Below are 71,669 nucleotides of genomic sequence, written 5' to 3'. Positions count from 1 at the left end.
CTGACGGCAAACATGCCTCGCATGCGTTTGTTTACTGGGTTCATCATGGTTCCAAATACCTGAAAGTGTAAAGCTCTTCTGTCCTTAACTTGAATGTTTAATTCCTGGTCACTGACTCTACCATATGCATGACTTGCAAGTTCATTGTGTAATAGATAGTTGGATGAGGGAAAAGCAGCATAAGGTATGTAGTGTTTTAAGGACACTGGGTATAGTTAATGGTACAGCCAAGGTAACTACGGTCTTAACCTTGGACTATTTTTTATTTTTTTTTCTATCAATTCCTAATGTGTTAGTGCTTATAGCACTCAGTTTATTATCCTATTGTGCCGTTACACTACGCATTAAGTTCCAATTGACTTGCTGGCAGTAGCTGGGCTGTAAGGTCCTCCTATACAACTGCTGCCCGACTAGTGCTCCTTTGCGATGGCTGTTAAAGTGAATGGAGGTGGAGTAGGCTGGCATCACACCCACCTGCCTCCATTCACAGTAAACGGGGTGGGAGGGGTTTGTCCAAACATTGAGCAGCTTCTGTGTTCACGAGGCCAATAGTCTCCTGGCTTTTAGTTTTGCTAGACACCAAAACAATTCCAACAAGTGAGCATTTTCTTGCTCAGTTGCTGCATGTACACAGGACAATTGTCGCACAGATTTGCGGTTTCCAGCAAGAATTCGGGTGACAATTGCCCCTTGCAAAGTACCCTTTAGGCACTTCAGAACTTCATGCCACTTTTTTTTTTTTTTTTTTGGAGGAGCTTCCAATTTTTGAAGTTTATTCTGTTGGGTCTCTCTACATGCCACTTGCTACATCATATTGCCATGCATTGTTTCAGTACTGAAACTTTGTATTCAGACTGCTTCACTTACAGTATGTGCTCTTCTAGACTAACCCTCATGTGGACTCGAGGGCTTTAGATCAACCACACTACCCCGGGCTTTTCTTTATAGGGAAGCTAGCATGTATTTCATGCTGTCCTCACAGAGCAGCATCATGGAGTGACTGTCACTTACAGGGTTATGGGCAGTGGTTTTTAAGAACTTAGTTTGTTCCTGGAAAGGAGTCCAGCTTCCTCATGAGGTGTTAGCCCTACCACCTTCTGTAACAGTCTTCTAGCTATTAGAATGCATACTGAACTGCCACGGCATAACATGAATAAGCTAAACTCCTCTCTCGCTGGGAGCTGCAGAAACTAGTTGTAAGTTCTTTAAAACCATAGGTGACAATTGTTCAGTGACCTGTTGCTGTGCCACCAGCATAAATGAAGTCTAGTTCCCTATAAAGCTGATCTTTCACTTGTCTGGCTAGTTTCTGGATGCACATGCTGGGGACAGGAATTCTATATTTTTTCTTTCTACCCACTCTTCAAGGTCTAGCTGATACCTAGGATTGGCACAATGTACATGCATACTGCAGTGTCAATGCTAATGTCATGTAGTATGCTGAACTCGGATGCAGCACCTAACCTTGCATCAATTATGGTCATTCTAAAAGTTGTACAACAGACTCCAAGCAATAATGACAACTTCATATAGCAAAAAAAATCTTTGGCTTCTAGTTTAAAGCTTTGCTATGCTTGCAGCATAAATTTTAATTATGCAACGGTTGCTGAATAGATCATACAGGCCTCCCAATAACTTGTTCAATGTTTATCTGCTTTCCAGTTTAACTGCATATGTTGTAGGTGGCTGCATCATGCTTTTTTTAGCGGTTTTGGGTTTTTAAGTTGGTGTGAATAGATAATAGTTTGGCAAGAGATGGCAGAAGGGTGGTGACATGAAACTTGTTTTCTAGTCTTTAATGTTAAGTGTTTACCCTGCATGCTGTAACACGGACATTGCAGTTCACAACAAACTCCTGTAAACGGTAAACTTTTTTCACCCATTTTTTTTTGGAAGATCAATTCTTATTTGTACAACAAACAGTACATAGTTGACTCTATACACTACAAGGGAATTGCAAATGTCTGGTCTAAACCTACTGTAGGTTTATGTATTGTATTAGTTTTGACATTTCACATTGTACAGAAGAGTCTAGCAGCCTTGTATATTTTGCATTTCACTGTAAAGTTAAACCTAATTGGTTAATCAAAACATGTAAAGTTTCAAGATTGTGTTACTAGGTTATAAATTGTGGATTGAACAAAATTAATAAGATCAATAAAACTTAGGTGATTTCTGATGTCTAAATCTAGTCCTTTTTATTTATTGAAGTGTGCTCATGCATATCTCTGGTTGTGGGGGAAATGGAATCGGTCAGATTTTTCTCTAACACAATGCCTAGTTCCATTTAAATGATTCACTCAGTTGTGGGAACTGATTTCATGTATCTAAAATCTCCCAGGATGCTTTCCCCATCAGTGCCTTAGGGTGAATGCCCACGGATGGATTTATACTGCGGTTCCTGCTTGTGAATTTTGCAGCTATTGGGTTCTATTGAACCTAATGGCTTTCTGCCTGCTAATGCTTTCTCGTGGAATTCAGCCGTGGGAAATGGTGGCATGATCTATTGTCTCCATTTACATAGCATATAAATGGAGAATACAGAATTCCGCAGGCACTGTCACGTGCACCCGTGGATTTACGATGCAGATCTCGCACCGCTCGTGGGCTTGAGCCCTTAAACCGCTGCCATGCTCCGAATCAAGTGGTTGGACACTAACATCTACCCTCTTGCTTCATGTAAGCGATTCTGGAGATCATAGGCCAGCTCTTGTCCTCAAGACACCCAAACAGGTCATGTTTTCTGGATATCTTAGAACATGAGGCCCTGGCAATTACATCACCTATGCAATACAGAGGAAATCCAGACTTCATGACCTGTTGGGGTGCCTTGAGGACTGGGGTTGGGGAAACTATGTCTTTAAAACACACTGCAGCCAAAGTTACCATGTAGCCCCACCCTTAGGCACGTTTCTGCAAACAAAGTACACATTTGCCCTTTAGCAACTCTGCATGTACAGATGTGGGCAGGACAATATGCAGACTCCTGAGCGCCTGCATGTTATACAGCTGCTGCCCATCTGTAGTAGCTAGGAATAACAGTTTGATCCTGGATGATTACCTCTTCACATGCTGTTAATGGCACTAGTGGCATCTGAGTGTTTAGAGGAAGGGTGCTCTGTTTCTGAGCTTCACCACATGATGCAACTGTGGGGTGCTGAGTTTGTCATGGCTGCTGCCCTAGTGGAAGTCGCTAGGCATCTCGGTACTTGAAATGGGCTGCTGTGGTAACTATATACTGCATGTTCAACTTCCACTTGAACTAATGCTTAAGCTTCAGATACTTTCACCCCTATATGTAAGCTAAGCTTATGGACTGAAAGTAGGTGACTCGTGGAGTTTGGGGATGTAACTTTAATTAGCGGTGTGAAGTCTGTGAATTTTGGTGCAGATTTTTCCACTGTGTAAAATTATGCACCAACTCTTGTCATGTGTAATAACCTTTCTAGCCTTGTCCCTACTAGGCATGGTAACCATTTCTTGGCCACAGATAAGTCATGGGTTCCCCAACATGGCATAGGAAAGGGTAGACCCTGCAGGAGGCTTGCTAGTGTTACTGTTAAGTCAGAAGGGTGCTCACGAATACACACCTTATGAACAGGCAAGTGGTGCCTCCTATATCCTGTACTCTATAACACAGGGCACCGGGTATGTGACAAATGCATTACAACATTAGCAATTGTGGTAAATTTATCCTTCAACTATTTGCATGGTTTACATACTTTCAAAACCTGATGAGTGGTCTTCAAAGAGTTTGAGCTTTGTAGGGGATTGCATTCACCCCACTCTGTTTTAGCTTCCTATTGTGAAAAAAAAACAAAAACCGCTCACCTAAATGAATTCCAAACTAAAAGGGGGTCTTAAGCCGACTGTGATTTGGTGCAGATTTGCTGTTGCAAAAAATTTGCAGTGAATTCACAAAGTGTGAACATACTCTAAAGGGCAGTCTTCACCTTAAGAGGATCACTTATCCTTATTGCTCAGGTTTTTAAAAACAAGTTTCTGCTTTGACTGTTTTTGTTTCTTTAATGGACTGCCTTGGCTGCACATCTTCCACTAATCACTTTTTTTGGTTGCTCTTCGTACTAATAAATTCCTCTTTGCTCCACGTCATCCTAGGCAGTTGAAAAATGCAACCCACGCTGGTGGGAGCAATGATTTCCACAGTATGGGTTTGCAATGACTAAAACTACCTTGGTCTTGTGAACCTCTAATGGAAACTTCAGCGTGAGGTGTTGCTATACAGGAGCATACCAAGTCTGCTATAGAGCCACCCAATCATGACTGCATGACAAAAACACACTTCTACCAATCCAAATATACGGGTATATATTGTCCCTAATGAAAGTGAGAATTTGGGACCATAACTTGCTTCCAAGGTCTGCAAATAATATGCTGTCTCAAAAAGAAATCCAGCCCAGTGGAACCATTTTTGATATCAAAAGATTTTTTTAGGCTGTTAACGATAAGGAGACATTTTCATGATGGGGCAAATGATGAAGTGTCCTCTGTAAATGTGCAAGGTAATGAAATGCTTCACTCATTGATACTGATGGTAATACCTCTGTTCTTCCACGATGTGGTAGTTTTTCCCATCCCATAGACTAGTGGCACACGGGCATCCTAGGTTGGCCAACTGATACTGCTTTATTTTTTTAAAAAAAAGGGAACAGCAAGATGAGAGGCTCCATCTTGGGTCCCATTCAGAATTCATAAACCGAATCCAGTAGTGGGTTCAAAAATATGGGAGTGATGCAAATCGTTCCATTTTACTTTTCTCTGTAAGCGCCATTCTTGGTTTTGACTTACAAGTGCTGCTGTCTGGGGCCTTAGAAAAACTGGGAAATGTTAATGAAGATGATAGTATTTTGACTACAGTATGGAATTCCAATAGGAGAGGGAAGTTTGTTTTGTTTTTTTTTTGCTTCATGGTAGAATTTTTGGATCATAATGAATGGGGTGAAGGTGACACCCCCCTCCCCCAAATAAGATAAAACTATTGGACAATGGCTCACCTAGTTTGTTTGAAATCACCAAAGATAAGATCTCGGCATGGAGTATGTAAGCATGCAAATATTTTTAGGTGGAGAATAAATAAACCCGATTTACTAATAGTGCAATCCATGATTTCAACCACATATCAGTTATAATACAACCTTTACCTGGTGTCCTCTGTAGGTAGGATCTACCACTTCCTGGTTGGAGATGTGTATCCATAACCACCTTTCTGACAATATGAACAATAATGGTAGCAAGCCTTATACAGTGTTTAGCACCTGGTGTACAATTCTTGATACCAAGAGCTTTTCTTGGACATATCATTGGAGACTTTTTGGATTTTCTCATTAACCACTAGATTTCTAGCAGGTTAACGCCACAGACATGATTTGATAAATCATTATTAAAGAGAACTTGTCAGCATGTAGAGCGGGATGAGCTGTGCAGAATGATACATAGTCTTGTGGGGGGAGAAAAAATCTGTATAACGTAATCATTTAACTCTGCTCTTCACATACAGAAATAGCTGTCAATCCCTAATAGCTCCACCCACTGGATGCTTTAGCCCGGGAGAGCAGAGAGTTACATGAATAAAATACAATCTTTCCTACCAATCTATTTATCAATCTGCTCATCTCCTGCTCTGTAACATACTGCCTGCAGCATGGACTGCTTTTTAATGATGACAGGTTTAAAGGGATCCTTCCATCAAGTTTGAGCCCCATGAACTATGTTATGGGGTTGAAAGTTGAGGAAACGGGGAGTCCAGGGAGCTCAGTTTCCTACTGGTTGCCCCATTCCTGCGCTGTGTCCCTACATGCAAACAGTGTGACTCTTTTCAGCCAGCTGCCATTCATATCCATGGCAGAGTATGCACACACTGTAGACCGAGAGGAGTCACCCGTGTGCATGCGGCAACTCAACGATGACACAGCATAGGAACGGAAAGTCCGGTATTTCTGAACCACAGCCCCTCCAGCTTGCCGTTCTTTCACCTTTGAGCCCCATAATGTAGTTTATGAGGCACAAACGTGATGACAGGTTCCCGTATAGTGTAGTTGGTTCAGTGGGTTACCTGTAATAGTCATAAAATCATATCTATTTATTGTACCCGATCTACATTGTTTTTAGAATACGTGTAATGGATTATAAGTGTGTTTTCTTATGGTGGATGGCGTATGATGAAGAATTTTTCCTTTGTTATTATGCTATGATTAAGAATTTCTGTTCGAAACCCGATAAGCAATTGTGTGCAGATGCCTTTTACTTCCCATTTGATATAATAAAGCTGCTGATTTTACTCAATCCAAGTGGAGTGCTGGGCCTTTTGTTGTAACTCTGTGGAGATCCTCAGCATCCTTATGCTGCTGTGCACCTAACAATGGGATAGACTTGGCGAAAATGGTGAGCTGACAATCTACAATATACGGCTAGGTTGGCAAAAAATGTGTCAGTGAAGCCCTAAAATAGTCCAGTCATTAACCCATTATTGAGGCGGCCCTTTTTATTTTTCCATTTTCATTTTTTCCTTCCCCCTTTTTAAAAATGGTAACTCCTTTATTTATCCATCTCAGTCGCTGTATGAGGGCTTGTTTTTTGCTGGACGAGTTGTTTTTTTTAAATGGTGCTATTTAATGTACCATATAATGTTCTTAAAATTTATTTTTTTTATTCTGAGTAGAGTAAAACTTAAAAAAAACGAAATTTCGCCATCTTTCTGTGTGTCTTGTTTCTGCGGCACAAAACCGCAACAAATGACATTTTATGGGTCAGTACGATTACTACGATACCAAACTTATAGTTTTTTTTTTTTTTTTTAAAGACACTTAATTTTTAAAAACTGTTTTCTGCAGATATTTTCTGTGCGCAATAATTTTTTCATCGGCATAGTTGTGCGACGGCCCATTTTTGGCGGGAGGTTTGTAGTTTGCTTTGATACCATTTTGGAATATATACAACTTTTGATAGCTTTTTATTGCAATTTTTCTTGGAGACTGGGTGACCAAAAAAGTGCATTTCTGGCGTTTTTTAAAATTTTTTACGACGTTAATTGTGCAGGGTAAATAATGCGTTACTTTGATAGATCGGGCTTTTACGGATGTGGCGATACCAAATATAATAAAAGAATCTAAATCATAAAACAAAAATGCATAAGAATGGCAAATGGGGTTTTTAAAAAACTTTTATAACTTTTTTTTATAATTTGTTAAACTTTATTAATCTTGTTTTTACTTTTTTTTCCAGTTCTCAGAGGGTACAACAACTTGCGATGCTTTGATCGCTCCTGCAATATGATGTAATCCAATAGCATTACATCGTACATGATTGGGCAGGCAGTCTATCAAGCCACCTCACGGGCATGGCTTGATAGGCAATCTGCCAAGACAGCCATGGGGCCTTTCAGAAGGCCCCTCGCTGCCATGACACCCGCATGGCTCCCTGTGACCTTGTATGGGACAAGTAATTCTGACATTGGTTTTTCGCCACATATTGTACTCCATTGAGGTGGTAAAAATAGACCGATAAATTTTGTGTATATTTATTAAAAGTGCCAAAATTGGGAAAATGTTGAAAAATGTATCATTTTTTCACATTTTCAACTGCAATATTTCAAATATATGCAAACATACTGTACCCATTTTTGATAAGATATATATTTCCAAATGTTCAATTTATACTAGAAGCACATCAGAAAAACTTCAGGTTTTTTTTACCATTTAGGAGACATAGAAATTTAACATTGTCTATTAAAATTTTGATGAACATTTTGTTTTTCTACACCAAGCCAAGATTGCAAAGGCTCATAGATGTCAGAATGATAGACACCGCAAATGACCCCATTTAAAAAAATACACCCCTTAATGTATTCACTGAGGGGGGGGGGGGGGGGGTCATGAATATTTTGACCAGTATTTTTTCAGGAGTTAATGCAATTTAGAAGAGAAAAAAATAAAATTTCATATTTTTGCAAATAATTTTTTTCTCTATAGTTCAAATGAAAATGAGGATTTACACCTCAAAATGGATATCCCTGTTTGTCCTTTGTTCACAAACATACCCATTGTGGCCCTAATCTTCTGTCCGTATGTACAACGGGGCCAAAACCGAAAGGAGCAGCCGGTGGCTTTCAGATCAGACATTTTGCTTGGAGGTGATTTAGACCCCATTGCACACTTGTAGAGCCCTTGAGCCGCCAAAACGATGGAGGACACCCACAAATGACCCCATTTTGAAAACCAGACCCCTTAACAAATTTATCTAGGGGTGTAATGCAAATTTTGACCCCACAGTTTTTGAATGACTAAGGAAAGCAGAAGTTTTTTTTTTGTACAGCAAATTTTTAGATAAAAGTAATATAAAAGTAATGTAAACTGTGATATGTCTCAAAACGGGTAATTACAGATGGCTGGTTGGGATGCGCACATGGGCAATAAAACCGGGTATCCCTCTCATACTTGCTGCAAACCCAACACTTTTTGGGGGTGTATTTCTTGATCTCAGTGGCAGGGATGGGGTGTAGAAAGTGGCGCCCTGCGAGGCTTTGCACCTCCTCAGATTCGTCAACTTGCTGCGGTGCAGCGGGCTCACACAGAAGGTGCTCAACAAGCTGCTCCTGGAACTGCAGGAAGGCGAGCGTTCCTGGGGCTTCTTGTAAATTATGTATTACAGGCAGCGATCTGAATAATGCTGAGCTTTCCCTTATGGGGAATCCGCATGCAGAGGCCCGCAGTGGATCCCAGCTGTGAGCCTGACCGTGGCCCTGCGTAATGTACTGTGCATAACTGCATACTCACACAGGCAGCCATGCACAGTACACCTTTGGATTGTTTGTTTATATTTCCCGCTCTGACGCTTAGCGATGACGTAGGTACCCACAGCCCATACGCAATTGCATATGGGCTGTGGGTATATACGCGACCATAGAGCACAATGGGCTCTATATCGCAGATATCCGCGGTAAAATAGAACATGCTGCGTACTATTTTCTGTGAGTGGATTATGTAATTCCGACCCGCTAATGTGCGCGGAATTGTGTATTCCAATGCATTTGATTAAACGGTGGATCACACGCTTGTGGATTCTGCAATTCCTATCTGGTCGCATGAGACCGACCTAAGCTAGATCGCTGACCAGAGACCTCAGTCACTGCTTCAGGCTCTCGGCCTGCTTTGGTAGCCAGGAGGAAGATTGTAATTTTCCTGGTCCCTTCCCAGCTTCTACTCTTGCATCTGCCATTTTGCCAGCTGGCGCAGGTCCGTGAAAAAATATCCCATCGGAGGACAAATCCGGGGGCCTTAGGTAAGTAATTTCACCTCCCTTCAAGGATCCCATTTGTGAGGGGAGGTGAAACTTTAAGTTTTTTAACAACTTTTTTTTACTTTTATGTAGTGATAACGGTGATCACGGGACCAGGGACTGCATACCACGGGCTGCCCTGTGAAATCTCCAGGCTCTTGGCTACCTTTAGTAGCCAGAAGCAGAGAGATTTTAAATCTCCAGCGCAATCCTCAGCTTCTGCGCATGCATCCACCATTTTGCCAACGGGCGCATGCTCAGAAGGCTGGTAAGGATCTGTGGGTAAAGACCCCTTTGGGGGACAAATCCAGGCGCCCTAGGAGAGTAATTTCATCTCCTCTCACAGATATTATATATATTTTTTTAATTTACATGATCGCTGTTGTCCATTGGATAACAGCAATCACGTGACTGGGAACTGCATGCCGCAGCCCCTGGTGACATCTCCTTGCTTTCATCTACCTTTGCTGGGAAATTTTAAATTTCCTGGGCTCTCCCTGCCTCTGCGAATGCGCCTGACATTTTGCCAGTGGTGCGCATGAGCAGAAGCCGGCGGCAGGTTCTTGCAGGATCTGATCCATGAGGGGAGATCTTTAAGTTTGAAAAAATATATATTTTCATCTATTATGCGATCCCCATTATCCATTGGATAACGGCGATTGCATGACGGGGGCTGCATGCCACGCCCCCCCCCCCATGACAGCTCCAGGCTCTCGGCTAGCAGGGAGCTGTCACACGCACAGACCCCGGGGCTTTGCTTTACAGGGCCAATGTATTCTTACGGCCCTGTATATTAAAGCCCAGACACCCAAGATGTGAAAACACATTATCGTGAGTCATTAGAAAATGAAAATTCTATACTTACCTATCTCTCCCCCAGCAGTCTTTTTACTGCCGATCTTCTGTAGTTCCCCAGGTCACCTCACCTCCAGCTGGCCAATTCTTCTTCTTCCAGTTACGAAGTGTCCATTCTGTGCAGTCTCCTTTCTGCAGGGCAATGTAAGTTACGTTACTAGTGACTTAACTTCTGGCCTGGGCACCTCCCCACTAAAATGAATAGGATGGCTCCAAGGCATGACAGTTGCTTGTGAGCTGTCCAAAAAGTTGTATTAATTATTGCGCATTCGCTGAAAATAATGGGATAAGGGAAAAGTTTGACAATGTCTTATTAGTTCCGTCTACAGTTGAAGATGCAATGATTGCTCAGTAAGCGAAACTCATATCTTCCCTCATAGCCCTGGTTAATGTGCAGTCCTTCATTACTTCACATCTACAACCCCAATTCCAAAAAAGTTCAGACACTAAAATGGTAATAAATTTAAAGAAATAAAAGAAAGTAATGATCTGGAAATCTCATATAACCATATTTTCTTCACAATAGAACACATATCAGAAGGTGAAGGTGGAATATTTATCTATTTCATTTAAAAAATTAACTCATTTAGAAATTGATGGCAGCAACACATCTCACAAAAGTTGGGGCAGGGCCATGTCTACTGTTGTGTAACATACGGTCTTCTTTCTTCATTCTGTAAATGTCTGGGAAGTGAGGAGACCAATTGTTGGAGTTTTTGGAGAGGAATGTCGTCCCATTCTTGTCTGATGGAGGAGTCTAGCTGCTCAACAGTCCTGCGTCTTGTTTGCTGGAACTTTCATTTTATAATGTGCCAAATGCTTTCTATTGGTGAAAGGTCTGGACTGCAGGCGGCCATTTCAGCACCCGTACATGGTGTACGTGGTTTCCAAAAAGAACTTCAAATTTTGATTCAACTGACCACAGAATAGTTTTCCATTTTGCCTCATTCCATTTTAAATGAGTTTTGGCTCAAAAAAGACGCTGGTGCTTCTGGACTGTGTGGATTATATGGCTTCTTCTTTGCATGATAACAGCTCTAAGTTTTAATGCATGACCCCTAAGGGCCCGTAGATCACGTGCATCCAATATCGACCATTTGACTTGTTTTTTACACACATGAATTTCTACAGATTTTCAGATGTTCTGTAAATGGTGGGATATTCAAAGACATCACATTTTTACATTGAACTTTTTTTTCTGAAGTTGTTCCACAATTTTTAGATGCAGTTTTTCACAGATTGGTGAAACCCTGACCATCTTTGCTTCTGAGACACTCTGTCTCTCTAACGTGTTCTTTTTACACAGTCATGTGACATAGTAGAAAATTGACCCTTAAGCTGTTTTTCATTAGTACCACTTAATTGTCCAGCCTTTTGTTAACTCTGTCCCAACTTTTTTGAGATGGGATGCAATTTCTAAGAGTTAATTCTTTTTTAAACTGAAATGGAAAAAAAAAAGAAAAAAAAAAGCTTCTGATCTGTGTTCTATTGTGAATAAAATACAGTTATATAAGATTTCCAAATCATTGTATTCTTTTTTTCTTTACATTTTAACTTTTTTTGAATTAGGCCCCCTGTCCACAGGCGTGATTCCACCGGCAGTAAATCGCCATCAAATCACGCCGTCTGAAGCTTTCCATAGCGTTCCTATGGAAAGCGCCAGCCCCCTGTCCACAAGTGGAGAATCATTGCAATTCTCCGCTCTCGGTCGGCAATTCGCAGTATGCTGCGAATTACCGCAATTCTCCACGGTCAGCCTATCTGTCAGATAGTCTGACAGTGGAGATCTGTCTGACAGCTCCTGCTCCCGGGCGGCAGCTCCCGTGGCGGAGACTCCCCTAAATCAAACCCCTCTGTACTCCTCCTGATAACTGCCCCATCCTATTGACTGCAATCCCTGCTAGCCATAATCAACCGCTCCCTGCAGTCATACTGATTTAGCCACTATATGGCTTAATTTTGACCATTGTCTGTGTATAGCGTCCCACACTCTACACCTCGCCATACCTTACACATCTCCAGCCCCTTTACCTTCTGCATCACCACACTATCTGTAGTATGTAAGGTCGTTGGAGCAGGACCCTCACCTACTGTTTCCATCAATTGATTACTACATGTAACCGCGGTTTTGTTTCTAGATCTTGACTTCAAAACTTAAAACTGAAAAAAAAATATCATGGGCTAGCACAGTGAAGTCCTGGGTTCAAATCCCACCAAGGACACAATCTGCATGGAGTTTGTATGTTCTTCCCGTTTTTGCGTGGGTTTCCTTTGGGTACTCTGGTTTCCTCCCACAGTCCAAAAACACACTAATAGGTGAACTTAGATTGTGAGCACCAAGGTGAATATCAAATTATGTACAGTGTGGCGAAATAAGTATTCAATATATAAATGCGTAAAATGAAAATTCTGAAGGCCTCGTGTCCACGCAAATCCGCGCAGGAGAAAAACTGCAAATACGCATCCCATAGGAAAGCATTGACCATCCGCGGTTAAATAGCCGCGGATGGTATTTTAAGTGATTTGTGGTTTTTTTACGCGTGGGAAAAAAAACGCGACATGCTCTATTTTATAACGGATCATGCGTAATCAAGCGCAGATTTGCCTCCATTGAGGTCAATAGATGCGGGAAATCCACAAATACACCCGCGGATTTGTGGGTGGTAATAAAGCCTGGGAGGTGGAGAAAAATTTTAGAGGTGGGGAAAAGTCTCCAGCGGTGGTCATTTTGTGAGAACAGTGAGAGAAAACATGAGAGAAAAGCAGCCATGAAATAAAGGCCTTTCTTGTGGCATCAGACACAGCCATCCTGCTCTGTACAATGCTGAAAGCAAAGTATGGCTCCGAGGCGTTGGCCAGGGGGGTTGGACAACTATTTGGCTTCTTTTACTTTTTTTCACACGCGGATTATCTGCAGTACATCTGCGTACATCCGCGTGTGAAAAAAACTCAATCCACTAATTCCGCTGCAGAAATCCGCCCAGGCTGTATTTTCCCCGTGGACATGAGGCCTAAGTATGTTAAGTATAAACATTTAATTTATGCAAAAGGTAATTTTCTAATTAAACACCCCCTTTAAACAGATCATTGTTCCATTTTTCGGAGGCTCCTGTTAGCCGTATTGGAGCCAGCACAATGTCATATATTGCTGACTCCGGTACAGGGATGGTATACTTTGATACACAGAGCGATGTTCCCTTTTGCCTAGTATGTAACACTGTTGGCTCCCATCCTCTGTACGTACTGTAGCCAACAATATTACAAACTACTAGTAGTAGAATCAGTTAATATGCTACAGAGCACCACTGTGTGTCTACCAGGTTCCCGTGCTTATTATAGTAGCTCACAATGTAGATGTAGCAAACTTTAACTTCACACTAAAAGTGTTGGATACAAAGGAGCTGCAGACTTAAAACTTGACTGCGTCAGTGTCTTTTGTTGTTAATTGTCAATATAAAGGGAATGTGCCATCAGAACATAATATATTGTATCAAGTTTTTATGTTAAACCTATTTTAGGAACTTGTAGTTTTTTTTTTTAATTTTTGATGTCACTATATATATTTTAAATAAATCTGAAAATCCTGCCGTTTTCATTCTTATCATTAAGGGTGGCTTTACACGGGATGGCCGTCAAGTGCTTTAGCACCGACAGCCGACCCAACATTTATTGTTCTCGTGCTTTCACACAGAAGCAACAGTTGCTCGGTAAATGGAGATGGAGCAGGCCGGAGATCTCTTTTAGCCGCCTGCCTCCATTCACTGTGAACAGTCAGTCATTCATAGATGAACAACTGCCTGTTTACATGGGCTGATTGTCACTTGGATTTTCGGTGAGCTAAAAACCAACTTGCTCGCTTGTCTTGTCGAGTTCTATGTTTACGCAAGACAACAATCGTCCACAATTGATCTCTTCAACGATTACTCCGGCAACTATCGGCGATGTAAAGCACCCCTAAGCATAGTAATCCTCTGACACTTCCTGTTCTGTAGAGTCAACTACTCAGCATTCATCCCATGATCATCACAGGCAGGATTACAATGAAAGGTAACACCTACCATATATCTAGATAATACAGGATTGATCATCACAGCAATAATTACAGCTCATTTACGTTCCCTCCCAGCACAAGGACCTCTGCACAGGTTACAGAACCTGCATAGCGAGGTCCCCAATAGGAGTCAATGGGTCAGCTCCTGTCGGCTGCCACCGCGTACCTCTAACAGCAGCTGTAAAGTATATCTCTGCAGCAAAGGCAATATGGCAGCCCCCATGCTCATGTACAGACAATAGAATTTAAATCTACACTCAAAGTAAAAACAGACTAGCAAAATGGAATTTGTTTCATTATCTGGTTTTAATAAGTGAAAAATTTACAATAGGTGATACATTACCTTTTAACTTTGCTGCAAGTGCACTTTACGAGTTATGTGTCAGTTAAAGTTTGTTACATCAGTATATACACTGAACGATCACTGTATTAGAAACAACGACACTATAATAATTGGTCCACCTTTTTGGGCGATGATGGCTTTCAGATGTCAAAGATCAGATTTCACAAGGTAGTGAACATCCTCCATAATCAACTCGACTCATGCCCACTCCAGCAGCTCCATCGGTTGGTGCACATATTGTGGATTAGTAGGAGCAGATCTCACAGCCCCCTTTCCAGCATATCCCAAACATTTCAATGAGGTTACAGTCCGCCGAGTTTTGGGGCAAAAAACAATTAGAGAATTCACTGTTGTTTTCCTCTAACCACTCGCTAGTAATCTGAGCTTGAAGACACAGAGCATTCACCTGTTGACAAATGGTAGTTTGGTCGGGGAAGACTTCCTTAATATATGGGTGCAAATGGTAAGCCAACAGGTTCCTGTGGCGTTCACCCAGGATTGTAGCATGATGGCAAATGGTCCTAGGCCATGCTGGTGAAAATGCTCCCTGAACCATTACACCACCAGCCCATTGAATGTTTTGATTTTTCCTGGTGACATAAAGCATTAGAAAACATGAACATCTAGAGACCATTCTCCTGGATCCAGTGAGTTCTTGATTAGAAAATCCACCTGTTTTCCGTTCCCATCACATGATTGGGCGTCAGGGACAAGATATGAGTCTAACCAAGCAAACATTTTTGTGGCTATCTTGTAGATTGGCGTGTTTTATACCCCCTTGGTAATAGAGAAAAGAAAGTGTAGTTAGGTTGTCTGGCAGGATCTTCAAATTAGCAGTTTTTTTATCATATTCTGCTCCCACAAAAACTTTTCTTTGACATTTGAGGAAGCTTTTTTTTCTCCTTCCCTGACCAAGTGCTCCCAAACACCAACCATTGGCATCTGCAGTCATTACCCTGATGGATAACTGAACCCAAGGGACTTCTTACTCTAGCTTTTTTTCTTATATTCCAACAGTTTAGGGTTTGTTTGCTTTTTTTACACCTAGCAAAATGCTCATTATTCTGCCTAAATTCTGTGAATTTTTGTTGTGGTCTTGAGAGTGCAGATTTTTTTTTTTGCATAATGGAACTTACTTTGTCCACAGAAAGCAGAGATATTTAACACACTGAGTGAAATGCCTAGAAAAAAATTAGGGGATGAAATTAAATCTGATTTTTCCAGGTTTACAATCCAACCTAGGCAGTGTACAAAGGAGCAAAATTCCTCTATACGCTTCACGAGATCTATGGATGAATCTGTTATCAATAAAAGATCGTCTAGATAGAGCATCAGATTGGTATTGTGGAGTCTTAGATAGGTAACTACCTCTGCCATTAGTTTTACAAAAATAGTGGGAGCTGAAAAATCCGAAATGTCAGAGCAGCGAACTGTGAACAGTCAAGTAGTTTATTCACAAAGCAAACCCAAGAAAATCTTGCTAGGATGAATGGATTGAAAGATGGTAATATGCCTCCTGCAAATCCAATCGTTACATCAGAACATACATGAATTAGAACGGAATTGGAACAGCAGCAGACATAAACCAACGACTGGCAAAAACCCATAACACTCACCAAGCATACCTGCATGCATGAACAGATGGAATCGCTACAGTACGTACAAGGTATTGGTTTGTCCTTTGGTCAATATACTTAAGCCCACAAGCCCGTGACAAGGGTCCTCGTTGTCTCGTGGATCCCTACTCTCACAAGACAACTTACCCCATGATTACTGTCTGTAAGTGGGACGATTGTCCAAATAGGGACGGCCCCACACTGAAACCTAAGGACCTGGCTCGCCCTAGATGGTAAACGGTCCAAGCAGAAGAGGACACTGTTCACACCAACACAAAATGGAATGCTTACCACACAAAACAGGACTTTTCACACCACGTCTGGCCACCTGCAGACACACAGAACACATGGCTGTTCACACCTACAGAAACAAGATGAATAAATGCTAACACAAGGGGGAATGAGGAAACCAACATCCTCTAGCCAGGGGCTGGTATTTAAATGCAGCAGAGACCTCCACACCCAGCCAGCCAAATCCACCACACCAGCAGCAGTGTGCTCATGGAAACCTGTAGAACTACAGGTTCCAGGAACACAACCTAACACCAATATTGCCAAAAATGCATTGTTTTATCAGGGGAATAGTCATTCTGATAGGCTCCATCCTGAATCTTTGACATATATGTTCAGATACCTCAGAATCCCAATGGTCCAGAAACTGCCATTTAGTTTTCTGACATGATATAACCCGGAGTAATGAACCCAAAATCATTCCTTTACGGCAACTGGAACCACCATCCCCATCTTTAGCAAACTTTTTTTCAACTCTTTTTGAGTAAGTTCACATGTAGCAGAAAATGGCGCTGATTTTCTACACTGGAAAATCCACGTCAAAATCCGCACTACTGGTTCAGATTTTGTCACAGATTTTGGTGTGGATCCACAGCCGATTTCATCCTATCAATGTAAGGAGTGAAGCCAGCTGTGGATCCACACCAAAATCTGCATAAGGCTGTCTGTCCATCTCCGCCGCGGGAGCCGCCACCGGGGAGCAGGAGCCAGCTGACGGATGTCCGCGGTGAGCCCATCTAGTTCTAGATGGAGATCTTGTGTAGGTTTGTTCAGCAGATGCATCAGCAATAAACCCAGTAGCCTTCTGAAGTAGAGCAAGAGAGAATACAATTTGGTCCTTAAGGTTAGGGCCTTTAATATGATTCTCGAGTTGAGAAACCTAAATATACATGGACCGAACTATGCAAGTTGTGACCAGATTCATTATTTGTGATGCAGATGCAACTTCCCATGGTTTAAAGGGGTTGGGCTGTTTAAAAAAAAAATTCTGAACTGCTGGGCATTCAATAAAATAAAAAGAGCATATACTTACCTGTCTGGTCCCCCTGGGACCCAGCTGAGTGGCTCCAGCAGCCCTGTCCCTAGCATGGACATTCACTGAAAGTCCAGTGTGCCTTGCAGCTAATCAGAGGCTGTGGCGTCAGTCACAAATGCCTGGCATCATGGTACTCAGGATATGAGCATTGATGCCAGGAGTTCAGATGGTCACGCTGCAGAATCTGATTGGCCACAGTGGTCATCTGCATCGGGGGAATGGCCGCAAGAGTCACTCAGCTGGGTCCTGAATACAGGCGAGTATGCGCACTTTCATTTTATTGCATGCCCAACAGCTGAAAACAAAAAAAGCACGCGGAACGCTGTGTGACAGGGGAGGCTAAAAGCACTACTCATAGCCAAATAATACAGTATTGCAGTGCAACATTGCAATCCAATGTTGTTAGCAGTGTTCCCCTGCAACGCTGGGGTCTTAGCACTGACATAACTATAGGTGATACAGGAGACGCGGTTACACCAGGGCCCAGGAGCCGTAGGGGGCCCATAAGGCCTCTCTTCTCCATATAGGGAGCCCAGTACTATGAATAAAGCATTATAGTCGGGGGCCCTGTTACAGGTTTTGCATTGGGGCCCAGGAGCATCAAGGTACACCCCTGAATTAAGGGGTTAAGAGAAGCTGGGGGGTCCCAAGACAAACCTTGGCACCTGGGCCCATGAGCCTTTAGCTACGCCCCTGGGTCTTACGTTCATATCTGACATAGGACATCTGCATGGCGTTGTATGCCCTCCCACTGTTTGTGTGAAAACATGGTAATAGGTGAATTAAAGAATAAACTTGTGCATATAAAGTGCTGCAGCACACGTATGCGGTACGTAAAGGGGATTATATGCGGACACTTTCCTGTCTGTGTTGGAACCTCCGGCTCAAAATATAGGAAGAGCAATGCATGCAGCCCACTTTCTTCCGTCCAAAAGCCAGCAGACCCCATTATAGTCAATAGAGCCCATCCAATGCTTTTGGGACACGGGAATTCCCTTCTCCTTGAAGAAAGAAAGCAGAACCCCCAGTGCAGGCGTGAAAACACCCGAAGTGAATGCGACTTGCCATTGCCTGCTGTTACAACGATGCATTTCCTGCACTAGTCAGGTGCCAGCACAATGCATGCCGTGCCTCATAGAAGAACCTGTGTTGGGCGGACCCGTGTAGCTCCGGCCTATAGCCATACACTGCCAGTGTCTGCTGCCTTCAGGCCCTCAGCAGCACTCAGCAGCCCACAGAGCACGCGGCCCCTCCCCACTCATCACCACGCTGCCTCACACGGCACGCATATTAGTAGTTTACACTGCGGTTATTCCTGCTGCCGATTCCAGCCAATGAGGTGGCTGGAATCGGCACCATGTGACCTCCCATTGTGCACGAGCAGTACAGTTCAGCTGCCGTGCACGATGAGAGCTGTGCCCGCGCCCACGTGACCGGTGACGTCACCGGTACTTGAATTTGCCCGCGAATTCCGAGCCTACAGAGGAAGCTGATGGTTGGAGCCTTTTATACTTACAACGTGGGAGAGGAAGATTTCTGCGCTGTGTGGTGAGTACCTACCTGAGATTAATGCGCTGTGTGGTGAGTACCTACCTGAGATTAATGCGCTGTGTGCTGCTGTGTGGTGAGTACCTACCTGAGATTAATGCGCTGTGTGCTGAGTACCTACCTGAGATTAATGTGCTGTGTGGTGAGTACCTACCTGAGATTAATGCGCTGTGTGGTGAGTACCTACCTGAGATTAATGCGCTGTGTGCTGCTGTGTGGTGAGTACCTACCTGAGATTAATGCGCTGTGTGCGGAGTACCTACCTGAGATTAATGCGCTGTGTGCGGAGTACCTACCTGAGATTAATGCGCTGTGTGCGGAGTACCTACCTGAGATTAATGTGCTGTGTGGTGAGTACCTACCTGAGATTAATGCGCTGTGTGGTGAGTACCTACCTGAGATTAATGCGCTGTGTGCTGCTGTGTGGTGAGTACCTACCTGAGATTAATGCGCTGTGTGCGGAGTACCTACCTGAGATTAATGCGCTGTGTGCGGAGTACCTACCTGAGATTAATGCGCTGTGTGCTGAGTACCTACCTGAGATTAATGCGCTGTGTGGTGAGTACCTACCTGAGATTAATGCGCTGTGTGCTGCTGTGTGGTGAGTACCTACCTGAGATTAATGCGCTGTGTGCGGAGTACCTACCTGAGATTAATGCGCTGTGTGGTGAGTACCTACCTGAGATTAATGCGCTGTGTGGTGAGTACCTACCTGAGATTAATGCGCTGTGTGCTGCTGTGTGGTGAGTACCTACCTGAGATTAATGCGCTGTGTGCTGAGTACCTACCTGAGATTAATGTGCTGTGTGGTGAGTACCTACCTGAGATTAATGCGCTGTGTGGTGAGTACCTACCTGAGATTAATGCGCTGTGTGCTGCTGTGTGGTGAGTACCTACCTGAGATTAATGCGCTGTGTGCGGAGTACCTACCTGAGATTAATGTGCTGTGTGGTGAGTACCTACCTGAGATTAATGCGCTGTGTGGTGAGTACCTACCTGAGATTAATGCGCTGTGTGCTGCTGTGTGGTGAGTACCTACCTGAGATTAATGCGCTGTGTGCGGAGTACCTACCTGAGATTAATGCGCTGTGTGCTGAGTACCTACCTGAGATTAATGCGCTGTGTGGTGAGTACCTACCTGAGATTAATGCGCTGTGTGCTGCTGTGTGGTGAGTACCTACCTGAGATTAATGCGCTGTGTGCGGAGTACCTACCTGAGATTAATGCGCTGTGTGCGGAGTACCTACCTGAGATTAATGCGCTGTGTGGTGAGTACCTACCTGAGATTAATGCGCTGTGTGGTGAGTACCTACCTGAGATTAATGCGCTGTGTGCTGCTGTGTGGTGAGTACCTACCTGAGATTAATGCGCTGTGTGCGGAGTACCTACCTGAGATTAATGTGCTGTGTGGTGAGTACCTACCTGAGATTAATGCGCTGTGTGCTGAGTACCTACCTGAGATTAATGCGCTGTGTGCTGCTGTGTGGTGAGTACCTACCTGAGATTAATGCGCTGTGTGCGGAGTACCTACCTGAGATTAATGTGCTGTGTGGTGAGTACCTACCTGAGATTAATGCGCTGTGTGGTGAGTACCTACCTGAGATTAATGCGCTGTGTGCTGCTGTGTGGTGAGTACCTACCTGAGATTAATGCGCTGTGTGCGGAGTACCTACCTGAGATTAATGCGCTGTGTGCTGAGTACCTACCTGAGATTAATGCGCTGTGTGGTGAGTACCTACCTGAGATTAATGCGCTGTGTGCTGCTGTGTGGTGAGTACCTACCTGAGATTAATGCGCTGTGTGCGGAGTACCTACCTGAGATTAATGCGCTGTGTGGTGAGTACCTACCTGAGATTAATGCGCTGTGTGGTGAGTACCTACCTGAGATTAATGCGCTGTGTGCTGCTGTGTGGTGAGTACCTACCTGAGATTAATGCGCTGTGTGCGGAGTACCTACCTGAGATTAATGTGCTGTGTGGTGAGTACCTACCTGAGATTAATGCGCTGTGTGCTGAGTACCTACCTGAGATTAATGCGCTGTGTGCTGAGTACCTACCTGAGATTAATGCGCTGTGTGCTGAGTACCTACCTGAGATTAATGCGCTGTGTGGTGAGTACCTACCTGAGATTAATGTGCTGTGTGGTGAGTACCTACCTGAGATTAATGCGCTGTGTGCTGCTGTGTGGTGAGTACCTACCTGAGATTAATGCGCTGTGTGGTGAGTACCTACCTGAGATTAATGCGCTGTGTGCTGCTGTGTGGTGAGTACCTACCTGAGATTAATGCGCTGTGTGCGGAGTACCTACCTGAGATTAATGTGCTGTGTGGTGAGTACCTACCTGAGATTAATGCGCTGTGTGCTGAGTACCTACCTGAGATTAATGCGCTGTGTGGTGAGTACCTACCTGAGATTAATGCGCTGTGTGCTGCTGTGTGGTGAGTACCTACCTGAGATTAATGCGCTGTGTGCGGAGTACCTACCTGAGATTAATGCGCTGTGTGGTGAGTACCTACCTGAGATTAATGCGCTGTGTGGTGAGTACCTACCTGAGATTAATGCGCTGTGTGCTGCTGTGTGGTGAGTACCTACCTGAGATTAATGCGCTGTGTGCGGAGTACCTACCTGAGATTAATGTGCTGTGTGGTGAGTACCTACCTGAGATTAATGCGCTGTGTGCTGAGTACCTACCTGAGATTAATGCGCTGTGTGGTGAGTACCTACCTGAGATTAATGCGCTGTGTGCTGCTGTGTGGTGAGTACCTACCTGAGATTAATGCGCTGTGTGCGGAGTACCTACCTGAGATTAATGCGCTGTGTGGTGAGTACCTACCTGAGATTAATGCGCTGTGTGGTGAGTACCTACCTGAGATTAATGCGCTGTGTGCTGCTGTGTGGTGAGTACCTACCTGAGATTAATGCGCTGTGTGCGGAGTACCTACCTGAGATTAATGTGCTGTGTGGTGAGTACCTACCTGAGATTAATGCGCTGTGTGCTGAGTACCTACCTGAGATTAATGCGCTGTGTGCTGAGTACCTACCTGAGATTAATGCGCTGTGTGGTGAGTACCTACCTGAGATTAATGCGCTGTGTGGTGAGTACCTACCTGAGATTAATGCGCTGTGTGCTGCTGTGTGGTGAGTACCTACCTGAGATTAATGCGCTGTGTGGTGAGTACCTACCTGAGATTAATGCGCTGTGTGCTGCTGTGTGGTGAGTACCTACCTGAGATTAATGCGCTGTGTGCGGAGTACCTACCTGAGATTAATGTGCTGTGTGGTGAGTACCTACCTGAGATTAATGCGCTGTGTGCTGAGTACCTACCTGAGATTAATGCGCTGTGTGGTGAGTACCTACCTGAGATTAATGCGCTGTGTGCTGCTGTGTGGTGAGTACCTACCTGAGATTAATGCGCTGTGTGCGGAGTACCTACCTGAGATTAATGCGCTGTGTGGTGAGTACCTACCTGAGATTAATGCGCTGTGTGGTGAGTACCTACCTGAGATTAATGCGCTGTGTGCTGCTGTGTGGTGAGTACCTACCTGAGATTAATGCGCTGTGTGCGGAGTACCTACCTGAGATTAATGTGCTGTGTGGTGAGTACCTACCTGAGATTAATGCGCTGTGTGCTGAGTACCTACCTGAGATTAATGCGCTGTGTGCTGAGTACCTACCTGAGATTAATGCGCTGTGTGGTGAGTACCTACCTGAGATTAATGTGCTGTGTGGTGAGTACCTACCTGAGATTAATGCGCTGTGTGCTGCTGTGTGCTGAGTACCTACCTGAGATTAATGCGCTGTGTGGTGAGTACCTACCTGAGATTAATGCGCTGTGTGGTGAGTACCTACCTGAGATTAATGCGCTGTGTGGTGAGTACCTACCTGAGATTAATGCGCTGTGTGCTGCTGTGTGGTGAGTACCTACCTGAGATTAATGCGCTGTGTGCTGCTGTGTGGTGAGTACCTACCTGAGATTAATGTGCTGTGTGGTGAGTACCTACCTGAGATTAATGCGCTGTGTGCTGCTGTGTGGTGAGTACCTACCTGAGATTAATGCGCTGTGTGGTGAGTACCTACCTGAGATTAATGCGCTGTGTGCTGCTGTGTGGTGAGTACCTACCTGAGATTAATGCGCTGTGTGCTGCTGTGTGGTGAGTACCTACCTGAGATTAATGTGCTGTGTGGTGAGTACCTACCTGAGATTAATGCGCTGTGTGGTGAGTACCTACCTGAGATTAATGTGCTGTGTGGTGAGTACCTACCTGAGATTAATGTGCTGTGTGGTGAGTACCTACCTGAGATTAATGTGCTGTGTGGTGAGTACCTACCTGAGATTAATGCGCTGTGTGGTGAGTACCTACCTGAGATTAATGCGCTGTGTGGTGAGTACCTACCTGAGATTAATGCGCTGTGTGGTGAGTACCTACCTGAGATTAATGCGCTGTGTGCTGCTGTGTGGTGAGTACCTACCTGAGATTAATGCGCTGTGTGCTGCTGTGTGGTGAGTACCTACCTGAGATTAATGCGCTGTGTGCTGCTGTGTGGTGAGTACCTACCTGAGATTAATGCGCTGTGTGGTGAGTACCTACCTGAGATTAATGCGCTGTGTGTGGTGAGTACCTACCTGAGATTAATGCGCTGTGTGTGGTGAGTACCTACCTGAGATTAATGCGCTGTGTGTGGTGAGTACCTACCTGAGATTAATGTGCTGTGTGCGGAGTACCTACCTGAGATTAATGTGCTGTGTGGTGAGTACCTACCTGAGATTAATGCGCTGTGTGCTGAGTACCTACCTGAGATTAATGTGCTGTGTGGTGAGTACCTACCTGAGATTAATGTGCTGTGTGCTGAGTACCTACCTGAGATTAATGTGCTGTGTGGTGAGTACCTACCTGAGATTAATGCGCTGTGTGGTGAGTACCTACCTGAGATTAGTGCGCTGTGTGGTGAGTACCTACCTGAGATTAGTGCGCTGTGTGGTGAGTACCTACCTGAGATTAATGTGCTGTGTGGTGAGTACCTACCTGAGATTAATGTGCTGTGTGGTGAGTACCTACCTGAGATTAATGTGCTGTGTGGTGAGTACCTACCTGAGATTAATGTGCTGTGTGGTGAGTACCTACCTGAGATTAATGTGCTGTGTGGTGAGTACCTACCTGAGATTAATGCGCTGTGTGGTGAGTACCTACCTGAGATTAATGCGCTGTGTGGTGAGTACCTACCTGAGATTAATGCGCTGTGTGGTGAGTACCTACCTGAGATTAATGCGCTGTGTGCTGCTGTGTGGTGAGTACCTACCTGAGATTAATGCGCTGTGTGCTGCTGTGTGGTGAGTACCTACCTGAGATTAATGCGCTGTGTGCTGCTGTGTGGTGAGTACCTACCTGAGATTAATGCGCTGTGTGCGGAGTACCTACCTGAGATTAATGTGCTGTGTGGTGAGTACCTACCTGAGATTAATGCGCTGTGTGCTGAGTACCTACCTGAGATTAATGCGCTGTGTGCGGAGTACCTACCTGAGATTAATGCGCTGTGTGCGGAGTACCTACCTGAGATTAGTGCGCTGTGTGGTGAGTACCTACCTGAGATTAGTGCGCTGTGTGGTGAGTACCTACCTGAGATTAATGTGCTGTGTGGTGAGTACCTACCTGAGATTAATGTGCTGTGTGGTGAGTACCTACCTGAGATTAATGTGCTGTGTGGTGAGTACCTACCTGAGATTAGTGCGCTGTGTGGTGAGTACCTACCTGAGATTAGTGCGCTGTGTGGTGAGTACCTACCTGAGATTAGTGCGCTGTGTGGTGACTACCTACCTGAGATTAATGCGCTGTGTGGTGAGTACCTACCTGAGATTAATGCGCTGTGTGGTGAGTACCTACCTGAGATTAATGTGCTGTGTGGTGAGTACCTACCTGAGATTAATGTGCTGTGCGCTACGTGTGGTGAGTACCTACCTGAGATTAATGCGCTGTGTGGTGAGTACCTACCTGAGATTTAGGTGCTGTGCTGCTATGTGTGGTGACTACCTACCTGAGATTAATGCGCTGTGTGCTGAGTACCTACCTGAGATTAATGCGCTGTGTGTGGTGAGTACCTACCTGAGATTAATGCGCTGTGCGCTACGTGTGGTGAGTACCTACCTGAGATTAATGCGCTGTGTGGTGAGTACCTACCTGAGATTAATGCGCTGTGTGGTGAGTACCTACCTGAGATTAATGCGCTGTGTGGTGAGTACCTACCTGAGATTAATGCGCTGTGCTGCTACGTGTGGTGAGTACCTACCTGACATTAATGCGCTGTGCTGCTACGTGTGGTGAGTACCTACCTGACATTAATGCGCTGTGTGGTGAGTACCTACCTGAGATTAATGCGCTGTGCGCTACGTGTGGCGAGTACCTACCTGAGATTAATTCGCTGTGCGCTACGTCTGGTGAGTACGTCACCTGAAATTTGCGCGACGCCACCTGACGAAACCTGTCTTTTTTTGCAGATTTGTGCGCTACGTGTGGAGACGCGGCCACCCGAGATTTGTGCGCTTTTTTTTGCAAACTTACGTGTGGAGATGATCCTGACGTTTGGACGCGTTTTGAGAAGAATTTCGCTTCGCTTGCACACAAGCTGACATAACTCGTCGAGGTAAGCTGCTGCATCTGCTAAAATTTTCATTGCGTGCATCTGCTCATACGTGCTTATTTTGCGCATATTTGCAGGTTTTCGCTGGCGTGTGTGTGTACGCACGCGCGTGTGTGTACGTATATATGATTCTTCTGACCAGGTTGGGGGAGTAGTGGTCAATGTAAGTGGGTGGAGCGGATCTAGGGATCAGTAATACTGGTGTGATGTGACTGTTAACCTGCTGATTTTTCGTTATTTCCTGCAGATCTGACGTCCTTGAGAATGGGAAGGCTGGCGGACAGTGAAGAGACCCTCGACGTTCAGCAATCTTGAAACCCTTCGTTTTATGGACTGCTTTTTGCCGGTGACTCACCTTTTTTTTTTTTTTTATAAGCTTTTTGGAGTATCCTGAAAAACTGCGCAATATTTTACACCGATTGAGTAAACAGAAAAGATCCCCAAACACAGCGGCCTTTGGTTTATCAGGGAATGACACTTGGTGTAAAATCCACATCTTTAATAAATAATAAAACGTGATTTGAATTAGTTTTTTTGTTTTACCTTATTTATGTTTTCAGGCTCCTGATTACCCACGCTGTAAAGCCGGCTGCACATGGCTGTGACGGGCTCCGCCATGGAATTCCGGGGCGGAGCCCATCACGGCAGCCCCAAGAGACCCCAATACTTACCTCTGGTTCCGGAGTCCCGCATGACGCCTCAGTGCGCATGGGTAATAGAGCGTGAGACGCACCGCAGCGGCATGTGACGCGGCTGGCGGTAGGCGTAGAGGCGGTTTCACGCTATTTTCCGCTGTGCTACAGCGGAAAAGAGCGTGAATGGACGGCTTCCACAGACTGCAATGGAAGCCGTCCGCGCGTATACCCGCGGCATTTTACGGTGCGGAATTCCGCTGTGAAATTACGCACCGTAAGCATTGAGCTATTAGGTTGAATACCGTGTTTCCCCGATAGTAAGACACCCCCCGATTGTAAGACGTATCGGGGGTTTCAGGGGGGTCGGCCAATGTAAGCCGTACCCCGAAAGTAAGACATATCTCTTACTTTCGGGGAAACACGGGGGTATTGCCGCCTCCCTCTCATCTACGGTAGCTGCGCGCCGCCTCCTGCCCACTTCCGCGCCGCCCCCCCCTCCATACGTCACCGCGTCTGCCGCCTTTGGCCTCATGTCCACGGGGAAAATCAGGCCCGCTACGGATTCTCCATGTAGAATCTGCAGCGGGTCCCTCCTGCCCCGCGGACATGAGCGCTGAAAATAGGAATAAATCAGAATTAACTTACCTCTCACACGCTCCGGATACTTCCTTCGCTGCGGCGTCATCTTCTCTCGTCGCGGCCGGATCTTCTTTCTTCGGCTCGGCGGATGTGCATGATGACGTCGGTGACGTGCCCCGCACATGCGCCGGGCCGAAGCAAAATGATCCGGCCGCGACTGAGAGAAGATGGCGCCGCGGCGAAGAGAAGAACCGGAGCGTGTGAGTACAATTTGATTTGTGTCCCGGGAGACCCGCATGAAAATGGAGCATGGTCCAGATTTTTTCATGCTCCATTTTCCAATATAAGACATACCCCGAAAGTAAGACATAGTGGGGCTTTTGGGGATAAAAAGAAAGACACTGTCTTACTTTCGGGGAAACACGGTAGATCCGTCTGTGGGAAGGAGCCTTAAGGCCTCATGTCCACTAGCAAAATGGAATTGCGGTTTCCGCAGCGGATTTGCCCCTAGGGAATCATTGGCCATCCGTGGTCCATTAAACTGATTTTTGCACCCGCGGATGGAATTTTAATAGAATTGCGTTTTTCATGCGTGGGAGAAAAAAACCGCGGCATGCTCCATTTTACCGCGGATCGGCCACATTGCTATCACATTGATAGCAATGTGTGCGGATATCTGCATGAAAATTATACAATTGAAAGCTGATTCTACGCGGATTGTATTTTTCTAGTGGACATGAGGCCTAAGGCCGCCTGCAGACGGCCGTGTCGCATCCAGCTGCTCGCAACGGGACCCGACCTGAGCGCCTGCAGAGAGCAGTGCGGAACTCGCCCGCTCCCGCAGCTCTGTCTCATGTGCCAGCAGACGACACATGCGCAGAGCCGGCAGCCAGCGAGTGGCGTTTCTGTACGGGGCTCTGCGAACCCCGCACAGAATTAGAGCATGGCGCGGTTTGTTTTCTGCGCGTGATTTCGCGTAGACAAACCACGGCCTTCTGCATAGGATTGCGTATTGAAATTCAATCCTATGCAGGCGTGTACAGCCGGAAATGTACGGTGCTGCGTCTGGCATAGACTGAAGGGGCAGCGGTGCGCACTCGTCATCAGCTGATTGGCAGGGATTCTGGGAGGCAGATCACCACTTCACTGCGCATAGATCATCAGTACTGGAGTGCCAGGGAACCCTTTTAACCCCTTAGCCACCGCAGCACGTGAATGTATGTATATGTTAGGAAGCAGCTTTCTGGAATGGACTTGCATCTACATCCTACAGATCTGAGCCCACACCATCTACTGCTGAAGACTGTTGCTAGACAGTTGGCCTCCCGCAGCCACAGAGGGGATGGGTGAGACAACAGATTCCCGCTGTTAACCCTTTCCAGTCCAATGTCGGGCCTGCCCCGACATCATAATTTCCCTCCAATGTCGGGGCAGGCCCGACACTGCAGTGCAGGAGTGGATCTGCAACCGATCGTCAGGCACATCGGGTGCAGATGCACTCCTGCACTGGTCCTCATCGAAGACCCCCGAGGAGAAGGCAGAAAGGGATTTTAATCCTTTCTGCCTTCTCCTTTACACATTACTTAGCGCTATGTAATGCATAGATTCTGGCCGGCGATCATGTGACCGCCGGTGTTACCTGACCCCAGCAGTCACATGATCGCCGAACCGGGAGGCAGAAGGAGAGTACTGAAGACGCCGGACAGGTAAGCAGGTCCCTCCCTGCACCCTCCTGAACTCTGTCAGCTCAGGAGGGTGCAGGGAAAGTGTATTTTTTCTCACCCATTCTCCCCAGAACCAATTTATTTGGAGCTGGGGAGAATGGGTGAGAAAAAATAAGTGGATTGGAAAGGGTTAATGCTTTGCATGCAACGATTGCTCTTATTTCATTAGGTTTTTGTATGTAATCAGATATACTTCAGTCTAAGCCGACCTGAGTATAAGCCAAGGTACCAACTTTTACCCCAAAAACCTGGGGTCAATTATTGACTTGAGTATAAGGCAAGGGGTAATATTAGGTACCTCGGCTAACACTGGGATCGGCTATACTCGAGTATGCATTGTGGCTGCTGCTACAGGCCAAGTGGGCAGTATTGTCCGGGTCTCCTGGACTCATGGTTAGTGTAGGGACTAGCGGTATAACCAGGAGCTTAGAAGTTCGCCCGCTAGCTTCACGTTTTGTCTACAATGTCAAGTAATACCTGTTCTTTATAATCAGCCTATCTGTTAGTAGTGGTTGCATTTTTGGCTTCTGTATGCAGTGTTTTCTATCTCTGTGTATTCTGTTCCGTCTCTGTTATATGCCATGCGGGTGTCCTGTTCTGTGGCTCCTAAGATCAGCTATGGCCCAGTTCCGAAGACCGCTGGGCCGCCCTCTTATTTGGGGATGTATATGCTTAGGTTGGGCAACTGTCGACACCCCCCCCTCTTTAGCACAGGGTCAGTGGCATGGATTCCATGTGAATTTCCTGTGTGCATGTATACTACTAGACTACTACTCCTTTGGTCACGATGGTGTTGGCAGTCTGCTAAATCTGCCCACACGATCATAACAGTCTGTTCAGAAAGCCACATAGTACTGATTACATTTTGGGTCCCATTTGTGCATACTAACATAACATTAGGGCCACAATGGGTACATTTCTGAAAACAATACAAACAGGGGTATCCATTTTGGGGTGTCAGTGCACATGAAAATGATGATGTTTGGTGGAAAAAAATTTAGAATAGCACATTAGCCGAAATAAAGCCTTATTATAATTTTTTTTAGTCATAATTCCATTAATTCCTGAAAATGTGTGATCTAAATACTTCTCACACCACTCAGTGAACACAAAGGGGTGTACTTTGTAAAATAGGGCCATTTTAGGGGGTATGTATTCTGACACCCACGAGCCTTTGCAATCTTGGCTCGGTGGAGGAAAAAGGATTTAGCAAAATGAGGAAAAATGAGGTTCAACTTGAATGTCTCCAAAATGGTTCCAAACAAAAGATGTTTTTGCAAATGTGCGTCCAGAATAAAGTGAACAGATGGAAATATATGTTGGCAAAGATTTGTAGAGTATGCTTGCACATATGAGATATAACATTTGCAAATGTTAAAAAATTACAATGTCTTCAAAACTGTCAATATTCTTAATTTTAATTAATATACACAACTTCTAACTGCCCATTTTTACCACTTAAACGAAGTACAACAAGGCACAGAAAAAACAAGGTAAGAATCACTTCGATTTGCAAACATGCCCATCTTGAAAGCGTCCTACTGAGCCAACATCTAGGACCGCCAGTCTCTGCTGCTTCAACAACGATTGTGAGCAAACGCAGTGTGGTAATCCTGAAATAACTTATCAGCTCACCTGTAAAGAAGAAGGAAAACAGTTTGCAAGAAAATAAATAAAAGCTTAGTCTATCCAAAAATACCAAAAAAAAAAAAAAAAAAGGTGAGTCACCGGCAAAAAGCAGTCCATAAAACGAAGGGTTTCAAGATTGCTGAACGTCGAGGGTCTCTTCACTGTCCGCCAGCCTTCCCATTCTCAAGGACGTCAGATCTGCAGGAAATAACGAAAAATCAGCAGGTTAACAGTCACATCACACCAGTATTACTGATCCCTAGATCCGCTCTACCCACTTACATTGACCACTACTCCCCCAACCTGGTCAGAAGAATCATATATTATATATACGTACACACGTACGCACACACGAAAACCTGCAAATATGCGCAAAATAAGCACATATGAGCAGATGCAGCAGCTTACCTCGACGAGTTATGTCAGCTTGTGTGCAAGCGAAGCGAAATTCTTCTCAAAACGCGTCCAAACGTCAGGATCATCTCCACACGTAAGTTTGCAAAAAAAAGCGCACAAATCTCGGGTGGCCGCGTCTCCCCACGTAGCGCACAAATCTGCAAAAAAAGAGGTTGCGTCAGGTGGCGTCGCGCAAATCTCAGGTGACGTACTCACCACACGTAGCGCACAGCGCATTAATCTCAGGTAGGTACTCACCACACAGCGCATTAATCTCAGGTAGGTACTCACCACACACAGCGCATTAATCTCAGGTAGGTACTCACCACACACAGCGCATTAATCTCAGGTAGGTACTCACCACACACAGCGCATTAATCTCAGGTAGGTACTCACCACACACAGCGCATTAATCTCAGGTAGGTACTCACCACACACAGCGCATTAATCTCAGGTAGGTACTCACCACACACAGCGCATTAATCTCAGGTAGGTACTCACCACACAGCGCATTAATCTCAGGTAGGTACTCACACCACACAGCGCATTAATCTCAGGTAGGTACTCACACCACACAGCGCATTAATCTCAGGTAGGTACTCACACCACACAGCGCATTAATCTCAGGTAGGTACTCACCACACACAGCGCATTAATCTCAGGTAGGTACTCACCACACACAGCGCATTAATCTCAGGTAGGTACTCACCACACACAGCGCATTAATCTCAGGTAGGTACTCACCACACACAGCGCATTAATCTCAGGTAGGTACTCACCACACACAGCGCATTAATCTCAGGTAGGTACTCACCACACACAGCGCATTAATCTCAGGTAGGTACTCACCACACACAGCGCATTAATCTCAGGTAGGTACTCACCACACACAGCGCATTAATCTCAGGTAGGTACTCACCACACACAGCGCATTAATCTCAGGTAGGTACTCACCACACACAGCGCATTAATCTCAGGTAGGTACTCACCACACACAGCGCATTAATCTCAGGTAGGTACTCACCACACACAGCGCATTAATCTCAGGTAGGTACTCACCACACACAGCGCATTAATCTCAGGTAGGTACTCACCACACACAGCGCATTAATCTCAGGTAGGTACTCACCACACACAGCGCATTAATCTCAGGTAGGTACTCACCACACACAGCGCATTAATCTCAGGTAGGTACTCACCACACAGCGCATTAATCTCAGGTAGGTACTCACCACACAGCGCATTAATCTCAGGTAGGTACTCACCACACAGCGCATTAATCTCAGGTAGGTACTCACCACACAGCGCATTAATCTCAGGTAGGTACTCAGCACACAGCACATTAATCTCAGGTAGGTACTCACCACACAGCACATTAATCTCAGGTAGGTACTCACCACACAGCACATTAATCTCAGGTAGGTACTCACCACACAGCGCACTAATCTCAGGTAGGTACTCACCACACAGCGCACTAATCTCAGGTAGGTACTCACCACACAGCGCATTAATCTCAGGTAGGTACTCACCACACAGCACATTAATCTCAGGTAGGTACTCACCACACAGCACATTAATCTCAGGTAGGTACTCACCACACAGCACATTAATCTCAGGTAGGTACTCAGCACACAGCACATTAATCTCAGGTAGGTACTCACCACACAGCACATTAATCTCAGGTAGGTACTCACCACACAGCGCACTAATCTCAGGTAGGTACTCACCACACAGCGCATTAATCTCAGGTAGGTACTCACCACACAGCGCATTAATCTCAGGTAGGTACTCCGCACACAGCGCATTAATCTCAGGTAGGTACTCCGCACACAGCGCATTAATCTCAGGTAGGTACTCACCACACAGCGCACTAATCTCAGGTAGGTACTCACCACACAGCGCATTAATCTCAGGTAGGTACTCACCACACAGCACATTAATCTCAGGTAGGTACTCCGCACACAGCGCATTAATCTCAGGTAGGTACTCCGCACACAGCGCATTAATCTCAGGTAGGTACTCACCACACAGCACATTAATCTCAGGTAGGTACTCACCACACAGCGCATTAATCTCAGGTAGGTACTCACCACACAGCGCATTAATCTCAGGTAGGTACTCACCACACAGCAGCACACAGCGCATTAATCTCAGGTAGGTACTCACCACACAGCACATTAATCTCAGGTAGGTACTCACCACACAGCGCATTAATCTCAGGTAGGTACTCAGCACACAGCGCATTAATCTCAGGTAGGTACTCAGCACACAGCGCATTAATCTCAGGTAGGTACTCACCACACAGCACATTAATCTCAGGTAGGTACTCCGCACACAGCGCATTAATCTCAGGTAGGTACTCACCACACAGCAGCACACAGCGCATTAATCTCAGGTAGGTACTCACCACACAGCGCATTAATCTCAGGTAGGTACTCACCACACAGCGCATTAATCTCAGGTAGGTACTCCGCACACAGCGCATTAATCTCAGGTAGGTACTCACCACACAGCAGCACACAGCGCATTAATCTCAGGTAGGTACTCACCACACAGCGCATTAATCTCAGGTAGGTACTCACCACACAGCGCATTAATCTCAGGTAGGTACTCCGCACACAGCGCATTAATCTCAGGTAGGTACTCACCACACAGCAGCACACAGCGCATTAATCTCAGGTAGGTACTCACCACACAGCGCATTAATCTCAGGTAGGTACTCACCACACAGCGCATTAATCTCAGGTAGGTACTCCGCACACAGCGCATTAATCTCAGGTAGGTACTCACCACACAGCAGCACACAGCGCATTAATCTCAGGTAGGTACTCACCACACAGCGCATTAATCTCAGGTAGGTACTCAGCACACAGCGCATTAATCTCAGGTAGGTACTCACCACACAGCAGCACACAGCGCATTAATCTCAGGTAGGTACTCACCACACAGCACATTAATCTCAGGTAGGTACTCAGCACACAGCGCATTAATCTCAGGTAGGTACTCACCACACAGCAGCACACAGCGCATTAATCTCAGGTAGGTACTCACCACACAGCGCATTAATCTCAGGTAGGTACTCACCACACAGCAGCACACAGCGCATTAATCTCAGGTAGGTACTCACCACACAGCACATTAATCTCAGGTAGGTACTCACCACACAGCGCATTAATCTCAGGTAGGTACTCAGCACACAGCGCATTAATCTCAGGTAGGTACTCACCACACAGCACATTAATCTCAGGTAGGTACTCCGCACACAGCGCATTAATCTCAGGTAGGTACTCACCACACAGCAGCACACAGCGCATTAATCTCAGGTAGGTACTCACCACACAGCGCATTAATCTCAGGTAGGTACTCACCACACAGCAGCACACAGCGCATTAATCTCAGGTAGGTACTCACCACACAGCACATTAATCTCAGGTAGGTACTCCGCACACAGCGCATTAATCTCAGGTAGGTACTCACCACACAGCAGCACACAGCGCATTAATCTCAGGTAGGTACTCACCACACAGCGCATTAATCTCAGGTAGGTACTCACCACACAGCGCATTAATCTCAGGTAGGTACTCCGCACACAGCGCATTAATCTCAGGTAGGTACTCACCACACAGCAGCACACAGCGCATTAATCTCAGGTAGGTACTCACCACACAGCGCATTAATCTCAGGTAGGTACTCACCACACAGCGCATTAATCTCAGGTAGGTACTCACCACACAGCAGCACACAGCGCATTAATCTCAGGTAGGTACTCACCACACAGCGCATTAATCTCAGGTAGGTACTCACCACACAGCGCATTAATCTCAGGTAGGTACTCCGCACACAGCGCATTAATCTCAGGTAGGTACTCCGCACACAGCGCATTAATCTCAGGTAGGTACTCACCACACAGCAGCACACAGCGCATTAATCTCAGGTAGGTACTCACCACACAGCGCATTAATCTCAGGTAGGTACTCACCACACAGCGCATTAATCTCAGGTAGGTACTCCGCACACAGCGCATTAATCTCAGGTAGGTACTCACCACACAGCAGCACACAGCGCATTAATCTCAGGTAGGTACTCACCACACAGCGCATTAATCTCAGGTAGGTACTCACCACACAGCACATTAATCTCAGGTAGGTACTCCGCACACAGCGCATTAATCTCAGGTAGGTACTCACCACACAGCAGCACACAGCGCATTAATCTCAGGTAGGTACTCACCACACAGCGCATTAATCTCAGGTAGGTACTCCGCACACAGCGCATTAATCTCAGGTAGGTACTCCGCACACAGCGCATTAATCTCAGGTAGGTACTCACCACACAGCAGCACACAGCGCATTAATCTCAGGTAGGTACTCACCACACAGCGCATTAATCTCAGGTAGGTACTCAGCACACAGCGCATTAATCTCAGGTAGGTACTCACCACACAGCACATTAATCTCAGGTAGGTACTCCGCACACAGCGCATTAATCTCAGGTAGGTACTCACCACACAGCAGCACACAGCGCATTAATCTCAGGTAGGTACTCACCACACAGCGCATTAATCTCAGGTAGGTACTCACCACACAGCAGCACACAGCGCATTAATCTCAGGTAGGTACTCACCACACAGCACATTAATCTCAGGTAGGTACTCACCACACAGCGCATTAATCTCAGGTAGGTACTCAGCACACAGCGCATTAATCTCAGGTAGGTACTCAGCACACAGCGCATTAATCTCAGGTAGGTACTCACCACACAGCGCATTAATCTCAGGTAGGTACTCACCACACAGCACATTAATCTCAGGTAGGTACTCCGCACACAGCGCATTAATCTCAGGTAGGTACTCACCACACAGCAGCACACAGCGCATTAATCTCAGGTAGGTACTCACCACACAGCGCATTAATCTCAGGTAGGTACTCCGCACACAGCGCATTAATCTCAGGTAGGTACTCCGCACACAGCGCATTAATCTCAGGTAGGTACTCACCACACAGCAGCACACAGCGCATTAATCTCAGGTAGGTACTCACCACACAGCGCATTAATCTCAGGTAGGTACTCACCACACAGCGCATTAATCTCAGGTAGGTACTCACCACACAGCAGCACACAGCGCATTAATCTCAGGTAGGTACTCACCACACAGCACATTAATCTCAGGTAGGTACTCACCACACAGCGCATTAATCTCAGGTAGGTACTCAGCACACAGCGCATTAATCTCAGGTAGGTACTCAGCACACAGCGCATTAATCTCAGGTAGGTACTCACCACACAGCGCATTAATCTCAGGTAGGTACTCACCACACAGCGCATTAATCTCAGGTAGGTACTCACCACACAGCACATTAATCTCAGGTAGGTACTCCGCACACAGCGCATTAATCTCAGGTAGGTACTCACCACACAGCAGCACACAGCGCATTAATCTCAGGTAGGTACTCACCACACAGCGCATTAATCTCAGGTAGGTACTCACCACACAGCGCATTAATCTCAGGTAGGTACTCCGCACACAGCGCATTAATCTCAGGTAGGTACTCACCACACAGCAGCACACAGCGCATTAATCTCAGGTAGGTACTCACCACACAGCGCATTAATCTCAGGTAGGTACTCACCACACAGCGCATTAATCTCAGGTAGGTACTCACCACACAGCGCATTAATCTCAGGTAGGTACTCCGCACACAGCGCATTAATCTCAGGTAGGTACTCACCACACAGCAGCACACAGCGCATTAATCTCAGGTAGGTACTCACCACACAGCGCATTAATCTCAGGTAGGTACTCACCACACAGCGCATTAATCTCAGGTAGGTACTCACCACACAGCAGCACACAGCGCATTAATCTCAGGTAGGTACTCACCACACAGCACATTAATCTCAGGTAGGTACTCACCACACAGCGCATTAATCTCAGGTAGGTACTCAGCACACAGCGCATTAATCTCAGGTAGGTACTCAGCACACAGCGCATTAATCTCAGGTAGGTACTCAGCACACAGCGCATTAATCTCAGGTAGGTACTCAGCACACAGCGCATTAATCTCAGGTAGGTACTCACCACACAGCACATTAATCTCAGGTAGGTACTCCGCACACAGCGCATTAATCTCAGGTAGGTACTCACCACACAGCAGCACACAGCGCATTAATCTCAGGTAGGTACTCACCACACAGCGCATTAATCTCAGGTAGGTACTCACCACACAGCGCATTAATCTCAGGTAGGTACTCCGCACACAGCGCATTAATCTCAGGTAGGTACTCACCACACAGCAGCACACAGCGCATTAATCTCAGGTAGGTACTCACCACACAGCGCATTAATCTCAGGTAGGTACTCACCACACAGCGCAGAAATCTTCCTCTCCCACGTTGAAAGTATAAAAGGCTCCAACCATCAGCTTCCTCTGTAGGCTCGGAATTCGCGGGCAAATTCAAGTACCGGTGACGTCACCGGTCACGTGGGCGCGGGCACAGCTCTCATCGTGCACGGCAGCTGAACTGTACTGCTCGTGCACAATGGGAGGTCACATGGTGCCGATTCCAGCCACCTCATTGGCTGGAATCGGCAGCAGGAATAACCGCAGTGTAAACTACTAATATGCACACGGCACCATGCGGCCGCAGCGCGCACCGGATGTGACGCACACACGTAAACAGTCACGCAGCGCCATTACGTCATCACCTCTATATAAATCCCGGCAGCGGCTCGTCACTCCCTCTTTGTACTTCTATGGCCGCAACCAAGAAGATGGCGCCGGTGAGTGTCCCGCCAGCTCGTGTGCTCTGTATGGGTGTGCGGCGTTATAACAACCGCAGGGTGACCTCCTAGTGGCGTGCATTAGAACGCCGGGCACGGAGCGGGGGAAGCAGTCACGGCCGGTCCTAACACTAGTGGAGGTTATTGCTGGGCCGCCTTTCCTCCTCACTTGCTGGGTGATAAGGGCTCTGCTACGTTCTCAGGTTCTGTCATACGATCTGGTATCATTGGAACTGGAAAGCCCCCAATAATGAGGACTGCAGATCATTTATACACAGAAACAGGGGGAAAGATTTAGAGGGGCTTTAAAAAAATTGTAAAAAAAAATTCCCTAGTGTTTTCTTTTTTTTTTTTTTTTTTTTGGTGTACATTTTTTTTGCTTCTGAAACCCGTCATAAAAGTGATGCAAGCCGTGTATACCCCAAAAATAATATCCGTGAGCAAGTCAACTCATCCCACAGAAGTCCTCCGGCCGCTCCGGAGAAGAGAATAAGAGTTGTCCCTGTAGAGGGCAAAACAAGGTCAAATACTCTGCGGCAGAGCTGCGGTGTGCGCACATTATAGCACCCCAGCGTGTGGTACAACGCAGCATTTTACCGCAGTGCGAACCGGTATAGGGCGTTTTCCCCCTGCCCATGACGTCGCCTTGCATAGTCTTCCTGGTTTCGTGTTCTCTCTTTAAGGGGTTGTCCCGCGGCAGCAAGTGGGTCTATACACTTCTGTATGGCCATATTAATGCACTTTGTAATGTACATTGTGCATTAATTATGAGCCATACAGAAGTTATAAAAAGTTTTTCACTTACCTGCTCCGTTGCTAGCGTCCTTGTCTCCATGGTTGCCGTCTAATTTTCGCCGTCTAATGGCCAAATTAGACGCGCTTGCGCCGTCCGGGTCTTCTGCTTTACTCAATGGGGCTCGCCCCGTCACGTGCCGATTCCAGCCAATCAGGAGGCTGGAATCGGCAATGGACCGCACAGAAGCCCTGCGGTCCACCGAGGGAGAAGATGCCGGCGGCCATCTTCAGCAGGTAAGTAAGAAGTCACCGGAGCGCGGGGATTCAGGTAAGCGCTGTCCGGTGTTCTTTTTTAACCTCTGCATCGGGGTTGTCTCGCGCCGAACGGGGGGGGGGGTTGAAAAAAAAACCCCCGTTTCGGCGCGGGACAACCCCTTTAACTTCCACGTTGTCACTTTGCGATGTTGCCTATAGATGCCGTATACAATGTAATTGTGTATGTACGCACCCATGGAGAATAATAGTAAGAGAGTAGTAATTTTGTAACCACTGGAATTAGTGGTGGAGATAAGATTAACAGGCCGCTTACTCCCTGTTCCTGATTGGCTTCACGGCTGACTCTCGTTCCTCGACCTCACTGGTCCTGGCACTCACCACTCTGGTCTCCGATGAGTGTCCTGCTGCCTCCTACACAAGCAAATGTGAGTGTGCTGCTGTCATCTGCTGCTGCAGGGCTGCCCCTGCTCTGGCTGTAGCCGCCAGCTGTGCCCTCCCAGCAGCGCTTCTTGACTGCGTCTCCCCTTACCGGCACCGCTGTCACTCTTGTGTTTTCCAGAGGCAGTCTCCCACCTCCGCTCACTTTAGTAGCCCCGCTGTCAGTCTCCCTGTCGGAAGTCTCCCACCTCCACTCCCATTACCAGCCACCCCACTGGCACTCTTGTCCCGATGGCAGTCTCCCATCTCCACTCCCAGCGTGGCCAATTATTTATTGCAGGGATGGAGGGTTAGGGTTAGTTTCTGTGTAAGGCTTACGTTGTTTGCTGTGAATACTTCACTGTTACTGTGGTTGTACAGCTAATAATGTAAACCTAACACTGAAATTAACCCTCCATCCCAGCCATAACTACATCACTACGCTGCTAGGACCTTCCTGCAGGTAGCCAATGAGGACCTTTAGGGGTGTACCCTAGGCCTTAGCTCTCAGTGTAGGTCTCCACCCATTATTGTGGTGGTGACAAGATACAATAGTACCCACAGAGAATTTCTGCAACAATCAGTGGTTTCCTCAAACGCTGCAGATTCTGATTCCACAGCTTGTATAGCTGTACTGTGGAGTTCAGCCCTTGAAATACAAAAGTTGAAGTCTGCAGCTGTTCTGCAAATGAAAACATGGCCAAATGCACAACATTTAGGTGTGGGATTATCCATGGCTAAATTGTTGCAAGTATTCTGTTATGGAATGCCTGCACTAATTCTGCCACATCAGAACATGGCCTTATGGGCCATTTACACCGGGTGATTAGCGTTTAAATTGTATTCAAATGAAGGAATTTGGGTGATAATTGTGCAGTGTAAATGCCAAAAAAGTTTCACTATTCATTCACAAGTCATTATCACTGATTTTCAGTCAAAATAAAAACTATCGCGGGATTCTCATTCCATGTAAATGACCCGCTTCACGTAGAAGGCGAAGCGCTGAGCAAGAGGCCAGCGACCAAGTCTGTCTAAACGCTCTGCATGAGCGCTAACAACCTTAGCGGTGATGTTGGCACCTGTGCAGTTGTTTATCAGACTGCCATCCCGTGTAAATGGGCCATAAGTGAATGGAGCAGCGGTGTGCATGTGTGACCACCACGTCATTCACTTCTAGGTATATCTTCATAGGGATGGTCATGCATGCGCACGGGAAGGGGGTGCCGTTTTTGTGTTTCCTGGGGAGCGATCAGTCATTTATCACCTGTTCTGTGGATAGGCGATAAAAGTTTATGTTGGACATTGCCTTTAAATGTCGTCCTAGGTCTGCGGCCCCGAGCTGGTTAGTTTGTGTTGAGATGTTTTATAAATTTGCCACAACTTCTTTTTTTGCAGGAAAAAGTTAAAAAGGTGCAGAAGGAACGAAGATCCAAGAAAGGTGCCTGGAAGTTCACTCTGGATCTTACCCATCCCGTGGAAGATGGAATCTTTGACTCGGTCAACTTTGTAAGTATTTGGAAGACTTTTTTAAAAACGTTTTTCTAGTTCAGAGAGGACATGATGTGTGAATCGAGTTTGATCTATGCTGCCATCTTAGAAGTGCCGCTTGAGTTTCTTTGCTCTGAAGTAGTTGGCAGTTGCTGTACTTAAACAATGGCGAAACTTAGTTTCTAAGGTTGATTAACATTTAGTAACTAGTTGTTGCTCAAGTCTGTGCCTGTTTGATTGCCATTGGTAGAGCAGGACTAGAAGTACTTAGATGAGTCTAACACATTCTGTAACTAGGGTTCTCTTCCCTAGTTTGTACCTAGGGTTTCCTTCCCTAGTGTCTACATGTTTGTTTTTATAAAACAGGAGCAATTTCTAAGGGAGAAGGTGAAAGTCAACGGTAAAACCGGGAACCTTGGAAACACCGTTCACATTGAACGCTCAAAGAACAAGATAAATGTGGCATCAGACAAGCAGTTCTCTAAAAGGTATGTTTCTTAGTGGGAAAAATGGCTTAATGTTTCATTTGGTCCTAATTGTTGAATCCTAAAGTGGGGACTTGTTTTCTAAGTGGTTCATTTCAATGAAATGCAAACAGTCACTGGCTCCCATCAGTTCTGGCATGGTTCTCAATCTTGCTTATTGTTTGAATTTAATGATGTAACAGATTAAAAAAAAAATATATATATATATATATATATATGATGCCCCCCCCCCCAAGACTCTCCTCCAGATCCCACGTGACACTGCCGGCGCACATGCACAGTATAGCGCGTAGCGTCATATGACGTGGGCCAGGGCCTGTATTAATGCTATACTTCCGCTGTGCTACATCGGAAGTATATCGTGACAGGCGGCTCCCATTGACTACAATGGAAGCCGTCCGTGCGTATTCCCGCGGCATAGGACATGCCGCGGGTAATTTCATGCTGCAGGATTACTAATGACTGAATTGATACACCATGGATTTCTGCTGTTTTATGCCACGGAAATCCGACTGTGGGCATTAGGCCTAACTACAGAGAACATTGAGGAAATTGTCCTCTTGGATGGATTATATAGAGGACATTCTGAACTGCAGTCACCCTGAAATAATTTTAAATCCCTGCTAACTAATGTAAGCCATAATAAAGTGTAGAATGAAAGAAACATTTAGTAGCTCTCTTGGCCGAGGCTCTTATGTTGGCAATACAGTTTCCTACTCACTGTTTACAATGAAGAAGTGATCTGAAACGTAATTGTGAGTTCGACACCTAATTTCCTCTCAGTTTAATGAGTAAACTTTGTTTTGTAGGTACCTGAAATATCTTACAAAGAAATACCTGAAGAAAAACAACTTGCGTGACTGGCTGCGTGTAGTTGCTTCTGACAAGGAGACCTACGAACTTAGATACTTCCAGATCAGTCAAGATGATGAGTCTGAATCAGAAGAATGAATGTCTTTGCAAAATAAAGATATTTTATGAAAATATTTCGAGTTTTTGTTTTCATCACAGAAACCATTCTGTAAACAGTGTAACCTCCAATGCTGATGTGAAGAAGGCCAAATATGGGTTTTGTGTAAGGACAAGAATCTGGCTTTTGGAAACCTGTATTTTCACACATAGAATGAATGGGAACATTATAGCATAACGGTTGGTTAATTTAGAGGCATATGGCTGATGTAGTCCCGGGACGTTGTGTGAACCCAATCCTGGGCCCCATTCAGACAGATGTGGGCATGTGCATTGTGGCAATAAATCCCACTGACCATGAGTCTAATGACTGCAGTAAAGAGAATCATTGATTCTTATGATGCATCAAGTCTGGCTTATCAGACCTACAGCCCAGCTGGGGTTTGTAGCCATAATGTGTAAGCTAAAAGGAAGGCCATGTCTCAATGGGGTTTGGAGATATTCATGCACATGCCTCATAAACAATCCCATGTCAAGTGGCCCTATGGTCCCTGCTCAACCACCTTCAATTTTGCTTACATTTTTACTAAATGTTCATACACCCACCTGCATGACGTTCTGAAGCGCTTCAGCTTGCTGTATAGCTTGGTCGAGGCACTAGAGCAAACAGCATAAAAGCCACTCTTCCCTCACAGGGAGTTTCAAAAAATATATTCCAAGCTTGTGTTGCCACTGTTTTAGATCTAAGCAAGCTAACTTGCTGAGGCCACTCGCAGTAAGACGCCATGTTTCAAATGAAAAGCTTTACTATTTCGAGCTGCTGTAAATGTGACACAATTGTCCAAGTTTAGGAACCTATAAGTTATTAACCCTTTCTAATCCATTTATTTTTTCTCATCCATTCTCCCCAGCTCCAAATAAATTGGAGCTGGGGAGAATGAATGAGAAAAAATACATTTTCCCCATGACATCACAGCATACGCTGGAGGTTGCTCACCTGCTGACCTGAAGGGACAGGAAGAGGCAGAGTATAAAAAGCACCTCCCCTCCACCAACACCAATGTTTTTCCTGTCCCTTCAGGACAGCAACGGCAGAGCTCCAGCAACGCTGTCCCATGCCGGAGGAGGACTTACCGGCGAAGCGGCGGCGTGGATTTTTCGGGCAGCCCCGGCAAACCCAGTGGGAAGGACCCCATCTGGGAGCTTTCCGGGGACTGCGTGGGCCGGGGCCCAAGTACGGGTTGCCGGCACCACTGCGGCCGTCATTTCGGGCGGCGGCCGCCATCTCCGGTGGGCCGGGGTCCAAGTACAGGCTGCCGGCACCACTGCGGCCGTCATTGCGGCGGCGGCGGCCATCTCCGGGTCCAGGGCCGACAGGAGCGCTCCAGGGGGCGTGGTTTCGGATACAGCGCGGTGACGTCGGACGCTCCGCAAAGGGGGCGCGGCCGGCGCCAAATTCAAAAATCTGCTGCCCCTGCATCAGCTGGTGGTGTTTCTCCACGATAAGGAACGATCCTAAGCACAGGAAGCGTTACTGCAAGGCGCAAGATGTCGACCAGAGAGGACCCAGAGACCCTCCTAACTGTAAGTGGTCCAGTGGACCAACCTACACCTGCACTACATACACTTCCCGACTAACAGAGTTTCCCTTGCCTTACAGGACAGGGATACTCAAAAACCGAGGGAGGCTAGACGCAGGAGTAAAAAATGTCCAGTATGTCTAACCAAACTCGATGACTCCTGCACAAAAACGTTATGCGCTACCTGCTCCGCGAAAATTATGCAGGAGGAAAAACTTCCCTTATGGCCGAAATTCGGTCAGTCGTCCGAGAAGAAGTGCAGTCCTCCCTCTCGGACCTCCAACCTGGGCCTTCCGGGGTTACACGCAGGTCGGTTCCGGCGGTGTCTGAGTCTGACTCTGACATAGCGGAAAATGTGGATTTTGACGGGGAAGTGACGCAGGAGGACAAGAAATATCTTTTCTCTACCGCGGACATGGATCAACTGCTAAAAGCAGTACGCAGGACCATGCAGGTGGAGGAAGATGTGCAGCAACCCCGCACAGTCCAGGAGGATATGTTCGCGGGGTTACTCCCGCAACAAAAATCTTCATTCCCCGTAAACGCCGCACTCAAGCAGCTGATTCTGAATGAGTGGGAAAGCGTGGATCAGGCTCCGCTAATCCCCAGGGAATTTAAAGAACGCCTGTTATTTCCGGGAGATGAAGTGTCCTTTTTGGACGAGATACCTAAAGTCGATACTGCAATTGCCATGGTATCCAGAAAGTCCGGGTTGCCCTTTGAGGATACGTCCCACTTAAAGGACCCGTTGGACCATAAGGTGGACACATCCATGCGTAAAGCCTGGTCTACCTCCGGTCTCATCATGAAAGCTAACATCGCGGCCACTTCCGTGGCTCGTTCCATGGCAATCTGGTTGGACCAATTCGCAGCCCTAGTCGACCAAAAAGCCCCTAGGGAGGAGTTCGCAAGTGGCATCCCTCTGCTGCGAATGGCAACAGGGTTCCTGGCGGATGCTTCGATGGAAACAGTCCGCCTCGGAGCCCGCATGGCAGCCCTATCGAACACCGCCAGAAGGGCAGTGTGGGTGAAAGAGTGGTCAGGGGACGCAGCGTCCAAAAATAGGCTATGTACCCTACCGTTCCGGGGCGGGCGTATATTCGGACCAGACCTGGATCGTCTGCTGGAGAAAGCAGCTGACAAGAGTCACGGACTGCCTGCCACCAGACCACCCAAGAGACCCTTCACCCCTCATCCCTCGTCTACGTACGCCGGGAAGGGGAAGACCGGAAGATGGTCTTATCCAAAGGGCGGAAGGGGTAAGACTTTAACTTTTGTCCCTCAGCCCATACTTTCGGGCCCGGTAGGGGGTAGACTGGCTCGCTGTTCCCATAGCTGGCGTAATATTACAACTAACGAGTGGGTACTGCACCTAGTGGCGGAGGGGTACAGGATCGAGCTACTATCCCGCCCCCCGGACAGGTTTATGATAACCCCAACCCAGTCTCCAGGCCTAGAACAGGCTCTGTTGGAGGGCGTACGGAACCTGCAGGGTCTCGGCGCGATTATCCCAGTCCCTAAGAAGGAACAGGGAAAAGGCTTTTATTCCCCCCTCTTTCTGGTTCCCAAACCAGACGGCTCCCACCGCACCATTATCAATTTAAAACAACTGAATAAATTCATTGAATATAGGAGATTCAAAATGGAAACCATTAGAACTGCAACTCCTTTAATTGCCAGGGATAACGTAATGGCTACAATAGACCTTAAGGATGCCTATTTTCATATCCCTATTTATGCCAACTCACAAAAATTCCTGAGGTTTGCGCTGAGGGTGGAGGGGGAAATCCGCCACTTCCAGTTCGTCTGCCTACCATTTGGAATCTCCTCGGCTCCGCGAATTTTTTCCAAGGTCGTGATGGAAATGGTGGCCTTCTTACGAAATCAGGGTGTCATGATCATCCCCTACTTAGACGACTTCCTGTTGGTGGCAGATTCCCCGTCTGCTCTGAGATCACACTTGGAGTCCACATTGCAATTATTTAAGGAGCTTGGCTGGATTGTTAACGAGTCAAAATCCAACATGGAGCCAGAAACCAGGAAGAAATTCCTGGGTGTCATCCTGGATTCCAGTCTACAAAATTCGTCCCTTCCTCCCCTAAGAAAACATCTTATCATAGAGGAATGTTCCAACCTATATAAAAAACATAGGGTAACGATAAGAGACACAATGCGGATCCTGGGACTAATGACTTCGTGCATCGGCGTGGTCCCCTGGGCCCACTTCCACAGTCGCGGACTCCAGTCACTAATTCTCCAGAATTGGGACAAGTTGCAGGCTTCGCTTGATCAGACAATCCCTATTCCTGCGGAAGCCAGAGCTTCACTCCGTTGGTGGGTGTCGTCGGACAACCTGTCTCAGGCATCCGATTGGAATTTGGACCCGGCCGTAATAATCACGACCGATGCCAGCGCCAAAGGGTGGGGGGCCCACTTTGAAGGCGGTTATGTACAGGGGGCCTGGGACGTTCACGAGAAAGCTAGCTCATCGAACTTTAGGGAGCTTAAAGCTGTATGGAAATCCCTGCGTAGCCTGCAAACACGATTGGTGGCGAAACATGTGAGGATCTTCTCAGACAATATGACAACAGTATCACTCATTCGCCACCAGGGTACCACCAGGAATCCTCCACTACAACGACTGGCGGGGCGGATCCTTCAATGGGCGGAAGGCACAACAAAGTCCCTATCGGCCTTTCATATAAGAGGAGCCGAGAACTCAGCCGCGGACTTTTTAAGCAGAAGGAAAGTGGACCCAGGAGAGTGGGAACTCCATCCAGAGGTGTTCAGCCTTCTTGTGGAGAAGTGGGGGGTACCAGAAGTAGACCTCTTTGCGTCAAGCGCAAACACCAAATGCCGGCTTTTCTTTTCCAGAGGCGCAGAGAAACAGGCCTTGGGCACGGACGCTCTCTCTCACCCCTGGGATTGGGACCTAGCGTATGCCTTTCCCCCTCTACCACTAATCCCGCTTCTGCTAAGGAAATTACTGCAGTCAACCCTAACAGTAATTTTTGTAGCACCATATTGGCCCAAAAGACCGTGGTTCCCCCTCCTGAGATCCCTGTCAGTGGGAGAGCCCTTCCACCTTCCAACAAGACCGGACCTACTGTCGCAGGGCCCTCTTCTTTACCCGGAAGTTCACAAGTTCAGGCTTATGGCCTGGAGCTTGAGCGGGTAAAGTTCCTAGGAAAGGGTCTTTCCCCTAAGGTTATTTCCACCATTAGCGAGAGCCTTAAACCCTCGACACACAAAATCTACTCCAAAGTCTGGAAAAAATTTTCGGAGTGGTTAGGCCAGGACATCCAGCAGCTGGATCAGCCAGACGTCCGGAAAATCTTAGATTTTCTCCAGGCGGGCCTGGATAAAGGTTTGAGTCCGAATACACTCAAAGTCCAAATTGCGGCCTTGGGGGCATTCTTCGCGCGCTGGCGGAGCACAGGTGGATTAGGAGATTTCTTAGAGGGGCGAGCAGATTACATCCATTCACACGGGCCACGGCACCACCCTGGGATCTAACCATAGTCCTTCAGGCCTTATGCGACCCCCCATTTGAACCGATTACGGATCTATCCATCGCCTGGCTGACATACAAGGTAGCCCTGCTTGTGGCAGTTACGTCAGCCAGACGCGTGGGGGAAATCCAGGCCCTCTCACGAAGGGCCCCATATATGACTATCCACCCGGACAAAATAGTTTTTTCTTTAGACCCATCCTTCCAGCCTAAAGTATTGTCAGATTTCCACAGGGGCCAACCAATAGTTATTCCAGCCTTTTGCCAAAATTTCAAAAATGCAAAAGAACAAAAGCTCCATAATATAGACGTCAAAAGAGCGGTACTAGCGTACCTCGAGGCAACAGAAAGTTTCAGGAAGTCTGACAAACTTTTCGTTCAATTTCAGGGGCAGGCCAAAGGAAAGGCCGCTTCTAAAGATGTGATCGCCAGGTGGCTCAGGAGAGCCATCCAGGAGGCTTACAAGGCCAAGGGCATCCCCCCCTCCAGAAGGATTGAAGGCCCACTCAACGAGAGCGGTGGCATCCTCTTGGGCGGAGAGAGCGCACGCGTCGATTGAGCAAATCTGTAACGCAGCCACATGGACTTCAGGCCATACTTTCATCAAACATTATAGGCTGGACTTTAAATATAGTCAGGACGCATCCTTCGGTAGGAAGGTGCTCCAAGCCGTAATCCCTCCCTAAAAAGCCCATGCCACTTATTTGGTATTCCTCCAGCGTATGCTGTCATGATGTCATGGGGGGAAAACGGGAATTTTTTCTTACCGATAATTCCCTTTCTGGAAGACATCATGACAGCATACGGCTTTTTTCCCCCCCTTACCAACATGGTTACCCTAGTTTGTCCAACACATGAGGTAATGTGTATGCTTTAACTTTGTTTTCTGAGGTGTGTGATGTCAATAAAAACACACCTTCTGGTTAAATAACTGGTCACTGTGGTCATTTGGAACGCACTGGTGTTGGTGGAGGGGAGGTGCTTTTTATACTCTGCCTCTTCCTGTCCCTTCAGGTCAGCAGGTGAGCAACCTCCAGCGTATGCTGTCATGATGTCTTCCAGAAAGGGAATTATCGGTAAGAAAAAATTCCCGTTTTCCCTGCACCCTCCTGAACTGACAGAGTTCAGGAGGGTGCAGGTGCTCACCGCACCGTGGAGGGACCTGCTTACCTGTCCGGTGTCTTCCGCATTCTCCCTTCTGCCTCAGCGATCATGTGACCGCTGGGGTCAGGTGGCACCCAGTGGTCACATGATCGCCGGGTCGGGAGGCAGAAGGTAGAATGCGGAAGACACCGGACAGGTAAGCAGGTTCGCACACGGTGCAGACTCCCGGCTTGGCGTTTATGTGACCGCTGGGGGTCAGGTAACACCAGCGGTCACATGATCGCCGGGCAGAATCTCCAGCATTACATAGCGCTAATTGAGCGCTATGTAATGTATAAAGGAGAAGGCAGAAAGGGTTAAAAACTTTCTGCCTTCTCCTTGAGGGTCCTTGTTGATGATCATTGCAGGAGTGTATCTGCACCCGATGTGTCTGACGATAGGGTGCAGATGCACTCCTGCACTGCAGTGTCGGGCCTGCCCCGACATCGGAGCTGTGGAGAGAAATTATGATGTCGGGGCAGGCCCCGACATTGGATTGGAAAGGGTTAAGAAATAGCTTAAATAAGATGTAATTTGGCCAGGGAGTAGTAAGTTTGTGATCTTGACACAGTTTACTTGTACCAAGTGCATCAGGGTTAGGCCGCCTGTCCACGGGCAATGAGCTATACCGCCACAGGAGAACACTTGGTCACTAATTTTCCGCGATGAACCTATCCTGATGGGTTCATCGTGGCATGCTGTGAGTTCTCCCTCGCCCTCCCCTCATCGCGTACATCAGGCTGCGCTTTCCATTGTTATCCTATGGAAAGCGGTCGTTGCATCACCTGCGTGTGGATTATCGCTGCGGGTAACTCAAATATCGCCCATGGACAGGAGGCCTTAAGGCCACCAACTGTTGCAATCTGTTCAAGAACGTCATGAAACTGACTGACTAATTTTTTTTTGTTTTGTACAACTTTTTTGGAGAGACTTCAACGAATGTCAAACTGGTTCAGATTCTCTGAAATCTGCATTTCATCATCTGGATCAGATGAGGCTGAAGCACATGAAAATTGCTGGATCAAAATTTTTTTTCCTGCGGCAGCACTAGAAGTCACATATATGTGAAGCCCATGCTTTCCAGTGGGTTTCTTCACATTTAGCGATGTTTTGTAGGCTGCTACATTCCAAGAAAAAAAAAAATCACGACCTGCTTAATATTGCCAAGATCTATGTTATTTTGTAGCACATGTATCCCTATGGAGCCTTCCTTTGTGTTGCAAAAGAAACTTTTTTTCGGGTGGTGCGATACAACTTTTTCAGTAGGAAGTCCTACTGTTTGAGCCCTTAATTAAATCCTAGCTGCATTAACAAAAACGCAATACATTACCTAACATGCGCTTGTCAGCCCCACCGCATTTCTTCGCCGCAACTTTGGCACTCAAGAACCAATCGGTATTTGGCGTTCAGGGGTCCCAAATGGCTCACCCGTTCCATGATCAGATTGTGGGGTGCCATTCAATTGCCATGGCAGCCAGGGGCCTTTTGAAAGTCCCCCCCCCCCAAGGCTGCATCAAGTCATGCCTGTGGAGTGGCTTGATATATTGCCTGTCAGATTGTGGTAGAATGGTATTACTTTTATACTGCAGGAGCGATCAAACCATCGCAAGTTCATGTCCCCTATGGGGACTAAAGAAATGTAAAAATCAGTTTAAAAAAAATTCTAAAGAAAAAACAAAAATGGTCATAAGGCTGGGTTCACACAGGGCAGATTTTTCTGCAGAAATTCCGTGTGGAATTTAGCTGCGGCAAATACGCCTGCAGCCGCTAATCCCGGACTTAGCCAGCCTTGTGGACAAGATTTGGGGACGGCCAATCAGCATGTCTATTTTTTTTTCCCGCATAGTGGCCGGTGCTCCTCTCTATGGGAGTGCCAGCCGCAACGGAAAAGCATGCGACCAAGCAGAAATCTCCCATGTTTTTTTTTGCTGCAGCATACCCGCAAGATTTCCACCAGGAATACGGCCCGTGTGACCTCAGCCTAAAAGTTTAACCCTACCCTTTTCCCTTTTATTTATAATTAAACAAAACTAAATTAAACATATTTGGTATTGCTGTGTCCTTAAAAGTACGATTCACCTTACCGTGAATGTAGTCAGAGAAAAAAAAAAAAGTCTGAAATTACCTCTTTTTGGTAACCTCGTTTCCAAGAAAAAGAAAATATAATAAAAAGCAATCAAAATGTCTTATGTACCCCAAAATGGTACCAATAGAAAACTGCAGGACGTCCTGCAAAAAAACCCCAAAACAAGCCCTCGCACAACTATTGCGATGAGAAAAGTCATGGCGGCAGAAAATTATTTTATTTTTTTCCAAAGGTTTTATTGTAAACTAGTACAGCTAAAGAAATACTATGTAAACTTGGTATCGTAGTAATCGTACTGACCCATAGAATAACGTCATCTTGTCATTTTTGCTGCAGTGTGTAGACCACAGAAATAAGAACCCCCAAAGATGTCGGAATAGCTATTTCTTTTTTGCTTTTCACTTCTCTTAGAATTTTAATGTTTTTCGGTACATTAAATGATACCATAAAAAAATATATGGGACTTGTCCTGCAAACAATAAGCTGTCGGACATATACAACATCATCTAGAAAAATAAGGCTTATGAATTTTTGAAATTAGGGAGAAAAAAATGAAAAAGGGTGCCATCCTTAAGGGGCTAAAGATTGTCTGTTTTTGAGTCCCATTAACTAAAGTGATGGGCTTTTCGTATTGTGCGCCTAAATACGCCCATGTGAAGCCGTCTTTAATCTGCAGGATTGTGTACTACAGTGCAGTATCTATATGATCGAGCACACAACGCAAATCAAGACCGTTTTTCCTTCTGCCTCTGTGAAATATTGTTTCAGATTAAGGGTGTCTAGTGTTCTACAGATGATGGGGAGGGTGCTATTCGTTTTATTGCTTCACTCAGATACGCATTTTGCTATTTCAATACGTTATTGAACCTGTGATGGCATAAATATGTGACTGGGTACAAAGTTAGAGAACCTCAAATGCAGTATAAGCAGTTGTGTTTTTTAATGAATGCACCATACTTTAGCTTACAGTTCTGCCTTCCTAGAGGGGCTCGTATTTGCAAAAAGTGGTGATATGTTGGTCTTTTCAATGATCTTTTCACTGAACACACTGTAAGGTTACAAGGAAACCATCAAGATGCCGTGTGAATTGCTAGAAATTTCAGGCATTGTAAAAGCATGTATATTAACCAGAATACAAGCAAGCCTACACCTAGTAATAAGGTCACCGTTGCATGGCGTTGTTACATGAAATCTACTTTTCTCCCAGTAGATGGGGCTGTGATTATTCTTTATGTTCGATATATTCATGAAGATGTATTTCCTTTAATGAGGACCGGCTCAGTGTCAAAGTGAAATGCACTATTCCTGTAAATGTGTAAAAGGGATATACTTTTTATGTCTTAGCTTCATAATCAACACTGTATTATTAGAACCAGTGGCTATCACTTCTGCCTGTTCTGGGGGCATTAGTGGTCTGGATCCAAATTTTGGCTCCACTGGGTATTTGTTTATCAGTAGACCTAATTGGGCCTGGCAATCGGCCTCGGGTTAATTGTTCATTGATTATGTGTGGTATTTCTCGATGTTGACATACTGGGCTATAATGGCTTTGATAACACCAAGTGTAAGGGGCATACCTCTACTCTGTGCCCACCTGTAAGTAGCTTTCTTTCCAAAGTGTCCACTTTGCCAAACCTGTATGTTCAATCAGGAGGCTGGAATCGGCACATGTGATGGGGCGGAGCTACGCGATGACGCGTACAAGGGGGCAGAGCCAGAACGCCGCTCGTGCCGCACCGAGCCGAAGGCAGAAGACCCTTCTGCACAAGCGTGTCTAATCGGGCGATTAGATGCTGAAATTAGACGGCACCATGGAGACGGGGACGCCAGCAACGGAGCAGGTAAGTGAATAACTTCTGTATGGCTCATATTTAATGCACGATGTACATTACAAAGTGCATTAATATGGCCATACAGAAGTGCATAACCCCACTTGCTGCCGTATATATGTCATATACTCGAACTTATTACTTCCCCCCCCCCACCCCACCCCCCCTTAAAAAATCATAACTCCTTTATTTATCCATCGACGTCGCTGTATGAAGGCTTGTTTTTTGCGGGACAAGTTGTAGTTTTTAATGGTGCTATTTAAAGTACCATATAATGTACTGAAAAACTTTTTAAAAAATTCTAAGTGGAGTAAAATGAAAAAAACGACATTCCGCCATCTTTCAGTGAACCTTGGTTCTACGGCGCACAAACTGCAACAAAAACGACATGATAACTTTATTCTAAGGGTTAGGACGATTGCTACGATACCAAACTTGTATAGTTTTTTTTTTTTACTATACTACTCTTTTTTTTTTTCCAAACACATTTAATTTCTTTCAATTATTTTCTGCCATCATCTTGTGCGTGCAATAACTTTATTTTTCTGTCGACGTAGTTGAGCGATGGCTCATTTTTTGCAGAGTGTCCTGTGGTTTCCGATAGTACTAATTTGGAATACGTACGATTTTGTGATCGCTTTTTATTGTGTTTTTTCTGGGAGACAGGGTGACTGAAAAGGTGCATTTCTGGCATTCTTTATTTTTTTTTTTTCGGACGATGTTCACCGTGTGGGGTAAATAATTCGCTACTTTGATAGCTCGGACTTTTACAGACACGGCGATACCAAATATGTATTTTTATTTTATTATTTAGACTGTTATAGTTATAGATATGGCAAAAGGGGTTTTTTTTTTTAAACTTTTATAACTTTTTTTTATTTTTTACAATTAAAAAAACTTTATTGCTCTTTTTTTCTCTTTACTTTTAAGTCCCCCTGGGGGACTACAATATGCGATACTTTGATCGCTCCTGCAGTATGACGTAATGCTATAGCAGTACGTCATACTGCATTCTGACAGCCAGCCTATTAAGCCACCCCACGGGCATAGCGTGATAGGCAGTCTCTCAAGGCAGCCCTGGGGCCTTTCAGAAGGCCCCCGGCAGCCATGACACCTGCACAACTCCCCCGATCTCACCGTGGGGGGTGGGGCGTACAGGTCTCCTGAACAGCGTCCGGGGGCTTTAAATGCCACTGTCAGAACTGACAACGGCATTTAAAGGGTTAATAGCCACGAATGGCCGATTGCGGCTATTGCCCGTGGGTGTCAGCTGTAGTAAACAGCTGACGCCCGCGATGCATGCAGAGAGGTCGCCCTGGGACCTCTCTGCATACATACCCCGACGCTCCAGCACGTAAATGTACGTCCTGGAGCAGGAAGGGGTTAATAGCATTAGTCTCCTTCCTAAAAGCATTATTAGTGCTGTGAACAGGATATTGTTATCCTGTTCACAGCGCCAAAATATGTATTACAAGTCAGCATGCCAGTAGAAAAGCTGTCCCAGACACTGTTCACACAATCTTTTCCTGTAGGAGTCATACAATGAATACAGACACATCACCGATAGACATAATCTTCTCTACATCCTAGCCAGCAGATCAGACGGGGGAAGCCCTTCATTTCCATCATGGCAGGAGCCATATCTACATCAGGGTACAGGTCCAAGGCATCTCGTCAGATCCGCAGGTAATCCTCCTGCCCAATGTACTCTCTCACTCATCATACATACTATTTACAAAAGTGTCGACACGCCTATCTTTCGGTAGATACACTGTCAACACACTTATGGTCTGTTGAAATGAATGAAAATCAATGATCGAACAATGAATCCTTTGCTTTTTGTTCATTATTCATTTTATGCAGGCATAAATGTCATTGTTGGCTCATTCACTAATTGTTCAGTTTAAATACTGATCCTTCTCATTCACTTGTACAGTGAATGTGAAAGACTGAACGATTTCTCATTGAATGAGCCAACGATGTATCTGCCTGTACAAACTGGCTGCCCGAGCAAACTCCGACATCGTTCGCTCACTTGCTCAAATGATATATTGTTTGGTGTAAACGGACTCAAACCCATTGTTCTAGATAAACCCTATCTTAAATATATTGTCAATAATCTGAAACTTCCAAGAAATTGGATTACGAAATAGGGGACTTGTGTCCCAGTTTCCGCACAGACCAGGTATACATTTATATCTTTTCATTTTACTGCTGTGTGGTAGAAACTGTGTCTGCTGCCACTTAGTGGCCAATCAAGATACAACCACCTTTCTCTACTGGAGCACAACAGATTGCTCAAGAATATTGTTCTTTTCCTGCTGTGTTTGCCCATGGCTGTGATTTGATGTGTGGTCCTGTAGGACTTCTCTAGTGGATTTTTTTTATATGAGCTCCCCTATGGTATTATATAAGCTCTGGCCTATGGCTTTTTTTCCCCCCTGTCTGTGCACATTTCCAATGGCCTCAACTAAACAAATGAAGCTTACCAATAAACTCCAGTGATTTGCATGCCCTCCTGCCCTGGCATACCCCTCACCCCCCCCCCCCCCCCCCCCAGCTGTGTCTAGTGAATCTCAAGAATCCCCTTCTGGATCCATTGCACCGTCGACTCCTCCTGCAACTAGTTCAACTACTATGGATGCCATCAGGGCAATAGCAGAGTGACACAAACAAGCTACATAGGTGGAGACTCATGTCTCTTAGCTGTACGATGTCACTGCACTGCTCAGGACCAAAGTACAGACCCTTGCATCCTCCCTTACCACACAACAAAAAAAGTTATATGACATGAAGAACCTGCTGCGTGGGTGCAATTTTTGGCTGATGGGACTACTGGAGGGAGTTTATTGAATCCCTACTCAAGAAGAAGTATGGCTCAGACTCCTTCTCTCCCCTTCTTTGTGAAAGGGCCAACCGTATTCCAGTTATGTCTCCCACCCCCCCGGAGCCTTTCCATGCACATTCATTGTTAGGTTGCTGAATTATTAGGACAGAGATCCAGTCCTCAAGCTCAATCGGCAGCTGGACCACTTGAAGGTTGAGGGACAGGCGGTACAGAGTTTTCTGGACTTTCCCTTAGAAAAAGAAGTGTTCAAAATTTGCTGAGGGAAAAAGGCCATCGTGTTACCAATAGCTTATCGACGCCATGTTAAACTGAAAGTGCTCAAGGACAATTGCTCCTATTTTTTGATAAACTGGAAGATGTCATCACCTGGATGGAGCTTCATTATATTTTTATTTTATTGAGAATCCTGGAGTCTTTAACTTTACACATATACCATAGAAAAATTAATAAAACCCCCAAACATATAAAGTCCAATTTAATTTCCTCGTTTTTTATAATCAGCCAGGCTTTGGCACGTGCAGCCTTTTGGATTGTTACATGCTTACCCTTAGATTGTTGGAATAAACCAAATAACTGCCCCTTTCATATGTTCTGACAATCAATATACGTTCTAGATGTCCTACATGTACTCTTGGCTTTCTGTATTGTGCCCAGCCACTGTCCCATGTCTCAGATAACAATCCACATACAACTAGTTAGCATTGTAGACAGCACGCCTCTGGTTCATAGGACATTCAAGAGATTTCATCCACACTTTTTTCAAAAGTTGCTTTAATTAGGAAAGCCTCATGTTTGGATTCTTCTCTTCCAGGCATGGCAGATCTACTTCTTCATATGCCGTAAAGGCAGCTTTTATTCGTTGTTCAGGATGGCAATCGAGCTCCTTGCTGACATTGAGTACAGCTATAGCTTCTTCTACAGAACACACTTCAACCTCTCCTTCCTCAAGCGCACGACGGTTTATATTTTCCTCCAATGGCATGTCTAGGTGTGTCTTGGGCTTTACCACAAAGACTTTCTCAACTTCTTCCCTCTGCAGGGTTTCTTCTATCTGTGCCTGGGTCACTTTTGCAGGCATAGGTTTTAGTTGTTTAGTCTTCATTTTGGCATCCTCTTGCTCTAGCATGCATTGACTTTCCTTCTTTCTCTCTAACTGCTCCACACAATGTTTTTCCTTTTCTTCCTTCCTTTGTTCTTTCCGCTGAACATGATTGTCATCATCCTGCTAATACACATCCTCCAATGCCTGCTGGCCCTTTGCATCAGCCACAGCCTTTGCCTCAGCGTTTCTGGCACGGGCAGCAGCAGACTTGGTGTTTTTTCACCCTGAAACTTTTTGGGCATCCCTTAGCCGGGAATCCTGCTTCAGCCCGTGACGCTGGTCGTGCTGTGATGGCTTCATTACATTTTGACTGTCATATTCTGCATATGTCTACTTGTGCTCGCCAAATATGTTATCATCTTTAATGTTTGGTTATGCTTTACTATATGCCTGCCTTCCTTAGGTTCCTTTGTGTTTATGTTACTGAGATCTCTCTTGGTTGATGGATTGTCAGGACTCATGTCGAGCTGGACAAACAGTCCCGGTCCTCTGGACTGGAGTACAGACTCCTAAGTGCATTCAATCCATCGACATCTAATCACCTTGAGTCTTATATCTCTTTAGTCTATATGGACTTGAACTCCTTATATTGGAGTTTTGAGTCGGGTACATGTAAATCATATCACTATCTCTCCAAAATGGAAAAACAGGCATTTAAATGAATTAACTAATTGACAGTAGAGATATACTATGTCCAAAGAGGATCCACGAGGATTTATGTATTCTGTACGTATGAATTCAACACCAGATGTATCTATAAAAGTTGATGTTACTTTATTGCATTGTTTGTGGCCTAAGAATTAAAAAGTCATACATCCAATAAAATGTGATCACAGTATAATCATGATCAGAATATTCCAAACTTTATATATATATATTTTTTTTCCCCCTGAGTTTATTTGCAGAAGATGTTATATGGGATTTCAACAGTGCTCTACTTTTACAATACTTATTTCTACATAAAATAAAGAAATAATCTACACTGACTGCAGCCGCCAAGTGGCTCTATTTCATCTGCAAGCACCAGCTTTGTCCTGTCAGCACCGCTTAGACGGAGTCTCCAGAGACATGCTCAGTGTGGGCCACAAGGAACGTGTAATAGTGTTGTAGGATGGAACGGCTCCAGGGCGGTTCAGTGATATGTACGAAGCAAATCATGTATTTTTAGATTAATATATATAACGAGAAAATGTATTTACACAGATTATTTAACAACTCCTATGTAAGCATATCCTTTTTTACACATAGCATTTTTGCAATTAAGCCCATGTAATGTTACATACACACAGCTCGTTTGTAATTAGCACTGACATTTTGCAGCCCTGGGACTGTGGGTTTGAATCAGTGTCAGACTGATATGCCCAGGGCCCACCAGTAAAATTAATTCTGGGGGCCCCTGTGCAGATGCATGCAAATATTACCTGATCCTTATTCACAAATTCCTTGCTACTACATTCTTCGTATACTTCAATAAAAAGGTGGTTGAATTTGTGGACAACCCTGTCTCCACTAAAGTATATGGAGAATGATATTGGGCTGGAACTGGTAGACTCCCATTTAACCAGATCATGTGCACATCTTATACTGGAGATAGGGAGATGGGGACCCACCCTGGCTCCGGGCCCATTGGGGAATTCACCTGTTCACCTGTAGGCCAGTCGCAGCCTGGTTTGAATCACATATGGCACCATTTGTATGGAATTTCTAAACTTTTCCCAGATTTCAATTTTCATGTTCTTATTACTTTCTGTCATATCAGCCAGGGTTGATATCCTGTATGGTGGGTCACCACCTATCTATGGCTGACATCTTTGGTATCGTTCACATGTGCAGGCTTTTAGTATATGCAGTCACTCCTCCCCATTTTGGGCTGGGTTGAGTGGGTGACTGCATATTAGCTTGCCAGGAACAAGTTGCTCCTCCACACATTATTGTCTGGCTGACTACATATCCTCAGGGCTTAAGGCCACTGCGCCTGCCCTACGGCGATTGTGCCGGTGGCGATTGTGCCTGCCTTATGGCGATCGTGCCTATGGCGACCGTGTCTGCTTTGCAGACCTTCAGGTATTTTTGGCTTTTTCAGTGAATGTGTTTGTTTTTTTCTTTTTCCTCACCTCTGTGATTTTATGTAATTTATCGTGAGTTAGCGTAGGTACTGACGGAAGCGGTGTGACCTCGACGCGGTCCGTCAGCCTATGCGTTTTTGGCCAAAATGCAGTACTAACACCCGCATTTTATCAGTATGCATTAGTACTTTTGTATGTAGTTTGCTAGTTGGTGGGGGAGCCCAAGATGTCAGCCAGTGTGGCCCACCTTAGAGATACAGGGCAACCCGCTGTCATATCAGCCAGGGTTGATATCCTGTATGGTGGGTCACCACCTATCTATGGCTGACATCTTTGGTATCGTTCACATGTGCAGGCTTTTAGTATATGCAGTCACTCCTCCCCATTTTGGGCTGGGTTGAGTGGGTGACTGCATATTAGCTTGCCAGGAACAAGTTGCTCCTCCACACATTATTGTCTGGCTGACTACATATCCTCAGGGCTTAAGGCCACTGCGCCTGCCCTACGGCGATTGTGCCGGTGGCGATTGTGCCTGCCTTATGGCGATCGTGCCTATGGCGACCGTGTCTGCTTTGCAGACCTTCAGGTATTTTTGGCTTTTTCAGTGAATGTGTTTGTTTTTTTCTTTTTCCTCACCTCTGTGATTTTATGTAATTTATCGTGAGTTAGCGTAGGTACTGACGGAAGCGGTGTGACCTCGACGCGGTCCGTCAGCCTATGCGTTTTTGGCCAAAATGCAGTACTAACACCCGCATTTTATCAGTATGCATTAGTACTTTTGTATGTAGTTTGCTAGTTGGTGGGGGAGCCCAAGATGTCAGCCAGTGTGGCCCACCTTAGAGATACAGGGCAACCCGCTGTCATATCAGCCAGGGTTGATATCCTGTATGGTGGGTCACCACCTATCTATGGCTGACATCTTTGGTATCGTTCACATGTGCAGGCTTTTAGTATATGCAGTCACTCCTCCCCATTTTGGGCTGGGTTGAGTGGGTGACTGCATATTAGCTTGCCAGGAACAAGTTGCTCCTCCACACATTATTGTCTGGCTGACTACATATCCTCAGGGCTTAAGGCCACTGCGCCTGCCCTACGGCGATTGTGCCGGTGGCGATTGTGCCTGCCTTATGGCGATCGTGCCTATGGCGACCGTGTCTGCTTTGCAGACCTTCAGGTATTTTTGGCTTTTTCAGTGAATGTGTTTGTTTTTTTCTTTTTCCTCACCTCTGTGATTTTATGTAATTTATCGTGAGTTAGCGTAGGTACTGACGGAAGCGGTGTGACCTCGACGCGGTCCGTCAGCCTATGCGTTTTTGGCCAAAATGCAGTACTAACACCCGCATTTTATCAGTATGCATTAGTACTTTTGTATGTAGTTTGCTAGTTGGTGGGGGAGCCCAAGATGTCAGCCAGTGTGGCCCACCTTAGAGATACAGGGCAACCCGCTGTCATATCAGCCAGGGTTGATATCCTGTATGGTGGGTCACCACCTATCTATGGCTGACATCTTTGGTATCGTTCACATGTGCAGGCTTTTAGTATATGCAGTCACTCCTCCCCATTTTGGGCTGGGTTGAGTGGGTGACTGCATATTAGCTTGCCAGGAACAAGTTGCTCCTCCACACATTATTGTCTGGCTGACTACATATCCTCAGGGCTTAAGGCCACTGCGCCTGCCCTACGGCGATTGTGCCGGTGGCGATTGTGCCTGCCTTATGGCGATCGTGCCTATGGCGACCGTGTCTGCTTTGCAGACCTTCAGGTATTTTTGGCTTTTTCAGTGAATGTGTTTGTTTTTTTCTTTTTCCTCACCTCTGTGATTTTATGTAATTTATCGTGAGTTAGCGTAGGTACTGACGGAAGCGGTGTGACCTCGACGCGGTCCGTCAGCCTATGCGTTTTTGGCCAAAATGCAGTACTAACACCCGCATTTTATCAGTATGCATTAGTACTTTTGTATGTAGTTTGCTAGTTGGTGGGGGAGCCCAAGATGTCAGCCAGTGTGGCCCACCTTAGAGATACAGGGCAACCCGCTGTCATATCAGCCAGGGTTGATATCCTGTATGGTGGGTCACCACCTATCTATGGCTGACATCTTTGGTATCGTTCACATGTGCAGGCTTTTAGTATATGCAGTCACTCCTCCCCATTTTGGGCTGGGTTGAGTGGGTGACTGCATATTAGCTTGCCAGGAACAAGTTGCTCCTCCACACATTATTGTCTGGCTGACTACATATCCTCAGGGCTTAAGGCCACTGCGCCTGCCCTACGGCGATTGTGCCGGTGGCGATTGTGCCTGCCTTATGGCGATCGTGCCTATGGCGACCGTGTCTGCTTTGCAGACCTTCAGGTATTTTTGGCTTTTTCAGTGAATGTATTACTTTCTTATACCAATCAAGGATTAAGAATACAAAAAACCCTATGTTTTCATCATTCACTCCCCTACCTGAAATAGTATTAAAGCATTGCTCATACATCATCAGTTTTGATTAAGTTTTGATACACTCTTTTTTGTGGAGGAATGGGTAAACAGAATGGGGTACCAAACTACTCTAATCATTCTTAGTCCTATTTATTCACTACCTATGTTGGAAAAGTTAGCACCAGTACTTAAAACAATTTGAGTTGACTACTGCAATACCCTTCCCTATAGCATATCCATAAACTGACTTTTAACCCTTTTCTTGTGCTCTTGTAACAGGCCAGAGTTGGAAGCAGGCTTGGGTACATGGTTGCTATGTATTTCCATCCGGCCATGTTACAAATGAAAGCAATGGTGGTAGTAGTTTTTGATGGCATTTTGTAGTAGGCCAGAGTGAGGGGTTGCTTTGCGGTTGCACTCCCACCTAGTCATGTTACAAAGATAATGGTGGTAGTAGTCCCTGTTACTGTTACTAGTGTAGCTTTGCGCAGGTGTTTCTAGTGGAAAGGAGCTCCAGGAGATGAGGGGAACCGTAAAACAGTTTATTAGAAGATAACTGGCAAAAACAAGGCAACGTCCAAATACAGTCCCATTCCCCTCTCCATCCGAAATCCAGAGGTCTTGGTAACTAGAGATTCCGCTCTTAGTACAATGTGTCATATCTACTACCTTTTTCCCCCTTTCCTCAGATTTGGGGGAAATGAACGGTTTCTTTCTTTTCCTTATTTTTTTTGTTTCTAGTTTTTTCTTCTTTCTCTATCCGTCACCTCTGCACTATTTTGGTTACTTACTGACAATGTAACACCCCAATTCACTTACTGTGCGTATGGCCGGAGGCCTAGTCCTTGTCACGGTAACGCCACACTCTAATTGGACTCTCCAGATGATATGCCTCAGAAATAACGGAGACGAGTCCAGTAAATTAGTAATCCGAGAGTGGGCAGATTTACTAATTAAGGGAATTTGCAATTAACACGGTGGATTACAGTACCTGTAGTGATGACACTTTAACTTCAATGCTCTCTCTATAATATATACTGTAGATAGACGACTTAGACAATTTCCCCACTAATAGATTTGACTGAAGGATTGATTTAGCTTAACTGAAGAATAACTGAAGCAGAAGGATAAGTCTAGAAGACTGATCACGGTTTGACTTCACCGGAAAGTTATGACTCACTATTTTTGTAGAAGTGGATCTCAGAGAGATGCTTCTCTTCCTTTGCTGTTGGATGCAAAGGGAACGGGTGTTAACCGCGTCCCCTTGGGGCAAAACGTGCTGCACTCCTGGCTCTCACTGCCTGACGTCTTCCTCTTTTCTGACTCTGACAACGACTGACTAACTGCTCTCTCCTCTTCTATTTATCACCTCTCTCTTTCCTTCCCGCACTTTCTAAACTCCTCCTCCATAGGAACTAATAGAACTGCTTCCTTGCCCTTGGGATCTGCACCAGTCAGATTAAACCTGACTGTCATCCACTGATGAGCCAGCTGACATCAGGGATGAGCTCATTGCTTAGAGCTGATGGGGAAGACACAGGGTCTCTCCCACAGATGGCACCCTCTGTATCCAAGGATGCCATACAGACAGGTAAGACAGGACAGTGTGCTGTGTGTGTTTTGTAGTGCCCACTGGGACTACTTAAGGCCCATTACAAGACAAATTTTGGGCAAACGATGCTCAACACTCGTCCCTGTGTCTACTTGCTCCCATGCTGCTGCACAGTTGCGAGTATCACTGGCTCGCACAACAGGCGGCTGGGGCGGCGGGAGAAGATTTAACTCCTTGCTCCCCACCACCCCTCTCCATTCACTTAACACAGCGGCTGTTCAGTACAATCATCATTCAGGATTTTAAGCTGCATAAAATCCTGAATGATGATCTTCAGTGTAAACAGCAGCCGTTCAGTACTGAACGGCTGCTGTGTTAAGTGAATGAAGAGGGGCGGGGGAGAGCGAGGAGTGAAATCTCCTGCAGCCACCCCGACCCTACTGACCACTCTGTGAGCGAGCCAGCAATACTCGCTCCTGTGAAGCAGCACGGGAGCGAGTACACACAGGGACGAGTATCGGGGATTTTTGGCCCGACACTCGTCCCGTGTAAATGGGCCTTTATCACTAATTCTATACTACATACACTCACTGAACACACTGACTGATTAAACTCTCCAGAACTGGGCAGGTGTATTTATGGACTCTGAGTCCTCCCATGAGCTTAGGGCTCAGAGGCTAGACAGGAATAAGGAACATAGCATGCAGAGTCATTGGTTACACCCTTGTTCTGTGGATTTTAGGCTTGTTGGTTCTCTAATCACCAACTATATTTTAGAGATAACCTTAAAGAGAATATAACTATAAACATACTTATGTAGTGATAGCTTTAGATCCCTATAGTCTCAGTTCTTCAGTGCCCCAACACTTCCTTCATTGTCTGCCTACAGAATCATTTCACTTACATACAAAGCACTCTCCAATCTGTCTTCTGCAGATGACTTTTCACTTCTCTCCAAATAACAAAGTTTGCTCTAGCCACCTAGAATTTTCCAGTCCCCTCCTCTGAAATTCCATGCTACAGGCATAATTTAAAGGGTTTGTTGAGGATTAGGAAAACGTAGCTTCTTTTCATCTATTACATCTGGTACAATCCCTACCCTTTTGCCCTGGCCCCTCTAGACTATAAGGTCAAATGGTCAGAGTTATCTCCCACTGTATCTTGTTACTGACATGTTTGATGCTGTTTTTCTTTAATAATGGAATGTGTATATATATGTTCTCATCTTCATATGTTCTTATTCAGGAGCTGATTGGGTAGCTAAAGTGGCCCTGGAAAATAAATTACAAAGTGGCCTCATGTTGACGGTGGGCCCATACCAGCAGCACGTGGGGCGAATACAAGTAGTCAGGGGTCCGCAAATCACCAGCTGCAGCCACGAAGGTGGTAGGATGGGAGAAACCTATGCTGCGTACATAGCTCACCGCAGCAAATTTTCTACATAGCACAGAATATGTTAAAATTGGAGGTATATACATTAGGTTGGGGGGGAGAGGGGGTTGCAAGAAAATACTATTTATGATGTATTCTCAGGATAGGCCATCAATAGTTGATTAGCTGGGGTCCAGTGTTCAGGACCCCAGGTGATCAACTGTTTGGGTGCCTGTTGTCAACGCCACAACACAGAGCAGTGAGTAGAAACAGATAGCTCCGACTCCTGTGTAGTGGCTGGCACTGGTAATTGCAGGTGCAGCTCTTAGGCTGAGCCTTCATTACCACCTAATGGACTGTTTTGCTGTTTTAGAAGCACCGGGAATAATCTTTTTCTATACAGAGAACATCAAAGAACATGTTATGATGTCCCTCGTGGGTCTAAATAAATAACAGAATAAACGTTAGTAAAGTTAAAGGGGTTGTCCCGAGGCAGCAAGTGGGTCTATACACTTCTGCATGGCCATAATAATGCACTTTGTAATGTACATTGTGCATTAATTATGAGCCATACAGAAGTTATAAAAAGTTTTATACTTACCTGCTCCGTTGCTGGCGTCCTCGTCTCCATGGTGCCGACTAATTTTCGCCCTCCGATGGCCAAATTAGCCGCGCTTGCGCAGTCCGGGTCTTCTCCTCTTCTCTATGGGGCTCCGTGTAGCTCCGCCCCGTCACGTGCCGATTCCAGCCAATCAGGAGGCTGGAATCGGCAATGGACTGCACAGAAGCCCTGCGGTCCATGAAGACAGAGGATCCCAGCGGCCATCTTCAGCAGGTGAGTATGAAGACGCCGGACCGCCGGGATTCAGGTAAGCGCTGTGCGGGTGGTTTTTTTAACCCCTGCATCGGGGTTGTCTCGCGCCGAACGGGGGGGGGGTTTAAAAAAAAAAAAAACCCGTTTCGGCGCGGGACATCTCCTTTAATTTAAAAAATACACTAGTTTTTGTTTGATTTTGTAAAAGGAATAAAAAAAAATCCCACTTATATATGCGATATTACTGTAATCATCATGACCCATATTAATTACCTCCACTGTCACTGAACAAAACCTACTATACCAGACCAACATTACCATTTACCAATCACAAAGGAATTAAAGGGGTTGTATCAGAAAAGTAAGTCCTGTGTCCCCCGTACTCCTCCCTGTAGGGTCACTGCACCCTGTCAATGAGAAGAGTGAATGGAGCGCTAGTCGCGCAAGCACACCAGTGCTCTATTCACTTTCGATGGGACTGCTGAGGACCTGAATGGCACACACTCGGGTATATCCATCGCTTCCATTGACATGAATGGATTGCTGACTACGCATGTTTGGCCAGCACTCCATTCAGCGCCCCACGATTAGCAAGTTATTCACTATCCTGTGCATAGGGTGCATATCTATTCCGTAGACCAGTCTCTTGTCATCTTTTTCAGTCCCACCCATGTATATGATGATGCGAGCGCTCATAAATTCATCAACGTTGATATGGTTGTTACAACCAGTTAATGTTAACATCTAGAAGATGATTTGCAGTTGCAGTAAACGTCAACTCATTATTGATATTTTGCACTAGGGGTCTGATATGTGGCACTCATTATATCAGTTAGATATTTCTCTTATGGAGTTAATCTTCCAGAATCATTCTTAAGGCTTGATTCATGTGAACAGCATTCTCTGACTACATAATATGATGAACACAGCATCATTGATTTCTTTGAATTAGTACCACATGCACTGATCATTACACCCTTCATAGATGAAATATCTGAATGCAAGTAGTTTCTCCCCTGGCTGACTATCCAACTATTTGCATGCTAAGTAACTAGCTATGTTTCTTAGCAACTCTGCTGGCATTTCCTTCAATTTACAGCTAGGCTCTGGAAACCTGCAAGAATGTTTGAGAAGATTACAAAATTACCAGTTAAAATGAATGTCATACTTTACTTTTAGAGAAAAAGTACTACATAATTTTTGTGACTCTTCATTCTCATTTTATACTAAATGCACATAGAACTTTGAGCCGTATATTCTGTTTCAGCTGCACATTCCTAAAATGCAGTGTAGAAGTACGCATAGATTTATTAATTTCCCTGGAGAGTCTGAGCTTCTCATCCACACTTTGGAGCCGTGGGGATAATAAGCCTATAATTGGTCTGATTGGACACATTCTCCTAGGCATGGACATAGCTGTCAGAGGAGCAGGTATCACAACTGCTATGGTGCTCACCACAGGGGGCCATTCAGAGGTGAGGTACAGTTAGCAATCATTGTGGATGATGTAGCAGTGGGGATGATGCGGCAGTGAGGAATGGAGTGCCGATTGCTAGGAGAAAATGGGAGTAAAAAGATATAAAAGATGAAATGCACACCGTAAGAATCACAGGCTTCTTGCTTGCTGCTGAAGGTAGTTATAGTCAAATGAGCACCATCACAAGTCACAGGTAACAATGAAGGGGTCTTTGTTACCTGTGACACTCTTGCACTTCTAGGTACTTGATCTTCTGATCATATGATGTGAGCCCCCAGTGTCCTGCTTTATACATGCACTCAGATGCAGGAGTATGTATCTGCATATGCATTATGCCAGTCGCTGCATTGGCTGCCCATCTACTGCAGAACTAAATTTAAACTCCTCTACCTCACTCACAAAGCTCGGCATGGCGCTGCGCCAGCATACATATCCTCCCTACTGTCAGTACACCACCCAGCCCGCTCACTCCGATCGGCTAACACACTCAGACTAAACACCCCTGTAATACGAACCTCACATGCTCGGCTACAGGACTTCACTAGAGCAGCACCCATCCTCTGGAACGCTCTACCCCAAGGCATACGGACAATTCCCGATGCACGAAATTTCAGATGTGCCTTTAAAACGCACCTCTTCAGGGAAGCATACCAAATCTCCTGACCTAGTCCCTCGCCCCACCCTGTTTGCCTTCTAATAACTGATCTGTACATGAAATTTCCTATTGCCTGTGTTCCCCAACCCCTGCACCTCCTAAACCACCCCCAACCCATTTGTGTCTAACTCAATGTCTCTCATATTGTAATTGTTGTAATTGTAGTATTGTTTTGCATTTATCCATGCCTGAAAGCGCTGCGGAATAAGTTGGCGCTATACAAATAAGGATTATTATTATTCCATTGTCGGGTGGCAGCACTTAACATAAAGGAACTATGGTTGTATAAAGGGAAGGGACTTGTTATTTGTATAGCGCCAACTTATTCCGCAGCACTTTCAGGTAATTTATTTATTACCCCCAGCAAGCTGGGTCCTCTTTTTGCCGACCTCAGAAGGATGGAAGGCTGAGTTAACCTTGAGCCGGCTACCTCAACCACACAGGGATTGAACTCACAACCTTCAGGTTGTGAGCGAGAGCTTAGGACTGCATACTGCTGCCCTAACACTCTGCGCCAGACATAAAGAAGAGAAAGGAGCTACATGCCAATGTGCAAATATTTAGAAAGGAGGGGGTTGTATGCATCCTGAAATGTGGAGTATATTGATATTATTAGACAGAGGCGCAAAGTAAAACTCTAGCCAAAACCTTTAGCCAAACATTTCTTAACTTAAAGGGGTTGTTTGGTTATCCTTAATAGGCAATCAATAGTAAATCAGTGGGTGTCTGTTGCCCAGGACCCCTACAGAACAGCTATTTGCTGGGCTGGTGCACTGCAGTGATTTTAGCATGAAGAGGCAGCACCATTCCCACTGCAGTGGCCAGGACTGGTACTGCAGGCATTGAAATGAATGAGAGCTTAATCTGCAATACCAAGCCTAGCCACTGTAGTAAAAACTGAGCTCTCTGCTTCCTGACAAAATTAACACAGTACAGGAGTGTGCTGGGCTCAGCAAACAGCTGTTTGGTGGGGTTCCTAGGCAACTGACCCCTCCCATCTACTATTGATAACTTATCCTACGGATAGGCCATCAATAGATTACAACTGGACAACAACTTTAAATTAATTATTCAGCATGAAACGTTTCTTTTTTGCAAATGTGCCTTCTTTTTGTGTCTTACAGTTTGCATTTCATAATATATAATTTCATTAATATAACCCCACTAATGACAAGTCCCCTTTAAAATGTCAGCCGGGTGATAGTTATGTATGTGATTCAATATAAATTTGCAGGCTTCAGTTCTCATCAAAGTATACATAATTGACGTGTAAGTTTGTCACCATGTCATCTGGATTGGTGCTTTTGTTTAGCAATTCGCACTTAATTATGTGTCAATTACAGCCCTGGCATTGAAAGGTAGTGGGACTGCCATCAGCTGGCATTAAGACAGGGCCATTTTTCCATGAAATTTATACTGCAGGCATTTTCCCATTATTGGTACATAGTCTGTCTGATAATAATGTGTCTTGTATGTAAGTCTATTCTGTTCTAGTTTAAAACTGTTCAGAAATAATCTATTATACTGTCAGCCTGTAAAGTGTGTCATAGTGAGAAGCAGATTATAGATGATGGATAGGTAAATGTAGTTCTTGATGCTCCAATCTTCTGCTTTCTGTAATAACTATGTACGGTTCTACTATACTGACTCTTATGGCAGTCAGTGCCCTCTACAACCCTCCTACTTTGATGTGTTTTTTCATGTTCCTGATCAACCACGTTCAACCATCAGCTGGTGTAAATATTCTATGTTGTGCTTTAAAGCTTTTTCGTAAATCAAAAATCTAGATGTCACTTTCAGTAGCAGAACTGACACACTTGAGAAAGTGACGGTAAATGACCTTCACCGTGTTCTTCATTTGTCTTCCTTCTATGAGAAAACCACATGAGCGCTCTGCTGGGGGAATATTAATCAACTGGCGCTTGTTATATTTTTTATATGAATCTCTTCTTGAGATAGTTTAATATAGTGCTATGGATTGTACTGTACAGAAGGTAATTTGTTACCACTGGTAGTTGTATTCTTTCACATGATATCCTATAAAGTTGAATTTACATTCAAATCTTATATCGTGCTTTTCTTAAAAAAATAAAGTAAATGCAAACATAATCAAATATGAATATAACACAGTGTTGCCTATAAGGCTTTGTACACATCAGTGTTTTGGGGTTCGTTTTCCTGCTACGTTAACACAACCCACTGGCTGAACAGATCCATTTCATGATGGAAATGAACAGCGCCGAACCAACCCTTTTCATTGTAATGGCGTCTGTCCCGTTTCTGTCTGGCATTTTACGGAACAAATAGAGCTACATGCACAGCTATTTTGTCACGAGTTTAATGGTATTTGGCAACTCATTTTTTTCGTATTTACACTTATTAACAATTGTTTCTAACCCCAAATATTCCAAATATTCAATGACTAATATTAGAATAGTGCCACCTGCTGTTTCTATTCTATGTCCTCAATAAAGTTCCATTTAGACACAACTATTATCGCTCAAAATTCACTCAAAAGCCATCTTTTGAGTGATAATCGTTGTCTAAACAGGACGCCATCATGCACTGTTCGTGCACTATTCGTTCATCTTGAGTTTTAGCAAGCTTAACCCCTTCATGACACGGCCCCCCCCCCCTTTTTTTTTCCATTTCCGTTTTTTCCTCCTCCCCTGAAAAAAATTATAACTCCTTTATTTATCCGTTGACATCACTGTATGAGGGCTTGTTTTTGCGGGACGAGTTGTATTTTTTAATGGTGCTATTTAATGTACCATATAATGTATTGAAAAACTTTAAAAAATTCTAAGTGGAGTAAAATGAAAAAAAAAACGACATTCCGCCATCTTTCAGTGCGTCTTGTTTCTACGGCGCACAAACTGCAACAAAAATGACATAATAACTTTATTCTATGGGTCCGTACGATTACTATGACACCAAACTTGTATAGTTTTTTTTTTACTATACTACTTTTTTTTTTCAAATACATTTAATTTTTTCAATTATTTTCTGCGGTCATCTTGTGTGCGCAATAACTTTTTTTATTTTTCCGATGGCCTTAAGTGTTCCAAGGTGATCACACATGTTCAGTCTTACTTCTCTCCTTGCACCACTGGGTATATGGAGGGATCCCTGGTGTGGTGACCGGCTGCTTCTGAAGTTGCAGTGTCTTCTCTGCTTGTCAGAAGAGGTGCTCAGCAAGAAATGGGACAGCGGAACTGCAATTGCAGCGTATATCATTTTTACAATTCTGTGCAATCCAAAATCTGTAAACTGAAAAAGGTTTTATTTACCATTAACTAAATATCAATTGCAATGTACTGAATCCTCAAATATTATCAGTCTTGGACCTCAACAGACAGAGATATTTGCACTGCAGAATGTTTGGCTTTCAGATGTATCGACAATAAGCCAACTGTTTTCCCTACATAAGACAGAAGATTTTTAATCATCCTTTTTGTTAGTGGGATGAAATATGAGGTCATCCCAGCTGAGTCTCATTAATAGCAAGGCTGTCTGCAACACATGCTCTCTAATATCACAGAAAATGAGCAGATTCCTTTTTTCATCTATATTTTATGTTAGAGCAGCTAATAAGCTTTGACATGTGTGTACATACATAACATTAAAAGACTGAGTGGAAATGTTCTATAATTTAGGCATAGACTCATATAGTTCTTTAGATTAATGTAAATTACATTTAAATTAGACAGTTCTGAACTCATACGGTTGCCAAGGGGATTGGATTGCCCACTGTTACAGTTACAGACACTGATTCTAAAGCTAATTGAAAAAAGTGAGAAGATGGAACTTCAGCAAACACCAAGAAGACAAAGATCATAACCACTGCCAACAAGGAAGTCCACATAAAGGTTAACAACAAGGAAATCAAAGTGCTTAGTAGTTTTTTTTTTCTTCATCGATCATAGTGGAAGCTCCGCAGGTGAGATTAAGCATCGATTAGCGTATGGCTATGGTGAGCACGGACCCAATATGGAAGTGCAGGGATGTCTCAGTCACCAATCAAACAAACGTTAATCACAGGCATTGTCTTCCTGATTTCAACCTATGGCTGTGAGACATGGACATTGAGTATAGCAGACGGAAGAAGAATTGACGCTTTCGAGCTGTCGTGTTAGAGAAGGCTTCTGCAAATCCCCTGGACAGCTAGGATCACCAACAAAGCTGTCCTGCACGGTATCAACCCAGAGGTGTGCCTGTAAGGCAAGATCACAAAATAGAGACTGAATTACTTTGGACACTTCGCTCACTTTCCAGTCATTTGAAGTCCACATCTTACGACTCTTCCACCTACCTGTTCCTAGACCACTTCGCCACCTGGCTCCCCCATTTCCTATCCTGTGAAATCCCAACCCTCATCCTTGGTTATTTCAATACTCCTACTAACGCCCCCAGCTCCTTATATGCCTCGGCTTTTAACGCTAACCTCCTCCCTTGGCCTATCGCAACTCTCAGACTCCCCCACTCACAGAGGCGGCAACACTCTCGAAGTGGCACCACCCGTGACCCGAGCCATCAACCACGAACCACGGCAACCTTGTATCAAACGCGCTTTATCTGGCGGTGCTCTGGGTGTGCCGAACGGCTGTGGAGAATATCAAAGCTGCCCGCAGACTTCCTCCACTTCCAATTCATGCTTAAAACTTATAACCCTAGCCCTTCACCATGCCAAACAAGTTTATTTCACCTCCCTTGTCTCCTCACTATTCCACAACCCCGAACGACTCTTTGACACCTTCTACTCCTTCCTCAGCCCCAAAGAACAGGCCCCAGTTACGGATCTGAGTGCTGGAGAACTAGCCGCCTATTTCAAAGAAAAAATCAACGAGATCCAAAAAGAAATCTCCAAGAACTGCACAGCTAGCTCCGATCCCAGTCTCCTCATCACCCATTCACTTTCAATGTTAGAACCAACGACAGAGGAAGAATTCTCTGGGCTGCTTTTTTCCGCAGCTCACCACAGCACCTGCGCTAGCAACCCTCTCCCCTCTCACCTCCTCCAGCCCCTTTCCCGAGCTGTCATTATCCACCTCACCACCATCTGCAACCTCTCCGTAACCTCTGGCACCTTCCCCTTTTCATTAAAACTCTCCATCATACCCCTTCTGCTAAAAAGCCCATTGCCTTGGGGTCACACTGGACTCTGACCTATCCTTTACCCCCTACATCCAATCTCTGGCCCAAATATGCCACATGCACCTCAGAAATATTGTTAAAATACGTCCGTTTCTCACCACGGACACGCTAAAGACACTTGTTGTTGCTCTCATCCACTCCCGACTTGACTACTGCAACTCTCTATTCATTGGCCATCCCCGCACCAGACTCTCCCCTCTCCAATCCATACTAAACGTGGCAGCTAGGCAAATTTTTTTTATCCAGATGTTTCTCAGATGCCTCTGCACTATGCCAGTCACTGCATTGGCTTACAATCCTAAGCAGAACTAAATTTAAACTTTTCATCCTCACCCACA

General features: G+C 45.4%; 1 protein-coding gene, 2 long non-coding RNA genes and 1 pseudogene across 5 annotated transcripts; 2 read left to right on the top strand and 2 right to left on the bottom strand.

The window, feature by feature from the left end:
- The first annotated feature begins 18,796 nt into the window (after positions 1-18,796).
- On the top strand, positions 18,797-26,195 carry LOC136610818 (uncharacterized). 2 transcript variants are annotated; one of them, XR_010790176.1, is made up of 3 exons: positions 18,797-19,067; positions 25,525-25,670; positions 25,915-26,195. It is a non-coding gene; the product is annotated as an uncharacterized lncRNA (long non-coding RNA). The 2 variants fall into 2 exon arrangements; XR_010790175.1 differs by having other exon boundaries at positions 18,799-19,034.
- Positions 26,196-29,997: 3,802 nt separating this feature from the next.
- On the bottom strand, positions 29,998-37,227 carry LOC136626214 (uncharacterized). 2 transcript variants are annotated; one of them, XR_010792642.1, is made up of 4 exons: positions 36,961-37,227; positions 30,643-30,788; positions 30,334-30,432; positions 29,998-30,240 (listed from the first exon to the last, which is right to left on the bottom strand). It is a non-coding gene; the product is annotated as an uncharacterized lncRNA (long non-coding RNA). The 2 variants fall into 2 exon arrangements; XR_010792641.1 differs by having other exon boundaries at positions 36,994-37,224.
- A 70-nt stretch (positions 37,228-37,297) lies between these two features.
- RPL22L1 (ribosomal protein L22 like 1) lies at positions 37,298-41,798 on the top strand. The gene is made up of 4 exons (XM_066601057.1): positions 37,298-37,411; positions 40,235-40,345; positions 40,694-40,815; positions 41,622-41,798. The coding sequence occupies exons 1-4, from the start codon at positions 37,385-37,387 to the stop codon at positions 41,761-41,763; spliced, it is 402 nt and encodes a 133-aa protein (XP_066457154.1). The 5' UTR covers positions 37,298-37,384; the 3' UTR covers positions 41,764-41,798.
- Positions 41,799-55,409: 13,611 nt separating this feature from the next.
- LOC136610805 (coiled-coil domain-containing protein 124 pseudogene) lies at positions 55,410-56,062 on the bottom strand (annotated as a pseudogene).
- Between the last annotated feature and the right edge of the window lie 15,607 nt (positions 56,063-71,669).

The sequence above is a fragment of the Eleutherodactylus coqui genome, chromosome 1 (assembly GCF_035609145.1).
Source record: "Eleutherodactylus coqui strain aEleCoq1 chromosome 1, aEleCoq1.hap1, whole genome shotgun sequence".
In the NCBI taxonomy this organism is placed as follows: Eukaryota; Metazoa; Chordata; class Amphibia; order Anura; family Eleutherodactylidae; genus Eleutherodactylus; species Eleutherodactylus coqui.
The sequence above is the reverse complement of the archived record's forward strand: the minus strand, read 5'-3'. Positions and strand labels throughout refer to the sequence as shown.

Excerpts from the sequence above, each read along its gene's own strand:
- RPL22L1 (XM_066601057.1), top strand. The coding sequence starts at position 37,385 with ATGGCCGCAACCAAGAAGATGGCGCCG. Across the intron at positions 37,412-40,234 it reads CAACCAAGAAGATGGCGCCG|GAAAAAGTTAAAAAGGTGCA; the intron begins GTGAGTGTCCCG and ends CTTTTTTTGCAG. Across the intron at positions 40,816-41,621 it reads GACAAGCAGTTCTCTAAAAG|GTACCTGAAATATCTTACAA; the intron begins GTATGTTTCTTA and ends TTTGTTTTGTAG.